Source organism: Nothobranchius furzeri, chromosome 10 (assembly GCF_043380555.1).
Source record: "Nothobranchius furzeri strain GRZ-AD chromosome 10, NfurGRZ-RIMD1, whole genome shotgun sequence".
Classification (NCBI taxonomy): domain Eukaryota; kingdom Metazoa; phylum Chordata; class Actinopteri; order Cyprinodontiformes; family Nothobranchiidae; genus Nothobranchius; species Nothobranchius furzeri.
Genome location: NC_091750.1, coordinates 38,232,764 through 38,304,852, shown reverse-complemented (window position 1 = coordinate 38,304,852; position 72,089 = coordinate 38,232,764). Strand labels below are relative to the sequence as shown.

The 72,089-nt window shown below is 26.7% G+C and overlaps 1 protein-coding gene across 1 annotated transcript; it reads right to left on the bottom strand.

The window, feature by feature from the left end:
- Positions 1 to 41,652: 41,652 nt before the first annotated feature.
- LOC139072090 (zinc finger CCHC domain-containing protein 12-like) lies at positions 41,653 to 45,444 on the bottom strand. The gene is made up of 2 exons (XM_070555289.1): positions 44,907 to 45,444; positions 41,653 to 44,813 (listed from the first exon to the last, which is right to left on the bottom strand). Exon 2 carries the CDS (start codon positions 43,288 to 43,290, stop codon positions 41,653 to 41,655), a length of 1,638 nt encoding a protein of 545 aa, XP_070411390.1. The 5' UTR covers positions 43,291 to 44,813; positions 44,907 to 45,444.
- Positions 45,445 to 72,089: the final 26,645 nt, after the last annotated feature.

Below are 72,089 nucleotides of genomic sequence, written 5' to 3'. Positions count from 1 at the left end.
ATATGTCATGAAAATTTGATAAAAACATAATACATTAGAATGTGTCATGAAAACAATATAAAAACATAATACATTAGAATGTGTCATGAAAACATGAAAAAAATATCATACATTAGAATATGTCATGAAAACATGATGAAAACATCATGCATTAGTATGTGTCATGAAAACAGGAAAAACATATCATACATAAGAATGTGTCATGAAAACATGATAAAAACATAATACATTAGACTGTCATGAAAACATGACAAAAACATACATTAGTATGTGTCATGAAAACATGATAAAAACATCATTCTTTAGTATGTGTCATGAAAACATGAAAAATATGTAATTTATTAGAATGTGTCATGAAAACATGATAACATCATACATTAGAATGTGTCATGAAAACATGATAAAAACATCATATAATAGTATTTGTCATGAAAACATGATAAAAACATCATACAATAGAATGTGTCATAAAAATATGATAAAAACATAATACATTAGAATGTGTCACGAAAACATGATAAAAACATTATACATCAGACTGTGTCATGAAAACATGATAAAAACATCATACATTAGTATGTGTCATGAAAACATGACAAAAAAAAATCATACATTAGTATGTGTCATAAAAACATGATAAAAACATCATACATTAGTATGTGTAATGAAAACATGAAAAATATATCATACATTAGAATGTGTCATGAAAACATGATAAAAACATCATACATTAGTATGTGTCATGAAAACATGATAAAAACATCATACATTAGTATGTGTCATTAAAATATGATAAAAATATCATACATTAGAATGTGTCACGAAAACATGATAAAAACATCATACATTAGTATGCGTCATGAAAACATAAAAGATATATCATACATTAGTATGTGTCATGAAAACATGATAAAAACATCATACATTAGAATGTGTAATGAAAACATGAAAAATATATCATACATTAGTATGTGTCATGAAAACATGATAAAAACATCATACATTAGAATATGTCATGAAAATATGATAAAAACATAATACATTAGAATGTGTCATGAAAACAAAATAAAAACATAATACATTAGAATGTGTCATGAAAACATGATAAAAACATCATTTATTGTGTCATGAAAACATAATAAAAACGTCATACATTAGAATATGTCATGAAAACATGATAAAAACATCATACATTAGTATGTGTCATGAAAACATGATAAAAACATCATACATTAGAATATGTCATGAAAATTTGATAAAAACATAATACATTAGAATGTGTCATGAAAACAATATAAAAACATAATACATTAGAATGTGTCATGAAAACATGAAAAAAACATCATACATTAGTATGTGTCATGAAAAAGTGATAAAAACATCATACATTAGTATGTGTCATGAAAACATGAAAAATATGTCATTTATTAGAATATGTCATGAAAACATGATAAAAACATCATACATTAGAATGTGTCATGAAAACATGATAAAAACATCATATATTAGTATTTGTCATGAAAACATGATAAAAACATCATACAATAGAATGTGTCATAAAAATATGATAAAAACATAATACATTAGAATGTGTCATGAAAACAATATAAAAACATAATACATTAGAATGTGTCATGAAAACATGAAAAACATCATACATTAGTATGTGTCATGAAAACATGACAAAAAAATCATACATTAGTATGTGTCATAAAAACATGATAAAAACATCATACATTAGTATGTGTAATGAAAACATTAAAAATATATCATACATTAGAATGTGTCATGAAAACATGATAAAAACATCATACATTAGTATGTGTCATGAAAACATGAATAATATATAATACATTAGAATGTGTCACGAAAACATGATAAAAACATCATACATTAGTATGTGTCATGAAAACATAAAAGATATATCATACATTAGTATGTGTCATGAAAACATGATAAAAACATCATACATTAGTATGTGTCATAAAAATATGATAAAAACATAATACATTAGAATGTGTCATGAAAACAATATAAAAACATAATACATTAGAATGTGTCATGAAAACATGAAAAACATCATACATTAGTATGTGTCATGAAAACATGATAGAAACATCATACATTAGTATGTGTCATGAAAACATGATAAAAACATCATACATTAGAATATGTCATGAAAATTTGATAAAAACATAATACATTAGAATGTGTCATGAAAACAATATAAAAACATAATACATTAGAATGTGTCATGAAAACATGAAAAAAACATCATACATTAGTATGTGTCATGAAAAAGTGATAAAAACATCATACATTAGTATGTGTCATGAAAACATGAAAAATATGTCATTTATTAGAATATGTCATGAAAACATGATAAAAACATCATACATTAGAATGTGTCATGAAAACATGATAAAAACATCATATATTAGTATTTGTCATGAAAACATGATAAAAACATCATACAATAGAATGTGTCATAAAAATATGATAAAAACATAATACATTAGAATGTGTCATGAAAACAATATAAAAACATAATACATTAGAATGTGTCATGAAAACATGAAAAACATCATACATTAGTATGTGTCATGAAAACATGACAAAAAAATCATACATTAGTATGTGTCATAAAAACATGATAAAAACATCATACATTAGTATGTGTAATGAAAACATTAAAAATATATCATACATTAGAATGTGTCATGAAAACATGATAAAAACATCATACATTAGTATGTGTCATGAAAACATGAATAATATATAATACATTAGAATGTGTCACGAAAACATGATAAAAACATCATACATTAGTATGTGTCATGAAAACGTAAAAGATATATCATACATTAGTATGTGTCATGAAAACATGATAAAAACATCATACATTAGTATGTGTCATGAAAATATGATAAAAATATCATACATTAGAATGTGTCACGAAAACATGATAAAAACATCATACATTAGTATGTGTCATGAAAACATAAAAGATATATCATACATTAGTATGTGTCATGAAAACATGATAAAAACATCATACATTAGAATGTGTCATGAAAACATGAAAAATATATCATACATTAGAATGTGTCATGAAAACATGATAAAAACATCATACATTAGACTGTGCCATGAAAACATGATAAAAACATCATACATTAGTATGTGTCATGAAAACATGAAAAATATATCATACATTAGAATGTGTCACGAAAACATGATAAAAACATTATACATCAGACTGTGTCATGAAAACATGATAAAAACATCATACATTAGTATGTGTCATGAAAACATGATAAAAACATCATACATTAGAATATGTCATGAAAATATGATAAAAACATAATACATTAGAATGTGTCATGAAAACAAAATAAAAACATAATACATTAGAATGTGTCATGAAAACATGATAAAAACATCATTTATTGTGTCATGAAAACATAATAAAAACGTCATACATTAGAATATGTCATGAAAACATGATAAAAACATCATACATTAGAATGTGTCATGAAAACATGATAAAAACATCATACATTAGTATGTGTCACGAAAATATGATAAAAACATCATACATTAGAATATGTCATGAAAATTTGATAAAAACATAATACATTAGAATGTGTCATGAAAACAATATAAAAACATAATACATTAGAATGTGTCATGAAAACATGAAAAAAACATCATACATTAGTATGTGTCATGAAAAAGTGATAAAAACATCATACATTAGTATGTGTCATGAAAACATGAAAAATATGTCATTTATTAGAATATGTCATGAAAACATGATAAAAACATCATACATTAGAATGTGTCATGAAAACATGATAAAAACATCATATATTAGTATTTGTCATGAAAACATGATAAAAACATCATACAATAGAATGTGTCATAAAAATATGATAAAAACATAATACATTAGAATGTGTCATGAAAACAATATAAAAACATAATACATTAGAATGTGTCATGAAAACATGAAAAACATCATACATTAGTATGTGTCATGAAAACATGACAAAAAAATCATACATTAGTATGTGTCATAAAAACATGATAAAAACATCATACATTAGTATGTGTAATGAAAACATTAAAAATATATCATACATTAGAATGTGTCATGAAAACATGATAAAAACATCATACATTAGTATGTGTCATGAAAACATGAATAATATATAATACATTAGAATGTGTCACGAAAACATGATAAAAACATCATACATTAGTATGTGTCATGAAAACATAAAAGATATATCATACATTAGTATGTGTCATGAAAACATGATAAAAACATCATACATTAGTATGTGTCATGAAAATATGATAAAAATATCATACATTAGAATGTGTCACGAAAACATGATAAAAACATCATACATTAGTATGTGTCATGAAAACATAAAAGATATATCATACATTAGTATGTGTCATGAAAACATGATAAAAACATCATACATTAGAATGTGTCATGAAAACATGAAAAATATATCATACATTAGAATGTGTCATGAAAACATGATAAAAACATCATACATTAGACTGTGCCATGAAAACATGATAAAAACATCATACATTAGTATGTGTCATGAAAACATGAAAAATATATCATACATTAGAATGTGTCACGAAAACATGATAAAAACATTATACATCAGACTGTGTCATGAAAACATGATAAAAACATCATACATTAGTATGTGTCATGAAAACATGACAAAAAAAATCATACATTAGTATGTGTCATAAAAACATGATAAAAACATCATACATTAGTATGTGTAATGAAAACATGAAAAATATATCATACATTAGAATGTGTCATGAAAACATGATAAAAACATCATACATTAGTATGTGTCATGAAAACATGATAAAAACATCATACATTAGTATGTGTCATTAAAATATGATAAAAATATCATACATTAGAATGTGTCACGAAAACATGATAAAAACATCATACATTAGTATGTGTCATGAAAACATAAAAGATATATCATACATTAGTATGTGTCATGAAAACATGATAAAAACATCATACATTAGTATGTGTCACGAAAATATGATAAAAACATCATACATTAGAATGTGTCATGAAAACATGATAAAAACATCATACATTAGAATGTGTCATGGAAACATGAAAAAAATATCATACATTAGAATATGTCATGAAAACATGATGAAAACATCATGCATTAGTATGTGTCATGAAAACAGGAAAAACATATCATACATAAGAATGTGTCATGAAAACATGATAAAAACATAATACATTAGACTGTCATGAAAACATGACAAAAACATACATTAGTATGTGTCATGAAAACATGATAAAAACATCATTCTTTAGTATGTGTCATGAAAACATGAAAAATATGTAATTTATTAGAATGTATCATGAAAACATGATAACATCATACATTAGAATGTGTCATGAAAACATGATAAAAACATCATATATTAGTATTTGTCATGAAAACATGATAAAAACATCATACAATAGAATGTGTCATAAAAATATGACAAAACATAATACATTAGAATGTGTCACGAAAACATGATAAAAACATTATACATCAGACTGTGTCATGAAAACATGATAAAAACATCATACATTAGTATGTGTCATGAAAACATGACAAAAAAAATCATACATTAGTATGTGTCATAAAAACATGATAAAAACATCATACATTAGTATGTGTAATGAAAACATGAAAAATATATCATACATTAGAATGTGTCATGAAAACATGATAAAAACATCATACATTAGTATGTGTCATGAAAACATGATAAAAACATCATACATTAGTATGTGTCATTAAAATATGATAAAAATATCATACATTAGAATGTGTCACGAAAACATGATAAAAACATCATACATTAGTATGTGTCATGAAAACATATAAGATATATCATACATTAGTATGTGTCATGAAAACATGATAAAAACATCATACATTAGAATGTGTAATGAAAACATGAAAAATATATCATACATTAGTATGTGTCATGAAAACATGATAAAAACATCATACATTAGAATATGTCATGAAAATATGATAAAAACATAATACATTAGAATGTGTCATGAAAACAAAATAAAAACATAATACATTAGAATGTGTCATGAAAACATGATAAAAACATCATTTATTGTGTCATGAAAACATAATAAAAACGTCATACATTAGAATATGTCATGAAAACATGATAAAAACATCATACATTAGTATGTGTCATGAAAACATGATAAAAACATCATACATTAGAATATGTCATGAAAATTTGATAAAAACATAATACATTAGAATGTGTCATGAAAACAATATAAAAACATAATACATTAGAATGTGTCATGAAAACATGAAAAAAACATCATACATTAGTATGTGTCATGAAAAAGTGATAAAAACATCATACATTAGTATGTGTCATGAAAACATGAAAAATATGTCATTTATTAGAATATGTCATGAAAACATGATAAAAACATCATACATTAGAATGTGTCATGAAAACATGATAAAAACATCATATATTAGTATTTGTCATGAAAACATGATAAAAACATCATACAATAGAATGTGTCATAAAAATATGATAAAAACATAATACATTAGAATGTGTCATGAAAACAATATAAAAACATAATACATTAGAATGTGTCATGAAAACATGAAAAACATCATACATTAGTATGTGTCATGAAAACATGACAAAAAAATCATACATTAGTATGTGTCATAAAAACATGATAAAAACATCATACATTAGTATGTGTAATGAAAACATTAAAAATATATCATACATTAGAATGTGTCATGAAAACATGATAAAAACATCATACATTAGTATGTGTCATGAAAACATGAATAATATATAATACATTAGAATGTGTCACGAAAACATGATAAAAACATCATACATTAGTATGTGTCATGAAAACATAAAAGATATATCATACATTAGTATGTGTCATGAAAACATGATAAAAACATCATACATTAGTATGTGTCATAAAAATATGATAAAAACATAATACATTAGAATGTGTCATGAAAACAATATAAAAACATAATACATTAGAATGTGTCATGAAAACATGAAAAACATCATACATTAGTATGTGTCATGAAAACATGATAGAAACATCATACATTAGTATGTGTCATGAAAACATGATAAAAACATCATACATTAGAATATGTCATGAAAATTTGATAAAAACATAATACATTAGAATGTGTCATGAAAACAATATAAAAACATAATACATTAGAATGTGTCATGAAAACATGAAAAAAACATCATACATTAGTATGTGTCATGAAAAAGTGATAAAAACATCATACATTAGTATGTGTCATGAAAACATGAAAAATATGTCATTTATTAGAATATGTCATGAAAACATGATAAAAACATCATACATTAGAATGTGTCATGAAAACATGATAAAAACATCATATATTAGTATTTGTCATGAAAACATGATAAAAACATCATACAATAGAATGTGTCATAAAAATATGATAAAAACATAATACATTAGAATGTGTCATGAAAACAATATAAAAACATAATACATTAGAATGTGTCATGAAAACATGAAAAACATCATACATTAGTATGTGTCATGAAAACATGACAAAAAAATCATACATTAGTATGTGTCATAAAAACATGATAAAAACATCATACATTAGTATGTGTAATGAAAACATTAAAAATATATCATACATTAGAATGTGTCATGAAAACATGATAAAAACATCATACATTAGTATGTGTCATGAAAACATGAATAATATATAATACATTAGAATGTGTCACGAAAACATGATAAAAACATCATACATTAGTATGTGTCATGAAAACATAAAAGATATATCATACATTAGTATGTGTCATGAAAACATGATAAAAACATCATACATTAGTATGTGTCATGAAAATATGATAAAAATATCATACATTAGAATGTGTCACGAAAACATGATAAAAACATCATACATTAGTATGTGTCATGAAAACATAAAAGATATATCATACATTAGTATGTGTCATGAAAACATGATAAAAACATCATACATTAGAATGTGTCATGAAAACATGAAAAATATATCATACATTAGAATGTGTCATGAAAACATGATAAAAACATCATACATTAGACTGTGCCATGAAAACATGATAAAAACATCATACATTAGTATGTGTCATGAAAACATGAAAAATATATCATACATTAGAATGTGTCACGAAAACATGATAAAAACATTATACATCAGACTGTGTCATGAAAACATGATAAAAACATCATACATTAGTATGTGTCATGAAAACATGATAAAAACATCATACATTAGAATATGTCATGAAAATATGATAAAAACATAATACATTAGAATGTGTCATGAAAACAAAATAAAAACATAATACATTAGAATGTGTCATGAAAACATGATAAAAACATCATTTATTGTGTCATGAAAACATAATAAAAACGTCATACATTAGAATATGTCATGAAAACATGATAAAAACATCATACATTAGAATGTTTCATGAAAACATGATAAAAACATCATACATTAGTATGTGTCTCGAAAATATGATAAAAACATCATACATTAGAATATGTCATGAAAATTTGATAAAAACATAATACATTAGAATGTGTCATGAAAACAATATAAAAACATAATACATTAGAATGTGTCATGAAAACATGAAAAAAACATCATACATTAGTATGTGTCATGAAAAAGTGATAAAAACATCATACATTAGTATGTGTCATGAAAACATGAAAAATATGTCATTTATTAGAATATGTCATGAAAACATGATAAAAACATCATACATTAGAATGTGTCATGAAAACATGATAAAAACATCATATATTAGTATTTGTCATGAAAACATGATAAAAACATCATACAATAGAATGTGTCATAAAAATATGATAAAAACATAATACATTAGAATGTGTCATGAAAACAATATAAAAACATAATACATTAGAATGTTTCATGAAAACATGAAAAACATCATACATTAGTATGTGTCATGAAAACATGACAAAAAAATCATACATTAGTATGTGTCATAAAAACATGATAAAAACATCATACATTAGTATGTGTAATGAAAACATTAAAAATATATCATACATTAGAATGTGTCATGAAAACATGATAAAAACATCATACATTAGTATGTGTCATGAAAACATGAATAATATATAATACATTAGAATGTGTCACGAAAACATGATAAAAACATCATACATTAGTATGTGTCATGAAAACATAAAAGATATATCATACATTAGTATGTGTCATGAAAACATGATAAAAACATCATACATTAGTATGTGTCATGAAAATATGATAAAAATATCATACATTAGAATGTGTCACGAAAACATGATAAAAACATCATACATTAGTATGTGTCATGAAAACATAAAAGATATATCATACATTAGTATGTGTCATGAAAACATGATAAAAACATCATACATTAGAATGTGTCATGAAAACATGAAAAATATATCATACATTAGAATGTGTCATGAAAACATGATAAAAACATCATACATTAGACTGTGCCATGAAAACATGATAAAAACATCATACATTAGTATGTGTCATGAAAACATGAAAAATATATCATACATTAGAATGTGTCACGAAAACATGATAAAAACATTATACATCAGACTGTGTCATGAAAACATGATAAAAACATCATACATTAGTATGTGTCATGAAAACATGACAAAAAAATCATACATTAGTATGTGTCATAAAAACATGATAAAAACATCATACATTAGTATGTGTAATGAAAACATGAAAAATATATCATACATTAGAATGTGTCATGAAAACATGATAAAAACATCATACATTAGTATGTGTCATGAAAACATGATAAAAACATCATACATTAGTATGTGTCATTAAAATATGATAAAAATATCATACATTAGAATGTGTCACGAAAACATGATAAAAACATCATACATTAGTATGTGTCATGAAAACATAAAAGATATATCATACATTAGTATGTGTCATGAAAACATGATAAAAACATCATACATTAGAATGTGTCATGAAAACATGAAAAATATATCATACATTAGAATGTGTCATGAAAACATGATAAAAACATCATACATTAGACTGTGTCATGAAAACATGATAAAAACATCATACATTAGTATGTGTCATGAAAACATGAAAAATATATCATACATTAGAATGTGTCACGAAAACATGATAAAAACATTATACATCAGACTGTGTCATGAAAACATGATAAAAACATCATACATTAGTATGTGTCATGAAAACATGATAAAAACATCATACATTAGAATATGTCATGAAAATATGATAAAAACATAATACATTAGAATGTGTCATGAAAACAAAATAAAAACATAATACATTAGAATGTGTCATGAAAACATGATAAAAACATCATTTATTGTGTCATGAAAACATAATAAAAACGTCATACATTAGAATATGTCATGAAAACATGATAAAAACATCATACATTAGAATGTGTCATGAAAACATGATAAAAACATCATACATTAGTATGTGTCACGAAAATATGATAAAAACATCATACATTAGAATGTGTCATGAAAACATGATAAAAAATCATACATTAGTATGTGTCATAAAAACATGATAAAAACATCATACATTAGTATGTGTAATGAAAACATTAAAAATATATCATACATTAGAATGTGTCATGAAAACATGATAAAAACATCATACATTAGTATGTGTCATGAAAACATGAATAATATATAATACATTAGAATGTGTCACGAAAACATGATAAAAACATCATACATTAGTATGTGTCATGAAAACATAAAAGATATATCATACATTAGTATGTGTCATGAAAACATGATAAAAACATCATACATTAGTATGTGTCATGAAAATATGATAAAAATATCATACATTAGAATGTGTCACGAAAACATGATAAAAACATCATACATTAGTATGTGTCATGAAAACATAAAAGATATATCATACATTAGTATGTGTCATGAAAACATGATAAAAACATCATACATTAGAATGTGTCATGAAAACATGAAAAATATATCATACATTAGAATGTTTCATGAAAACATGATAAAAACATCATACATTATACTGTGCCATGAAAACATGATAAAAACATCATACATTAGTATGTGTCATGAAAACATGAAAAATATATCATACATTAGAATGTGTCACGAAAACATGATAAAAACATTATACATCAGACTGTGTCATGAAAACATGATAAAAACATCATACATTAGTATGTGTCATGAAAACATGATAAAAACATCATACATTAGAATATGTCATGAAAATATGATAAAAACATAATACATTAGAATGTGTCATGAAAACAAAATAAAAACATAATACATTAGAATGTGTCATGAAAACATGATAAAAACATCATTTATTGTGTCATGAAAACATAATAAAAACGTCATACATTAGAATATGTCATGAAAACATGATAAAAACATCATACATTAGAATGTGTCATGAAAACATGATAAAAACATCATACATTAGTATGTGTCACGAAAATATGATAAAAACATCATACATTAGAATGTGTCATGAAAACATGATAAAAACATCATACATTAGAATGTGTCATGGAAACATGAAAAAAATATCATACATTAGAATATGTCATGAAAACATGATGAAAACATCATGCATTAGTATGTGTCATGAAAACAGGAAAAACATATCATACATAAGAATGTGTCATGAAAACATGATAAAAACATAATACATTAGACTGTCATGAAAACATGACAAAAACATACATTAGTATGTGTCATGAAAACATGATAAAAACATCATTCTTTAGTATGTGTCATGAAAACATGAAAAATATGTAATTTATTAGAATGTGTCATGAAAACATGATAACATCATACATTAGAATGTGTCATGAAAACATGATAAAAACATCATATATTAGTATTTGTCATGAAAACATGATAAAAACATCATACAATAGAATGTGTCATAAAAATATGATAAAAACATAATACATTAGAATGTGTCATGAAAACAATATAAAAACATAATACATTAGAATGTGTCATGAAAACATGAAAAACATCATACATTAGTATGTGTCATGAAAACATGACAAAAAAATCATACATTAGTATGTGTCATAAAAACATGATAAAAACATCATACATTAGTATGTGTAATGAAAACATGAAAAATATATCATACATTAGAATGTGTCATGAAAACATGATAAAAACATCATACATTAGTATGTGTCATGAAAACATGATAAAAACATCATACATTAGTATGTGTCATTAAAATATGATAAAAATATCATACATTAGAATGTGTCACGAAAACATGATAAAAACATCATACATTAGTATGTGTCATGAAAACATAAAAGATATATCATACATTAGTATGTGTCATGAAAACATGATAAAAACATCATACATTAGAATGTGTCATGAAAACATGAAAAATATATCATACATTAGAATGTGTCATGAAAACATGATAAAAACATCATACATTAGACTGTGTCATGAAAACATGATAAAAACATCATACATTAGTATGTGTCATGAAAACATGAAAAATATATCATACATTAGAATGTGTCACGAAAACATGATAAAAACATTATACATCAGACTGTGTCATGAAAACATGATAAAAACATCATACATTAGTATGTGTCATGAAAACATGATAAAAACATCATACATTAGAATATGTCATGAAAATATGATAAAAACATAATACATTAGAATGTGTCATGAAAACAAAATAAAAACATAATACATTAGAATGTGTCATGAAAACATGATAAAAACATCATTTATTGTGTCATGAAAACATAATAAAAACGTCATACATTAGAATATGTCATGAAAACATGATAAAAACATCATACATTAGAATGTGTCATGAAAACATGATAAAAACATCATACATTAGTATGTGTCACGAAAATATGATAAAAACATCATACATTAGAATGTGTCATGAAAACATGATAAAACATCATACATTAGTATGTGTCATGAAAACATGACAAAAAAAATCATACATTAGTATGTGTCATAAAAACATGATAAAAACATCATACATTAGTATGTGTAATGAAAACATGAAAAATATATCATACATTAGAATGTGTCATGAAAACATGATAAAAACATCATACATTAGTATGTGTCATGAAAACATGATAAAAACATCATACATTAGTATGTGTCATTAAAATATGATAAAAATATCATACATTAGAATGTGTCACGAAAACATGATAAAAACATAATACATTAGTATGTGTCATGAAAACATAAAAGATATATCATACATTAGTATGTGTCATGAAAACATGATAAAAACATCATACATTAGAATGTGTCATGAAAACATGAAAAATATATCATACATTAGAATGTGTCATGAAAACATGATAAAAACATCATACATTAGACTGTGTCATGAAAACATGATAAAAACATCATACATTAGTATGTGTCATGAAAACATGAAAAATATATCATACATTAGAATGTGTCACGAAAACATGATAAAAACATTATACATCAGACTGTGTCATGAAAACATGATAAAAACATCATACATTAGTATGTGTCATGAAAACATGATAAAAACATCATACATTAGAATATGTCATGAAAATATGATAAAAACATAATACATTAGAATGTGTCATGAAAACAAAATAAAAACATAATACATTAGAATGTGTCATGAAAACATGATAAAAACATCATTTATTGTGTCATGAAAACATAATAAAAACGTCATACATTAGAATATGTCATGAAAACATGATAAAAACATCATACATTAGAATGTGACATGAAAACATGATAAAAACATCATACATTAGTATGTGTCACGAAAATATGATAAAAACATCATACATTAGAATGTGTCATGAAAACATGATAAAAAATCATACATTAGTATGTGTCATGAAAACATGAAAAATATATCATACAATAGAATGTGTCACGAAAACATGATAAAAACATCATACATTAGTATGTGTCATGAAAACATAAAAGATATATCATACATTAGTATGTGTCATGAAAACATGATAAAAACATCATACATTAGTATGTGTCATGAAAACATGAAAAATATATCATACATTAGAATGTGTCATGAAAACATGATAAAAACATCATACATTAGACTGTGTCATGAAAACATGATAAAAACATCATACATTAGTATGTGTCACGAAAATATGATAAAAACATCATACATTAGAATGTGTCATGAAAACATGATAAAACATCATACATTAGTATGTGTCATGAAAACATGACAAAAAAAATCATACATTAGTATGTGTCATAAAAACATGATAAAAACATCATACATTAGTATGTGTAATGAAAACATGAAAAATATATCATACATTAGAATGTGTCATGAAAACATGATAAAAACATAATACATTAGTATGTGTCATGAAAACATAAAAGATATATCATACATTAGTATGTGTCATGAAAACATGATAAAAACATCATACATTAGAATGTGTCATGAAAACATGAAAAATATATCATACATTAGAATGTGTCATGAAAACATGATAAAAACATCATACATTAGACTGTGTCATGAAAACATGATAAAAACATCATACATTAGTATGTGTCATGAAAACATGAAAAATATATCATACATTAGAATGTGTCACGAAAACATGATAAAAACATTATACATCAGACTGTGTCATGAAAACATGATAAAAACATCATACATTAGTATGTGTCATGAAAACATGATAAAAACATCATACATTAGAATATGTCATGAAAATATGATAAAAACATAATACATTAGAATGTGTCATGAAAACAAAATAAAAACATAATACATTAGAATGTGTCATGAAAACATGATAAAAACATCATTTATTGTGTCATGAAAACATAATAAAAACGTCATACATTAGAATATGTCATGAAAACATGATAAAAACATCATACATTAGAATGTGACATGAAAACATGATAAAAACATCATACATTAGTATGTGTCACGAAAATATGATAAAAACATCATACATTAGAATGTGTCATGAAAACATGATAAAAAATCATACATTAGTATGTGTCATGAAAACATGAAAAATATATCATACAATAGAATGTGTCACGAAAACATGATAAAAACATCATACATTAGTATGTGTCATGAAAACATAAAAGATATATCATACATTAGTATGTGTCATGAAAACATGATAAAAACATCATACATTAGTATGTGTCATGAAAACATGAAAAATATATCATACATTAGAATGTGTCATGAAAACATGATAAAAACATCATACATTAGACTGTGTCATGAAAACATGATAAAAACATCATACATTAGTATGTGTCACGAAAATATGATAAAAACATCATACATTAGTATGTGTCATGAAAACATGACAAAAAAAATCATACATTAGTATGTGTCATGAAAACATGAAAAATATATCATACATTAGAATGTGTCATGAAAACATGATAAAACATCATACATTAGTATGTGTCATGAAAACATGACAAAAAAAATCATACATTAGTATGTGTCATAAAAACATGATAAAAACATCATACATTAGTATGTGTAATGAAAACATGAAAAATATATCATACATTAGAATGTGTCATGAAAACATGATAAAAACATCATACATTAGTATGTGTCATGAAAACATGATAAAAACATCATACTTTAGTATGTGTCATTAAAATATGATAAAAATATCATACATTAGAATGTGTCACGAAAACATGATAAAAACATAATACATTAGTATGTGTCAAGAAAACATAAAAGATATATCATAGATTAGTATGTGTCATGAAAACATGATAAAAACATCATACATTAGAATGTGTCATGAAAACATGAAAAATATATCATACATTAGAATGTGTCATGAAAACATGATAAAAACATCATACATTAGACTGTGTCATGAAAACATGATAAAAACATCATACATTAGTATGTGTCATGAAAACATGAAAAATATATCATACATTAGAATGTGTCACGAAAACATGATAAAAACATTATACATCAGACTGTGTCATGAAAACATGATAAAAACATCATACATTAGTATGTGTCATGAAAACATGATAAAAACATCATACATTAGAATATGTCATGAAAATATGATAAAAACATAATACATTAGAATGTGTCATGAAAACAAAATAAAAACATAATACATTAGAATGTGTCATGAAAACATGATAAAAACATCATTTATTGTGTCATGAAAACATAATAAAAACGTCATACATTAGAATATGTCATGAAAACATGATAAAAACATCATACATTAGAATGTGTCATGAAAACATGATAAAAACATCATACATTAGTATGTGTCACGAAAATATGATAAAAACATCATACATTAGAATGTGTCATGAAAACATGATAAAAAATCATACATTAGTATGTGTCATGAAAACATGAAAAATATATCATACAATAGAATGTGTCACGAAAACATGATAAAAACATCATACATTAGTATGTGTCATGAAAACATAAAAGATATATCATACATTAGTATGTGTCATGAAAACATGATAAAAACATCATACATTAGTATGTGTCATGAAAACATGAAAAATATATCATACATTAGAATGTGTCATGAAAACATGATAAAAACATCATACATTAGACTGTGTCATGAAAACATGATTAAAAACATCATACATTAGTATGTGTCATGAAAACATGAAAAATATATCATACATTAGAATGTGTCACAAAAACATGATAAAAACATCATATATTAGTATGTGTCATGAAAACATAAAAAATATATCATACATTAGAATGTGTGATGAAAACATGATAAAAACATCATACATTAGTATGTGTCATGAAAACATGATAAAAACATCATACATTAGAATATGTCATGAAAATATGATAAAAACATCATACATTAGAATGTGTCATGAAAACAATATAAAAACATAATACATTAGAATGTGTCATGAAAACATGAAAAATATATCATACTTGAGAATGTGTCATGAAAACATGAAAAATATATCATACATTAGAATGTGTCATGAAAACATGATAAAAACATCATACATTAGTATGTGTCATGAAAACACGAAAAATATATAATACATCAGGATGTGTCATGAAAATATGATAAAAATATCATACATTAGAATGTGTCACGAAAACATGATTAAAACATCATACATTAGTATGTGTCATGAAAACATAAAAGATATATCATACATTAGTATGTGTCATGAAAACATGATAAAAACATCATACATTAGTATGTGTCATGAAAACATGAAAAATATATCATACATTAGAATGTGTCATGAAAACATGATAAAAACATCATACATTAGACTGTGTCATGAAAACATGATAAAAACATCATACATTAGTATGTGTCATGAAAACATGAAAAATATATCATACATTAGAAAGCGTCACGAAAACATGATAAAAACATCATACATCAGACTGTGTCATGAAAACATGATAGAAACATCATACATTAGTATGTGTCATGAAAACATGATAAAAACATCATACATTAGAATATGTCATGAAAATTTGATAAAAACATAATACATTAGAATGTGTCATGAAAACAATATAAAAACATAATACATTAGAATGTGTCATGAAAACATGAAAAAAACATCATACATTAGTATGTGTCATGAAAAAGTGATAAAAACATCATACATTAGTATGTGTCATGAAAACATGAAAAATATGTCATTTATTAGAATATGTCATGAAAACATGATAAAAACATCATACATTAGAATGTGTCATGAAAACATGATAAAAACATCATATATTAGTATTTGTCATGAAAACATGATAAAAACATCATACAATAGAATGTGTCATAAAAATATGATAAAAACATAATACATTAGAATGTGTCATGAAAACAATATAAAAACATAATACATTAGAATGTGTCATGAAAACATGAAAAACATCATACATTAGTATGTGTCATGAAAACATTACAAAAAAATCATACATTAGTATGTGTCATAAAAACATGATAAAAACATCATACATTAGTATGTGTAATGAAAACATTAAAAATATATCATACATTAGAATGTGTCATGAAAACATGATAAAAACATCATACATTAGTATGTGTCATGAAAACATGAATAATATATAATACATTAGAATGTGTCACGAAAACATGATAAAAACATCATACATTAGTATGTGTCATGAAAACATAAAAGATATATCATACATTAGTATGTGTCATGAAAACATGATAAAAACATCATACATTAGTATGTGTCATGAAAATATGATAAAAATATCATACATTAGAATGTGTCACGAAAACATGATAAAAACATCATACATTAGTATGTGTCATGAAAACATAAAAGATATATCATACATTAGTATGTGTCATGAAAACATGATAAAAACATCATACATTAGAATGTGTCATGAAAACATGAAAAATATATCATACATTAGAATGTGTCATGAAAACATGATAAAAACATCATACATTAGACTGTGCCATGAAAACATGATAAAAACATCATACATTAGTATGTGTCATGAAAACATGAAAAATATATCATACATTAGAATGTGTCACGAAAACATGATAAAAACATTATACATCAGACTGTGTCATGAAAACATGATAAAAACATCATACATTAGTATGTGTCATGAAAACATGATAAAAACATCATACATTAGAATATGTCATGAAAATATGATAAAAACATAATACATTAGAATGTGTCATGAAAACAAAATAAAAACATAATACATTAGAATGTGTCATGAAAACATGATAAAAACATCATTTATTGTGTCATGAAAACATAATAAAAACATCATACATTAGAATATGTCATGAAAACATGATAAAAACATCATACATTAGAATGTGTCATGAAAACATGATAAAAACATCATACATTAGTATGTGTCACGAAAATATGATAAAAACATCATACATTAGAATGTGTCATGAAAACATGATAAAAACATCATACATTAGAATGTGTCATGGAAACATGAAAAAAATATCATACATTAGAATATGTCATGAAAACATGATGAAAACATCATGCATTAGTATGTGTCATGAAAACAGGAAAAACATATCATACATAAGAATGTGTCATGAAAACATGATAAAAACATAATACATTAGACTGTCATGAAAACATGACAAAAACATACATTAGTATGTGTCATGAAAACATGATAAAAACATCATTCTTTAGTATGTGTCATGAAAACATGAAAAATATGTAATTTATTAGAATGTGTCATGAAAACATGATAACATCATACATTAGAATGTGTCATGAAAACATGATAAAAACATCATATATTAGTATTTGTCATGAAAACATGATAAAAACATCATACAATAGAATGTGTCATAAAAATATGATAAAAACATAATACATTAGAATGTGTCATGAAAACAATATAAAAACATAATACATTAGAATGTGTCATGAAAACATGAAAAACATCATACATTAGTATGTGTCATGAAAACATGACAAAAAAATCATACATTAGTATGTGTCATAAAAACATGATAAAAACATCATACATTAGTATGTGTAATGAAAACATGAAAAATATATCATACATTAGAATGTGTCATGAAAACATGATAAAAACATCATACATTAGTATGTGTCATGAAAACATGAAAAATATATAATACATTAGAATGTGTCACGAAAACATGATAAAAACATCATACATTAGTATGTGTCATGAAAAGATAAAAGATATATCATACATTAGTATGTGTCATGAAAACATGATAAAACATCATACATTAGTATGTGTCATGAAAATATGATAAAAATATCATACATTAGAATGTGTCACGAAAACATGATAAAAACATCATACATTAGTATGTGTCATGAAAACATAAAAGATATATCATACATTAGTATGTGTCATGAAAACATGATAAAAACATCATACATTAGAATGTGTCATGAAAACATGAAAAATATATCATACATTAGAATGTGTCATGAAAACATGATAAAAACATCATACATTAGACTGTGTCATGAAAACATGATAAAAACATCATACATTAGTATGTGTCATGAAAACATGAAAAATATATCATACATTAGAATGTGTCACGAAAACATGATAAAAACATTATACATCAGACTGTGTCATGAAAACATGATAAAAACATCATACATTAGTATGTGTCATGAAAACATGATAAAAACATCATACATTAGAATATGTCATGAAAATATGATAAAAACATAATACATTAGAATGTGTCACTAAAACAAAATAAAAACATAATACATTAGAATGTGTCATGAAAACATGATAAAAACATCATTTATTGTGTCATGAAAACATAATAAAAACGTCATACATTAGAATATGTCATGAAAACATGATAAAAACATCATACATTATAATGTGTCATGAAAACATGATAAAAACATCATACATTAGTATGTGTCACGAAAATATGATAAAAACATCATACATTAGAATGTGTCATGAAAACATGATAAAAACATCATACATTAGAATGTGTCATGAAAACATGAAAAAAATATCATACATTAGAATATGTCATGAAAACATGATGAAAACATCATGCATTAGTATGTGTCATGAAAACAGGAAAAACATATCATACATAAGAATGTGTCATGAAAACATGATAAAAACATAATACATTAGACTGTCATGAAAACATGACAAAAACATACATTAGTATGTGTCATGAAAACATGATAAAAACATCATTCATTAGTATGTGTCATGAAAACATGAAAAATATGTAATTTATTAGAATGTGTCATGAAAACATGATAACATCATACATTAGAATGTGTCATGAAAACATGATAAAAACATCATATATTAGTATTTGTCATGAAAACATGATAAAAACATCATACAATAGAATGTGTCATAAAAATATGATAAAAACATAATACATTAGAACGTGTCATGAAAACAATATAAAAACATAATACATTAGAATGTGTCATGAAAACATGAAAAACATCATACATTAGTATGTGTCATGAAAACATGACAAAAAAAATCATACATTAGTATGTGTCATAAAAAAATGATAAAAACATCATACATTAGTATGTGTAATGAAAACATGAAAAATATATCATACATTAGAATGTGTCATGAAAACATGATAAAAACATCATACATTAGTATGTGTCATGAAAACATGAAAAATATATAATACATTAGAATGTGTCACGAAAACATGATAAAAACATCATACATTAGTATGTGTCATGAAAACATAAAAGATATATCATACATTAGTATGTGTCATGAAAACATGATAAAAACATCATACATTAGTATGTGTCATGAAAATATGATAAAAATATCATACATTAGAATGTGTCACGAAAACATGATAAAAACATCATACATTAGTATGTGTCATGAAAACATAAAAGATATATCATACATAAGTATGTGTCATGAAAACATGATAAAAACATCATACATTAGAATGTGTCATGAAAACATGATAAAAACATCATATATTAGTATTTGTCATGAAAACATGATAAAAACATCATACATTAGACTGTGTCATGAAAACATGATAAAAACATCATACATTAGTATGTGTCATGAAAACATGAAAAATATATCATACATTAGAATGTGTCACGAAAACATGATAAAAACATTATACATCAGACTGTGTCATGAAAACATGATAAAAACATCATACATTAGTATGTGTCATGAAAACATGATGAAAACATCATACATTAGAATATGTCATGAAAATATGATAAAAACATAATACATTAGAATGTGTCATGAAAACATGATAAAAACATCATACATTAGAATATGTCATGAAAATATGATAAAAACATAATACATTAGAATGTGTCATGAAAACAATATAAAAACATAATACATTAGAATGTGTCATGAAAACATGAAAAAAAATCATACATTAGTATGTGTCATGAAAAAGTGATAAAAACATCATACATTAGTATGTGTCATGAAAATATGATGAAAAAATAATACATTAGAATGTGTCATGAAAACATGAAAAATATATCATACTTGAGAATGTGTCACGAAAACATGATAAAAACATCATACATTAGACTGTGTAATGAAAACATGATAAAAACATCATACATTAGTATCTGTCATGAAAACATGAAAAATATATCATACATTAGAATGTGTCATGAAAACATGATAAAAACATCATACATTAGACTGTCATGAAAACATGATAAAAAAACATACATTAGTATGCATAATGAAAACATGATAAGAACATCATACATTAGTATGTGTCATGAAAACATGAAAAATATGTCATTTATTAGAATATGTCATGAAAACATGATAACATCATACATTAGAATGTGTCATGAAAACATGATAAAAACATCATATATTAGTATTTTACATGAAAACATGATAAAAACATCATACATTAGAATATGTCATGAAAATATGATGAAAACATAATACATTAGAATGTGTCATGAAAACAAAATAAAAACATAATACATTAGAATGTGTCATGAAAACATGATAAAAACATCATACATTAGAATGTGTCATGAAAACATGATAAAACATCATTTATTGTGTCATGAAAACATAATAAAAACGTCATACATTAGAATATGTCAAGAAAACATGATAAAAACATCATACATTAGAATGTGTCATGAAAACATGATAAAAACATCATACATTAGTATGTGTCATGAAAACATGAAAAATATATCATACATTAGAATGTGTCATGAAAACATGATAAAAACATCATACATTAGACTGTCATGAAAACATGATAAAAAAACATACATTAGTATGCATAATGAAAACATCATGACAACATCATACATTAGTATGTGTCATGAAAACATGAAAAATATGTCATTTATTAGAATATGTCATGAAAACATGATAACATCATACATTAGAACGTGTCATGAAAACATGATAAAAACATCATATATTAGTATTTGTCATGAAAACATGATAAAAACATCATACATTAGAATATGTCATGAAAATATGATGAAAACATAATACATTAGAATGTGTCATGAAAACAAAATAAAAACATAATACATTAGAATGTGTCATGAAAACATGATAAAAACATCATACATTAGTATGTGTAATGAAAACATGATAAAAACATCATACATTAGAATGTGCCATGAAAACATGATAAAAACATCATTTATTGTGTCATGAAAACATAATAAAAACGTCATACATTAGAATATGTCAAGAAAACATGATAAAAACATCATACATTAGAATGTGTCATGAAAACATGATAAAAACATCATACATTAGTATGTGTCACGAAAATATGATTAAAACATCATACATTAGAATGTGTCATGAAAACATGATAAAAACATCATACATTAGAATGTGTCATGAAAACATGAAAAAAATATCATACATTAGAATATGTCATGAAAACATGATGAAAACATATCATACATAAGAATGTGTCATGAAAACATGATAAAAACATCATACATTAGACTGTCATGAAAACATGACAAAAACATCATACATTAGTATGTGTCATGAAAACATGATAAAAACATCATTCATTAGTATGTGTCATGAAAACATGAAAAATATGTAATTTATTAGAATGTGTCATGAAAACATGATAACATCATACATTAGAATGTGTCATGAAAACATGATAAAAACATCATATATTAGTATTTGTCATGAAAACATGATAAAAACATCATACATTAGAATGTGTCATGAAAATATGATAAAAACATAATACATTAGAATGTGTCATGAAAACAATATAAAAACATAATACATTAGAATGTGTCATGAAAACATGAAAAAACATCATACATTAGTATGTGTCATGAAAACATGATAAAAAATCATACATTAGTATGTGTCATAAAAACATGATAAAAACATCATACATTAGTATGTGTAATGAAAACATGAAAAATATGTAATACATTAGGATGTGTCATGAAAATATGATAAAAATATCATACATTAGTATGTGTCATGAAAACATGAAAAATATATAATACATTAGGATGTGTCATGAAAATATGATAAAAATATCATACATTAGTATGTGTCATGAAAACATGATAAAAACATCATACATTAGTATGTGTAATGAAAACATGAAAAATATATCATACATTAGAATGTGTCATGAAAACATGATAAAAACATCATACATTAGTATGTGTCATGAAAACATGAAAAATATATAATACATTAGAATGTGTCACGAAAACATGATAAAAACATCATACATTAGTATGTGTCATGAAAACATAAAAGATATATCATACATTAGTATGTGTCATGAAAACATGATAAAAACATCATACATTAGAATATGTCATGAAAATATGATGAAAACATAATACATTAGAATGTGTCATGAAAACAAAATAAAAACATAATACATTAGAATGTGTCATGAAAACATGATAAAAACATCATACATTAGAATGTGTCATGAAAACATGATAAAACATCATTTATTGTGTCATGAAAACATAATAAAAACGTCATACATTAGAATATGTCAAGAAAACATGATAAAAACATCATACATTAGAATGTGTCATGAAAACATGATAAAAACATCATACATTAGTATGTGTCATGAAAACATGAAAAATATATCATACATTAGAATGTGTCATGAAAACATGATAAAAACATCATACATTAGACTGTCATGAAAACATGATAAAAAACATACATTAGTATGCATAATGAAAACATCATGACAACATCATACATTAGTATGTGTCATGAAAACATGAAAAATATGTCATTTATTAGAATATGTCATGAAAACATGATAACATCATACATTAGAACGTGTCATGAAAACATGATAAAAACATCATATATTAGTATTTGTCATGAAAACATGATAAAAACATCATACATTAGAATATGTCATGAAAATATGATGAAAACATAATACATTAGAATGTGTCATGAAAACAAAATAAAAACATAATACATTAGAATGTGTCATGAAAACATGATAAAAACATCATACATTAGTATGTGTAATGAAAACATGATAAAAACATCATACATTAGAATGTGCCATGAAAACATGATAAAAACATCATTTATTGTGTCATGAAAACATAATAAAAACGTCATACATTAGAATATGTCAAGAAAACATGATAAAAACATCATACATTAGAATGTGTCATGAAAACATGATAAAAACATCATACATTAGTATGTGTCACGAAAATATGATTAAAACATCATACATTAGAATGTGTCATGAAAACATGATAAAAACATCATACATTAGAATGTGTCATGAAAACATGAAAAAAATATCATACATTAGAATATGTCATGAAAACATGATGAAAACATATCATACATAAGAATGTGTCATGAAAACATGATAAAAACATCATACATTAGACTGTCATGAAAACATGACAAAAACATCATACATTAGTATGTGTCATGAAAACATGATAAAAACATCATTCATTAGTATGTGTCATGAAAACATGAAAAATATGTAATTTATTAGAATGTGTCATGAAAACATGATAACATCATACATTAGAATGTGTCATGAAAACATGATAAAAACATCATATATTAGTATTTGTCATGAAAACATGATAAAAACATCATACATTAGAATGTGTCATGAAAATATGATAAAAACATAATACATTAGAATGTGTCATGAAAACAATATAAAAACATAATACATTAGAATGTGTCATGAAAACATGAAAAAACATCATACATTAGTATGTGTCATGAAAACATGATAAAAAATCATACATTAGTATGTGTCATAAAAACATGATAAAAACATCATACATTAGTATGTGTAATGAAAACATGAAAAACATGTAATACATTAGGATGTGTCATGAAAATATGATAAAAATATCATACATTAGTATGTGTCATGAAAACATGAAAAATATATAATACATTAGGATGTGTCATGAAAATATGATAAAAATATCATACATTAGTATGTGTCATGAAAACATGATAAAAACATCATACATTAGTATGTGTAATGAAAACATGAAAAATATATCATACATTAGAATGTGTCATGAAAACATGATAAAAACATCATACATTAGTATGTGTCATGAAAACATGAAAAATATATAATACATTAGAATGTGTCACGAAAACATGATAAAAACATCATACATTAGTATGTGTCATGAAAACATAAAAGATATATCATACATTAGTATGTGTCATGAAAACATGATAAAAACATCATACATTAGTATGTGTCATGAAAATATGATAAAAATATCATACATTAGAATGTGTCACGAAAACATGATAAAAACATCATACATTAGTATGTGTCATGAAAACATAAAAGATATATCATACATAAGTATGTGTCATGAAAACATGATAAAAACATCATACATTAGAATGTGTCATGAAAACATGAAAAATATATCATACATTAGAATGTGTCATGAAAACATGATAAAAACATCATACATTAGACTGTGTCATGAAAACATGATAAAAACATCATACATTAGTATGTGTCATGAAAACATGAAAAATATATCATACATTAGAATGTGTCACGAAAACATGATAAAAACATTATACATCAGACTGTGTCATGAAAACATGATAAAAACATCATACATTAGTATGTGTCATGAAAACATGATGAAAACATCATACATTAGAATATGTCATGAAAATATGATAAAAACATAATACATTAGAATGTGTCATGAAAACATGATAAAAACATCATACATTAGAATATGTCATGAAAATATGATAAAAACATAATACATTAGAATGTGTCATGAAAACAATATAAAAACATAATACATTAGAATGTGTCATGAAAACATGAAAAAAAATCATACATTAGTATGTGTCATGAAAAAGTGATAAAAACATCATACATTAGTATGTGTCATGAAAATATGATGAAAAAATAATACATTAGAATGTGTCATGAAAACATGAAAAATATATCATACTTGAGAATGTGTCACGAAAACATGATAAAAACATCATACATTAGACTGTGTAATGAAAACATGATAAAAACATCATACATTAGTATCTGTCATGAAAACATGAAAAATATATCATACATTAGAATGTGTCATGAAAACATGATAAAAACATCATACATTAGACTGTCATGAAAACATGATAAAAAAACATACATTAGTATGCATAATGAAAACATGATAAGAACATCATACATTAGTATGTGTCATGAAAACATGAAAAATATGTCATTTATTAGAATATGTCATGAAAACATGATAACATCATACATTAGAATGTGTCATGAAAACATGATAAAAACATCATATATTAGTATTTTACATGAAAACATGATAAAAACATCATACATTAGAATATGTCATGAAAATATGATGAAAACATAATACATTAGAATGTGTCATGAAAACAAAATAAAAACATAATACATTAGAATGTGTCATGAAAACATGATAAAAACATCATACATTAGAATGTGTCATGAAAACATGATAAAACATCATTTATTGTGTCATGAAAACATAATAAAAACGTCATACATTAGAATATGTCAAGAAAACATGATAAAAACATCATACATTAGAATGTGTCATGAAAACATGATAAAAACATCATACATTAGTATGTGTCATGAAAACATGAAAAATATATCATACATTAGAATGTGTCATGAAAACATGATAAAAACATCATACATTAGACTGTCATGAAAACATGATAAAAAAACATACATTAGTATGCATAATGAAAACATCATGACAACATCATACATTAGTATGTGTCATGAAAACATGAAAAATATGTCATTTATTAGAATATGTCATGAAAACATGATAACATCATACATTAGAACGTGTCATGAAAACATGATAAAAACATCATATATTAGTATTTGTCATGAAAACATGATAAAAACATCATACATTAGAATATGTCATGAAAATATGATGAAAACATAATACATTAGAATGTGTCATGAAAACAAAATAAAAACATAATACATTAGAATGTGTCATGAAAACATGATAAAAACATCATACATTAGTATGTGTAATGAAAACATGATAAAAACATCATACATTAGAATGTGCCATGAAAACATGATAAAAACATCATTTATTGTGTCATGAAAACATAATAAAAACGTCATACATTAGAATATGTCAAGAAAACATGATAAAAACATCATACATTAGAATGTGTCATGAAAACATGATAAAAACATCATACATTAGTATGTGTCACGAAAATATGATTAAAACATCATACATTAGAATGTGTCATGAAAACATGATAAAAACATCATACATTAGAATGTGTCATGAAAACATGAAAAAAATATCATACATTAGAATATGTCATGAAAACATGATGAAAACATATCATACATAAGAATGTGTCATGAAAACATGATAAAAACATCATACATTAGACTGTCATGAAAACATGACAAAAACATCATACATTAGTATGTGTCATGAAAACATGATAAAAACATCATTCATTAGTATGTGTCATGAAAACATGAAAAATATGTAATTTATTAGAATGTGTCATGAAAACATGATAACATCATACATTAGAATGTGTCATGAAAACATGATAAAAACATCATATATTAGTATTTGTCATGAAAACATGATAAAAACATCATACATTAGAATGTGTCATGAAAATATGATAAAAACATAATACATTAGAATGTGTCATGAAAACAATATAAAAACATAATACATTAGAATGTGTCATGAAAACATGAAAAAACATCATACATTAGTATGTGTCATGAAAACATGATAACAAATCATACATTAGTATGTGTCATAAAAACATGATAAAAACATCATACATTAGTATGTGTAATGAAAACATGAAAAATATGTAATACATTAGGATGTGTCATGAAAATATGATAAAAATATCATACATTAGTATGTGTCATGAAAACATGAAAAATATATAATACATTAGGATGTGTCATGAAAATATGATAAAAATATCATACATTAGTATGTGTCATGAAAACATGATAAAAACATCATACATTAGTATGTGTCATGAAAACATGAAAAAAAAATCATACATTAGAATATGTCATTAAAACATGATAAAAACATCATACATTAGTATGTTCCATGAAAAAATGAAAATATATCATACATTAGAATGTGTCATGAAAACATGATAAAAACATCATACATTAGACTGTCATGAAAACATGATAAAAAAAACTTACATTAGTATGCATAATGAAAACATGATAACAACATCATACATTAGTATGTGTCATGAAAACATGAAAAATATGTCATTTATTAGAATGTGTCATGAAAACATGATAACATCATACATTAGAATGTGTCATGAAAAAATGATAAAAATATCATATATTAGTATTTGTCATGAAAACATGATAAAAACATCATACATTAGAATATGTCATGAAAATATGATGAAAACATAATACATTAGAATGTGTCATGAAAACAAAATAAAAACATAATACATTAGAATGTGTCATGAAAACATGATAAAAACATCATACATTAGAATGTGTCATGAAAACATGATAAAACATCATTTATTGTGTCATGAAAACATAATAAAAACGTCATACATTAGAATATGTCAAGAAAACATGATAAAAACATCATACATTAGAATGTGTCATGAAAACATGATAAAAACATCATACATTAGTATGTGTCATGAAAACATGAAAAATATATCATACATTAGAATGTGTCATGAAAACATGATAAAAACATCATACATTAGACTGTCATGAAAACATGATAAAAAAACATACATTAGTATGCATAATGAAAACATCATGACAACATCATACATTAGTATGTGTCATGAAAACATGAAAAATATGTCATTTATTAGAATATGTCATGAAAACATGATAACATCATACATTAGAATGTGTCATGAAAACATGATAAAAACATCATATATTAGTATTTGTCATGAAAACATGATAAAAACATCATACATTAGAATATGTCATGAAAATATGATGAAAACATAATACATTAGAATGTGTCATGAAAACAAAATAAAAACATAATACATTAGAATGTGTCATGAAAACATGATAAAAACATCATACATTAGTATGTGTAATGAAAACATGATAAAAACATCATACATTAGAATGTGTCATGAAAACATGATAAAAACATCATTTATTGTGTCATGAAAACATAATAAAAACGTCATACATTAGAATATGTCAAGAAAACATGATAAAAACATCATACATTAGAATGTGTCATGAAAACATGATAAAAACATCATACATTAGTATGTGTCACGAAAATATGATTAAAACATCATACATTAGAATGTGTCATGAAAACATGATAAAAACATCATACATTAGAATGTGTCATGAAAACATGAAAAAAATATCATACATTAGAATATGTCATGAAAACATGATGAAAACATCATGCATTAGTATGTGTCATGAAAACAGGAAAAAACATATCATACATAAGAATGTGTCATGAAAACATGATAAAAACATCATACATTAGACTGTCATGAAAACATGAAAAAAAAACATCATACATTAGTATGTGTCATGAAAACATGATAAAAACATCATTCATTAGTATGTGTCATGAAAACATGAAAAATATGTAATTTATTAGAATGTGTCATGAAAACATGATAACATCATACATTAGAATGTGTCATGAAAACATGATAAAAACATCATATATTAGTATTTGTCATGAAAACATGATAAAAACGTCATACATTAGAATGTGTCATGAAAATATGATAAAAACATAATACATTAGAATGTGTCATGAAAACAATATAAAAACATAATACATTAGAATGTGTCATGAAAACATGAAAAAACATCATACATTAGTATGTGTCATGAAAACATGATAAAAAATCATACATTAGTATGTGTCATAAAAACATGATAAAAACATCATACATTAGTATGTGTAATGAAAACATGAAAAATATATAATACATTAGGATGTGTCATGAAAATATGATAAAAATATCATACATTAGTATGTGTCATGAAAACATGAAAAATATATAATACATTAGGATGTGTCATGAAAATATGATAAAAATATCATACATTAGTATGTGTCATGAAAACATGATAAAAACATCATACATTAGTATGTGTCATGAAAAATGAAAAAATATCATACATTAGAATATGTCATTAAAACATGATAAAAACATCATACATTAGTATGTTCCATGAAAAAATGAAAATATATCATACGTTAGAATGTGTCATGAAAACATGATAAAAACATCATACATTAGACTGTCATGAAAACATGATAAAAAAACTTACATTAGTATGCATAATGAAAACATGATAACAACATCATACATTAGTATGTGTCATGAAAACATGAAAAATATGTCATTTATTAGAATGTGTCATGAAAACATGATAACATCATACATTAGAATGTGTCATGAAAAAATGATAAAAATATCATATATTAGTATTTGTCATGAAAACATGATAAAAACATCATACATTAGAATATGTCATGAAAATATGATGAAAACATAATACATTAGAATGTGTCATGAAAACAAAATAAAAACATAATACAGTAGAATGTGTCATGAAAACATGATAAAAACATCATACATTAGTATGTGTCATGAAAACATGATAAAAACATCATACATTGGAATGTGTAATGAAAACATGAAAAATATATAATACATCAGGATGTGTCATGAAAATATGATAAAAATATCATACAGTAGAATGTGTCACGAAAACATGATAAAAACATCATACATTATTATGTGTCATGAAAACATAAAAGATATATCATACATTAGTATGTGTCATGAAAACATGATAAAAACATCATACATTAGTATGTGTCATGAAAACATGAAAAATATATCATACATTAGAATGTGTCATGAAAACATGATAAAAACCTCATACATTAGACTGTGTCATGAAAACATGATAAAAACATCATACATTAGTATGTGTCACGAAAACATGAAAAATATATCATACATTAGAATGTGTCACGAAAACATGATAAAAATATCATACATCAGACTGTGTCATGAAAACATGATAAAAACATCATACATTAGTATGTGTCATGAAAACATGATAAAAACATCATACATTAGAATGTGTCATGAAAATATGATAAAAACATAATACATTAGAATGTGTCATGAAAACAATATAAAAACATAATACATTAGAATGTGTCATGAAAACATGAAAAAACATCATACATTAGTATGTGTCATGAAAACATGATAAAAAAATCATACATTAGTATGTGTCATAAAAACATGATAAAAACATCATACATTAGTATGTGTAATGAAAACATGAAAAATATATAATACATTAGGATGTGTCATGAAAATATGGTAAAAATATCATACATTAGTATGTGTCATGAAAACATGAAAAATATATAATACATTAGGATGTGTCATGAAAATATGATAAAAATATCATACATTAGTATGTGTCATGAAAACATGATAAAAACATCATACATTAGTATGTGTCATGAAAACATGAAAAAAATATCATACATTAGAATGTCATTAAAACATGATAAAAACATCATACATTAGTATGTTCCATGAAAAAATGAAAATATATCATACATTAGAATGTGTCATGAAAACATGATAAAAACATCATACATTAGTATGTGTCATGAAAACATAAGATATATCATCAATTAGTATGTGTCATGAAAACGTGATAAAAACATCATACATTAGTATGTGTCATGAAAACATAAGATATATCATCAATTAGTATGTGTCATGAAAACATGATAAAAACATCATACATTAGTATGTGTCATGAAAACATGAAAAATATATCATACATTAGAATGTGTCACGAAAACATGATAAAAACATCATACATCAGACTGTGTCATGAAAACATGATAAAAACATCATACATTAGTATGTGTCATGAAAACATGATAAAAACATCATACATTAGAATGTGTCATGAAAATATGATAAAAACATAATACATTAGAATGTGTCATGAAAACAATATAAAAACATAATACATTAGAATGTGTCATGAAAACATGAAAAAACATCATACATTAGTATGTGTCATGAAAACATGATAAAAAAATCATACATTAGTATGTGTCATAAAAACATGATAAAAACATCATACATTAGTTTGTGTAATGAAAACATGAAAAATATATAATACATTAGGATGTGTCATGAAAATATGGTAAAAATATCATACATTAGTATGTGTCATGAAAACATGAAAAATATATAATACATTAGGATGTGTCAGGAAAATATGATAAAAATATCATACATTAGTATGTGTCATGAAAACATGATAAAAACATCATACATTAGTATGTGTCATGAAAACATAAGATATATCATCAATTAGTATGTGTCATGAAAACATGATAAAAACATCATACATTAGTATGTGTCATGAAAACATGAAAAATATATCATACATTAGAATGTGTCATGAAAACATGATAAAAAAACTTACATTAGTATGCATAATGAAAACATGATAACAACATCATACATTAGTAAGTGTCATGAAAACATGAAAAATATGTCATTTATTAGAATGTGTCATGAAAACATGATAACATCATAGATTAGAATGTGTCATGAAAAAATGATAAAAACATCATATATTAGTATTTGTCATGAAAACCTGATAAAAACATCATACATTAGAATATGTCATGAAAATATGATGAAAACATAATACATTAGAATGTGTCATTAAAACAAAATAAAAACATAATACATTAGAATGTGTCATGAAAACATGATAAAAACATCATACATTAGTATGTGTCATGAAAACATGATAAAAACATCATACATTGGAATGTGTAATGAAAACATGATAAAAACATCATACATTAGTATGTGTCATGAAAATATGATAAAAATATCATACATTAGAATGTGTCACGAAAACATGATAAAAACATCATACATTAGTATGTGTCATGAAAACATAAAAGATATATCATACATTAGTATGTGTCATGAAAACATGATAAAAACATCATACATTAGTATGTGTCATGAAAACATGAAAAATATATCATACATTAGAATGTGTCATGAAAACATGATAAAAACATCATACATTAGACTGTGTCATGAAAACATGATAAAAACATCATACATTAGCATGTGTCATGAAAACATGAAAAATATATCATACATTAGAATGTGTCACGAAAACATGATAAAAACATCATACATCAGACTGTGTCATGAAAAGATGATAAAAACATCATACATTAGTATGTGTCATGAAAACATGATAAAAACATCATACATTAGAATATGTCATGAAAATATGATAAAAACATAATACATTAGAATGTGTCATGAAAACATTATAAAAACATAATACATTAGAATGTGTCATGAAAATGTAACCGGATTACAGGATACAATAAGATAATTAAAAGAAAAAATAAACAAATGGGCCAATAATTAGGTTCGGGGAGAATTGGAGGTTGTTTAAGAATGACTGGAGTCACGGGTATAGCATGGAACGGTTTATGTACTAAATTTTAATAATAATGGGAAATATAACACATAAAGATAACACACAAAAACAGATGAAAACAATCGACAATAGTAAAATGGTCGGTATGAGATTTGATCATATGAGTCACAAGTCAGCCGGCGTCAAGTCAAATCCCCACGCTTGGGGTGAAAGTCAGAGTCCGGTGGTGCGATTTTTTCCTACCACACCGTTGAGATTGTTCACTGAAGAGAGCAGTCTGCTCTTCAGTTACTTGAGATGTCCTGGTTCGTTCAGTGGTTAAGGCTCGCCATCTCCCTCGTCAGGAAGAAATCCAGTTCTCGTTCCGAGTGATCATAGGAGTCGGGATCAAACCCAAGGAAAAAAAAAACCCAGCCTGTAAACAACAGGACTGTTAGCGAGTTGGCATCGACCCTTCTCGTCACATCACAGCATAAAGTCTTACAGACTTAAACAAATGCTTCACTCTATTGGCATAGCCAATCATGTTTGGGTTCACAGTTCAACTAACATAACATCAATTTGATTGTCTATTAAAATAATTCTCAGTAGCTCTGGAAATATAATTACATATGACAACAATTGTTCAGCTCAATAGGCTCAGTTAGATTCTATTACTCTACACTATTCAACAAGAAATACATTCATGACAACAAGGATACATTTAGTTGTGTTTCTATACAGCATTGTGACACCTTGTATATCTGTAACACAATAAATAAATAAATAAATAAATAAATAAATAAATAAATAAATAAATAAATAAATAAATAAATAAAATGTTCTATAACAAAATTCAACAAAATATAAATTCTGGTCCTTTGGTCCACCTTTGTAAAATAATTCCTCCCTAATCAGTTAGCTTTTATTTATTTTTATTTATCTATTTTTTTTATTATTAAATGTTTGGTTAAGGGATGCATTGCTAATTCTATGGCGTTAGCTATAACGCCCCTGAGGACCTTGTACATCTAGGCCGTACCACCATTAACTGGCGGTTTGAGCCGTTAACTCCTGGGAATCCCATATGCCCTACCGCCGTTAACTGGCGGTTTGAGCCGTTAACTCCTATATGCCCTACCACCGTTAACTGGTAGTTTGAGATGTTAACTCCTGGGATCTAACGTCTAGCAGCCCACTGCTGTCACCTCGGTTGCTGTAATTAGCTTTTTGAATTTAATAATTTACTGAATTTAATCTCATTCACTCACCAACGCGCTCCAACGGTTCCCTCCTACAGAGGATTGGTTCACTCTGTCGTCTCCACACAAATCTATAAGAATGGAATTAATTTGATAAGCTATTTAAGTTTCCTTTTTTTTTTTTAAGTTGCATCGTTAGCTTTTTCTCTTCTTTTTTCTTTACTCACCGCGTTGGTTCCAAGTTCCTAGCTCTTATTAGAAGGAGTCAAGTCCGCCTCTCCCTCTATCTATGCGGCACCCAAATCAGGGTTCTTCACGGCCTCGACCGTTGTTTTTTTTTCTCTCTCTCTCTCTCTCTAACCGCTCAGTCTTTGCTTTCTGTATCTGCGTGCTGCACAGCCGTTTGTCTCTCCTCTCGCTCAGCTGCGTCGCACGGTTTTATTTCGCGGAGGCGGGACTTATTTCTCTCAGCCAATGAAATTTCAGATTCCCACCTGGACCAATAGTATACAGCTTTCCTCTTCTGTTTCTGTTAGTGATGTTCAAGATTCTTGTTTTAACCGATGTTTAATATTAAACTCGTTATTTTAGTTATTCACCCTTCCAATAATTCATTATGAAATTATCTATTAGTTAATTAGATATCTATTAATTAGTATTGTTAATTTCCTTAATTTATATTTTATATTTTATCTAAATTGAGGATGGATCATATTAGTAAGCCAATTAGTTAATACCTCATTAAGGTTCTAGCTTCTGGGTTACATCCTCCCCCATTAAATATCATGCACGTCCCTGTGCATTGTTTCTACGGGGTACACAACTTCTTGAGTAAGAGAGTCAATAAAAGCTTTATTAAGTCCTTGGAAAAGGGACCTAACTACGGTCACTAGTGGATTGCCCAATTGAGAGTAAGTTAGTCTTTGAGGAGGCTGACTACTTCGTTCAGATCTCCTGACATACATCTCTGGTTGCACAGTATCATGCTCATCCGTTTCGGTTTGATTCTCAACTGAGACAGGACGAAGTGAGCTCTCTGTTTCCGACAGAGCTGATGAGCTATTCTCTAAGACTTTGGTCTTTTCAGATGTATGTGTCTGATCGTGTATGATGGGTTCAAAACTTACATCACGTTGCTGCGACTTTAGGACACCATCCAATTGAGGTAGGTTTGTGTTAGTTTCATCCCCCGTTTCTACGTCAGGTAAGTATACTTCGTTTTTTTTCGTTTTTTCAGGTAAGTATGTTGCTGCTTCTTTCACTCTTTCAGGTAAGAATGTTTCGGTGTTGATGCCTTTGTCAAGTAAGGACAATTCAGCATTTTCATTACCAGCTAAGGTTGGTTCCTTGCGATCCCCTGTGTGTAAGGATAGTGTGTTTTGTTGTTGAATATTATTTACCGGTCCTGAATCTGCTATGAGTTCCCTATTTGGCAAGGTGACCGCTATTTGATAGGATGGTCGGTTTAGCACTTGTGGAAGATCAGAGTGATAAAACTCATCTACCTCTTCGTCAAGTGGCTCATCTGGGTCAGGTTCTAAGGCTGAACTCTGTCTTGTATGAGGTCTGCTAGGTTTCGTAACGCGTTCTGTTTCATTTTCTAATGAAGAGAGAAAACCACAAGGCAGTAAAAGATCTCTGTGGAGTGTTCTGTTGGGTCCTTCTCCGTTCTCTGGTTTTACAGTGTATACTGGCAAGTTTTCCATCTGTTTGAGAACTATATACACTGTTTGCTCCCATTTGTCTGCTAATTTATGCTTTTCTCTTAAGCGAAGATTTCGGACTAAAACACGATCTCCCACACCTAGTGTGGACTCACGAATGTTTCTGTCGAACCGTTCTTTGTTCTTCCTCGCTGTTTTTTGAGAGTTTTTTATGACAATGTCATAACTCTGTTCCAGATGACTCTTCAGTTCTTTAACATACTGAGAATGAGTTATAGAGGGCTTGTTCAAATGCGGTAACCCAAAGGCAATATCTATAGGCAACCGAGGCTGCCTACCGAACATTAGCTCGTAGGGAGAGTATCCCGTCACGTCATTTTTTGTACAATTGTACGAGTGAGTAAGTGGTTTTACAAAATCGCGCCAGTGATGTTTCTCAGTGGCTTGTAAAGTTCCCAACATGCTGAGTAATGTACGATTGTACCGTTCAACGGGGTTGCCACGAGGGTGATAAGGGCTCGTTCTGACTTTACGGATACCAAGTAAAGAACAAAGTTCCTTGATTGTACGTGATTCGAAATCCCGTCCCTGATCACTATGAAGACGCTCAGGAAACCCGTAGTGGACTAAAAAATGTTCCCACAGGTTCTTCGCGACGGTGGTGGCTTTCTGATCTTTGGTTGGGATGGACACTGCATACTTTGTAAAATGGTCTGTAATCACTAAGACATCTTTAGTGTTCTTACTGTCTGGTTCTATGGAGAGAAAATCCATGCAAACTAACTCCATAGGTCTGGTGGTGGTAATACTCACCATTGGAGCAGCTTTGTCAGGGAGGGCCTTCCGACGGATACATCTTTCGCAAGTTTTAACTTTGATTTCGATATCACTAGCCATTCTTGGCCAGTAAAAACGGGACCGAATGAGATCTGTCGTACGTTCAACCCCAAGATGCCCCATATCATCATGTAGGCTTTGCATGACTGTTGAACGTAATGAATCAGGCAAGACTAACTGCAATGATGTCTCTGGTCCTAATTGGCGTCTCCGGTACAGTAAATCATTTTGAAACTCAAACCGTTTCCACTCTCTCAAAAGGTTAAGAACCACCGGGGGTTCTGCAATAGTATCAGTTGGCGGTTTATTGTCAGTCATAAGCAGCTGAATGACTCGGCCAATGGTTGGATCTTTCCTCTGCAAGGAGACAAGGTCAGCATGGTTATACTTGGGCACAGCAAAGAAACTGTCACTATTGTCTTCCAACTGGAATAGGTCTGGAATGGCCGCTGCAGACATGGCAAGTGACTGAACTAAACCACAAGGAGAATCAGTCTCATCCAAGACCATGTGCTTTTGGCATGTTGCCTTCACTGCTTCGGCTTGAAGTTGAAGCTCGACTTCTTTGACAGAGGATAAAAGATGAGATCGGAACTCATCTAGTCGTTGGCATTCCTCAGTGAATTTTGAGTTGTCTTCAGGTTTATCATGCAGCCTCCTAGACAGGCCATCCGCGTCAACGTTCTGTGTACCTGCACGGTATCTGATGTCAAAATTATAGGTGGACAACGCAGCTAGCCAACGATAGCTCGTTGCATCGAGTTTTGCCGTTGTTAAGAGGTAAGTTAACGGATTATTATCAGTAATGACAGTGAATGTGTTCCCATACAAATAGTCATGAAACTTATCTGTTATGGCCCACTTTAAGGCTAGAAACTCCAACTTGTGCGCAGGGTACCTAGTTTCACTAGAGCTTAAACCGCGACTTGCATAAGCGATTACCTGTGTGACACCGTTTTGCACTTGGTATAGCGCTGCACCGAGTCCGGTCGTACTAGCATCTGTGTGTACTAGATATGGGAGTTTTGCGTCAGCGTAGCCAAGAACTGGCGAAGTGGTAAGTTTCTCAATAATAGTTTGAAAGGACTTCTCACAGTCTTGGCTCCAACGATTCCCAAAGGGTTCTTTGGGGTTCAAGTACTTTGATCTACATGGTGGTGTTTTAAAGTTTTTCCGTTTGGGTGGATAACCAGCCGTGAGAGATGTTAGTGGCTTGACAATATTTGAGTAATCTTTAACGAAGCGTCGGTAATAACCGGTAAATCCTAAGAAAGATTGGAGTTCCTTCAAAGTCTGAGGCTTCGGCCATGTTTTGAGTGCTTCCACCTTATCTGGATCGGTTTTTATGCCATCTCGAGATACTATATGTCCAAGATAACGCACAGATGTCTGGAAAAAACGACACTTATCTGGTGATAGCTTGAGTCCGTATTCTCTAAGCCGTTCAAGAACGTGAGAAAGTCTGGTTTCGTGTTCTTCCAAGGAGTTGGAAAAGACGATCAAGTCGTCTAGGAAAACTAACACTTCCTTCAGATTAATGTCCTTCATACACTTTTCCATAACCCGTTGGAAAGTGCTTGGAGCATTTGTTATTCCTTGTGGCATACGGTTAAATTCATAAAACCCAAACGGGCAAACAAAAGCAGTTTTAGGTTTATCCTTTTCACACATCTCTATTTGATAGTAACCTGACTTGAGGTCCATCACAGAAAACCACTGTGATCCAGCGAGAGCAGAAAAGGACTCCTCCAAGTTAGGCAGGGCATATGCGTCGCGAATGGTTTGCAGATTAAGCTTTCTATAGTCTATACATAGACGTACCTCACCATTCTTTTTCCGAACTACCACTATTGGTGAGGCAAATGGAGACTCCGACTCTCTTATTATACCGGTTTCCAAGAGGGCTTCCAAATGTTTTCTCACGGCTTCATAATCATGTGGATGGATCGGCCGAGATTTCTGTTTGAATGGGGTCTCGTCTTTTAAGTTGATGTGATGTCTTATCTGTTGTGTATGACCAAAATCAAGATCGTGGTGCGAAAACACATCGGAGTAAGTGTTAAGTTTGTTGGTGATCCTCCCTTTCCATTCTTCGGACAAGGGCGAAGTACCGAAGTCAAAACTGAGAGGAGGGTTTGAAGGTGAAGTCTGTTGCTGCGAACTACACGCCGCAAGTACTTTCTGATCACTTTTGTCAGGTTCTGGATATGGCATAACACGATCGGCTTTAACTAACTCAGCGATCACACAGTTAGTGGGTAATGTGATGTCATGGTTAGTTTCGTTTCTTAGTACAACAGGTACTTTGTATGGACCATGTGAAGGTAAGGAAATGAGGCAACAGTCTACAATTATACCCCCTGGTAGAGAACCATTGGTGGGTTGTTCAATGAGTGCATAAGGCTCATGCTTGTTTTGGCTGGGTTGCATAAACCCTTCTAGTAACAGTTTTTTATTTGCAGGGAGAACTTCTTGGGTTCTCCCTCGAAGCTTCACCACACCAACTCGTCCATCTTTGCTTTGTTTTTTTCTGACTGCTAAGGCTTTTAGCACGTGTTGGTACCCATAAGAGAGTGCCTTGGAATCAGGTAAGTTATTGGCAGACAATTGCTCATACAAAGGATCGAGTGTGTTTGTGCCAATGAGTAGTGGTGTATCAGAGTTTGAGCTTATATCCGGAACCACTAACGCAAGGGTAGGTAACTCAAGTCCAGACTGATCGAGCTCTTTTGGAAATGTGACACTTATCTCTATGTATCCTAAATAAGGAACTGCTTGACCGTTTGCGCCCTCGACTTCTAACAGATTACTGATGGGTTTAATTGAGAGGTCAGGTAAGTGTTCTTGGTAAAAAGAATTGGCAATGGTGGTTACCTGGGACCCTGAATCCAGTAAACAATTACATTCAACACTGTTAACTGAGACTGTAGCTGTGCATCGCCCACCCACTAATCTTTTGGGAAGTTTTGGCACTGAATGAGCATGAACTGGCTTGCAAAAAAGTCTCTCTGTCCTTTCCTTAGAGGGACTTGGTTCTACTTTAGCACCTATCTGTCCCACGATAGGAGCTTCTACCGGTTTAAAGGAGGAGACTGAGCAATTGGCTTTGACATCTCCCACTCGCGCTGCTTCTGTCTAAGAGCAAGTCTTTTAGTTGCAACTAGTGCTGGATTTGGCTCGTTGCTACAGCTAGAAGCTATGTGCCCATCTTCTCCGCACTTAAAACAGTATCCAGGCTTTGGTCTGGGCACCACTGCTGTTATCTGCTGAATCTGTTTGGGCTCATCTGGAATTTTAGTCCCCACACGGGGTTTTGACTCTTTTTGAGTTTTCTTTGCCTTTTTATCTGTGTTGTTAACCTTAAGCTGTGCAATTTGGCTCCTGAGCTCAGCGATTTGTTTGCGTAAGTCATCACAGTTATCATCTATTTCCAGTTCACAAGTGTTTTTACTCTGAGAGCATGTTGTTTGCACATTTGAATACACTCTAGTTCGTTGTGCCCCTAAGTGTTGTTTCATGCGTGCTGCTTTAGTAGCCTGTTTGTCTTCTTCAGTGCGCAGTTTGAGGAGAAGTGCTGTAAAATGAGGCGGGTTGTCTTTCTTTTGTTCGAGTTGCAGGTTTGAAATCAGCGAGCTGTCCCAACAGCCTCTGCAAAACTGCTTGAGCAGCTGCTGGTCGGCGTCACTGGAGGAAATTCCATTCCTCTGAATAACTAGGTTTAACAAGGTGTATAACCTCTGAAAGTAATCGGAAGGTTTTTCACCACTGTCCTGGTTTGTGTTTAAGAAGCGAGCAAAGAGCTCGTTGCCGTCTTTGACAGCTGCGTAAGCTGAATCGAGATGTTCAAGGTACGTTTCCGGGTCGGATTTTGGACTAAGAGCTTTAACGATGCTCGCTGCTGGGGCTGACAGACTCTCCACGATTCTTCGTACAATTTGGGACTTGGTGAGTGAAGGATCATTTATGCATAACACTACACTACTACGCCAAGTATCATAGTCAGTTTCAAAAGAAGGGTGTGGAACTCGCCCTGAGAACGGTTTTAGTCTGTATTGTGAAGTAGGCGGAGGGATAACCTCACTGCTTTTAACAATGTGTTCCACAATAACTCGCTGAACCTCAGGTGTGTTTAAAAGATTTGGTGGAATGCAAGGGTTTTGTTTTCCAGTCTCTGTAGGTGGACAATTGTCCTTTGAGTTGTTCATATAGTTAACTTCTGGTGTTAAAGGCAGGGAATATGTAACTTGGTCACTATGGAGCATTGGCTCTGGTTCAGTGACTGGTTCAGATGCATGGGTATCCCTTCCTAAAGATTCCCCAATTTTTGCCAGTTCCTCCATTAGAAGGTCTTTAAATGATTGATTGCTACGCGCAGCTATGTCCCTGAGCTCTGACAGATAGGCATCAGTGGCAGATGTGCTAGTTTCTAGACTGTACGCGCTGGCTAGGTCTTGAATATGAAAGAAAACATCTGGGTTCCTAGTACAAGGTTTGTCATAGGGTAAACATTGTTTCTTTAATTCCTTAACAGTGGCTTCATGTTGAAACTCCACAATAATCTGATCACAGTTTGGTAACTTAATGCGCCTGTTAACTGGTCCGAATCCTTCCATAAACCCAAAGACTTCGTTATCAAGGTCTGTATCAGTTAACCCACTGATTAAAACAGCATTTGAAACTTTGACCTTTTCTGTTTTCACAACTTCCATTTTAAAACACTCAAAAGTACCAATAATGCCAAAATGGCAAACCACTGTGACCTCCAGGCACTCTTATGATGTCAGTCAATGGTTAGCTAAGGTAACAACTCTACAATTCTCCTGGCTGGCTCGCCAAGTTTTATGTAACCGGATTACAGGATACAATAAGATAATTAAAAGAAAAAATAAACAAATGGGCCAATAATTAGGTTCGGGGAGAATTGGAGGTTGTTTAAGAATGACTGGAGTCACGGGTATAGCATGGAACGGTTTATATACTAAATTTTAATAATAATGGGAAATATAACACATAAAGATAACACACAAAAACAGATGAAAACAATCGACAATAGTAAAATGGTCGGTATGAGATTTGATCATATGAGTCACAAGTCAGCCGGCGTCAAGTCAAATCCCCACGCTTGGGGTGAAAGTCAGAGTCCGGTGGTGCGATTTTTTCCTACCACACCGTTGAGATTGTTCACTGAAGAGAGCAGTCTGCTCTTCAGTTACTTGAGATGTCCTGGTTCGTTCAGTGGTTAAGGCTCGCCATCTCCCTCGTCAGGAAGAAATCCAGTTCTCGTTCCAAGTGAGTGATCATAGGAGTCGGGATCAAACCCAAGGAAAAAAAAACCCAGCCTGTAAACAACAGGACTGTTAGCGAGTTGGCATCGACCCTTCTCGTCACATCACAGCATAAAGTCTTACAGACTTAAACAAATGCTTCACTCTATTGGCATAGCCAATCATGTTTGGGTTCACAGTTCAACTAACATAACATCAATTTGATTGTCTATTAAAATAATTCTCAGTAGCTCTGGAAATATAATTACATATGACAACAATTGTTCAGCTCAATAGGCTCAGTTAGATTCTATTACTCTACACTATTCAACAAGAAATACATTCATGACAACAAGGATACATTTAGTTGTGTTTCTATACAGCATTGTGACACCTTGTATATCTGTAACACAATAAATAAATAAATAAATAAATAAATAAATAAATAAATAAATAAATAAATAAATAAATAAAATGTTCTATAACAAAATTCAACAAAATATAAATTCTGGTCCTTTGGTCCACCTTTGTAAAATAATTCCTCCCTAATCAGTTAGCTTTTATTTATTTTTATTTATCTATTTTTTTTATTATTAAATGTTTGGTTAAGGGACGCATTGCTAATTCTATGGCGTTAGCTATAACGCCCCTGAGGACCTTGTACATCTAGGCCGTACCACCATTAACTGGCGGTTTGAGCCGTTAACTCCTGGGAATCCCATATGCCCTACCGCCGTTAACTGGCGGTTTGAGCCGTTAACTCCTATATGCCCTACCACCGTTAACTGGTAGTTTGAGATGTTAACTCCTGGGATCTAACGTCTAGCAGCCCACTGCTGTCACCTCGGTTGCTGTAATTAGCTTTTTGAATTTAATAATTTACTGAATTTAATCTCATTCACTCACCAACGCGCTCCAACGGTTCCCTCCTACAGAGGATTGGTTCACTCTGTCGTCTCCACACAAATCTATAAGAATGGAATTAATTTGATACGCTATTTAAGTTTCCTTTTTTTTTAAGTTGCATCGTTAGCTTTTTCTCTTCTTTTTTCTTTACTCACCGCGTTGGTTCCAAGTTCCTAGCTCTTATTAGAAGGAGTCAAGTCCGCCTCTCCCTCTATCTATGCGGCACCCAAATCAGGGTTCTTCACGGCCTCGACCGTTGTTTTTTTTTCTCTCTCTCTCTCTCTCTAACCGCTCAGTCTTTGCTTTCTGTATCTGCGTGCTGCACAGCCGTTTGTCTCTCCTCTCGCTCAGCTGCGTCGCACGGTTTTATTTCGCGGAGGCGGGACTTATATCTCTCAGCCAATGAAATTTCAGATTCCCACCTGGACCAATAGTATACAGCTTTCCTCTTCTGTTTCTGTTAGTGATGTTCAAGATTCTTGTTTTAACCGATGTTTAATATTAAACTCGTTATTTTAGTTATTCACCCTTCCAATAATTCATTATGAAATTATCTATTAGTTAATTAGATATCTATTAATTAGTATTGTTAATTTCCTTAATTTATATTTTATATTTTATCTAAATTGAGGATGGATCATATTAGTAAGCCAATTAGTTAATACCTCATTAAGGTTCTAGCTTCTGGGTTACATCAACATGAAAAAACATCATACATTAGTATGTGTCATGAAAAAGTGATAAAAACATCATACATTAGTATGTGTCATGAAAACATGATAAAAACATCATACATTAGAATATGCCATGAAAATATGATAAAAACATAATACATTAGAATGTGTCATGAAAACAATATAAAAACATAATACATTAGAATGTGTCATGAAAACATGAAAAAAAATCATACATTAGTATGTGTCATGAAAAAGTGATAAAAACATCATACATTAGTATGTGTCATGAAAATATGATGAAAAAATAATACATTAGAATGTGTCATGAAAACATGAAAAATATATCATACTTGAGAATGTGTCACGAAAACATGATAAAAACATCACACATTAGACTGTGTAATGAAAACATGATAAAAACATCATACATTAGTATGTGTCATGAAAACATGAAAAATATATCATACATTAGAATGTGTCATGAAAACATGATAAAAACATCATACATTAGACTGTCATGAAAACATGATAAAAAACATACATTAGTATGCATAATGAAAACATGATAACAACATCATACATTAGTATGTGTCATGAAAACATGAAAAATATGTCATTTATTAGAATATGTCATGAAAACATGATAACATCATACATTAGAATGTGTCATGAAAACATGATAAAAACATCATATATTAGTATTTGTCATGAAAACATGATAAAAACATCATACATTAGAATATGTCATGAAAATATGATGAAAACATAATACATTAGAATGTGTCATGAAAACAAAATAAAACATAATACAGTAGAATGTGTCATGAAAACATGATAAAAACATCATACATTAGTATGTGTAATGAAAACATGATAAAAACATCATACATTAGAATGTGTCATGAAAACATGATAAAAACATCATTTATTGTGCCATGAAAACATAATAAAAACGTCATACATTAGAATATGTCAAGAAAACATGATAAAAACATCATACATTAGAATGTGTCATGAAAACATGATAAAAACATCATACATTAGTATGTGTCACGAAAATATGATAAAAACATCATACATTAGAATGTGTCATGAAAACATGATAAAAACATCATACATTAGAATGTGTCATGAAAACATGATGAAAACATCATGCATTAGTATGTGTCATGAAAACAGGAAAAACATATCATACATAAGAATGTGTCATGAAAACATGATAAAAACATCATACATTAGACTGTCATGAAAACATGATAAAAACATCATACATTACTATGTGTCATGAAAACATGATAACCACATCATACATTAGTATGTGTCATGAAAACATGAAAAATATGTAATTTATTAGAATGTGTCATGAAAACATGATAACATCATACATTAGAATGTGTCATGAAAACATGATAAAAACATCATATATTAGTATTTGTCATGAAATCATGATAAAAACATCATACATTAGAATGTGTCATGAAAATATGATAAAAACATAATACATTAGAATGTGTCATGAAAACAATATAAAAACATAATACATTAGAATGTGTCATGAAAACATGAAAAAAACATCATACATTAGTATGTGTCATGAAAACATGATAAAAAAATCATACATTAGTATGTGTCATAAAAACATGATAAAAACATCATACATTAGTATGTGTAATGAAAACATGAAAAATATATAATACATTAGGATGTGTCATGAAAGTATGATAAAAATATCATACATTAGTATGTGTCATGAAAACATGATACAAACATCATACATTAGTATGTGTCATGAAAACATGAAAAAAATATCATACATTAGAATATGTCATTAAAACATGATAAAAACATCTTACATTAGTATGTTCCATGAAAACATGAAAATATATCATACATTAGAATGTGTCATGAAAACATGATAAAAACATCATACATTAGACTGTCATGAAAACATGATAAAAAAACTTACATTAGTATGCATAATGAAAACATGATAACAACATCATACATTAGAATATGTCATGAAAATATGATGAAAACATAATACATTAGAATGTGTCATGAAAACAAAATAAAAACATAATACATTAGAATGTGTAATGAAAACATAATAAAAACATCATACATTACTATGTGTCATGAAAACATGATAAAAATTTAATACGTTATTATGTTTAATGAAAACGTGATAAAAACATCATACATTAGAATATATCATGAAAACATGATAAAAACATACATTAGCATGTGTCATGAAAACATGAAAAATATATCATACATTAGAATCTGTCATGAAAACATGATAAAAACATAATACATTAGTATGTGTAATGAAAACATGATAAAAAAATCATACATTAGTATGTGTCATGAAAACATGAAAAATATATCATACATTAGAATGTGTCATGAAAACATGATAAAAACATCATACATTAGTATGTGTCATGAAAACATGATAAAAACATCATTCATTAGTATGTGTCATGAAAACATGATAAAAACATCATATATTAGTATTTGTCATGAAAACATGATAAAAAACATCATACATTAGAATGTGTCATGAAAATATGATAAAAACATAATACATTAGAATGCGTCATGAAAACATGATAAACACATCATAGATTAGTTCATGTCATGAAAACATGAAAAAAATATCATACATTAGAATATGTCATGAAAAAATGATAAAAACATCATACATTAGTATGTGTCATGAAAATATGATAAAAACATAATACATTAGAATGTGTCATGAAAACAATATAAAAACATAATACATTAGAATGTGTCATGAAAACATGAAAAAACATCATACATTAGTATGTGTCATGAAAACATGATAAAAAAATCATACATTAGTATGTGTCATAAAAACATGATAAAAACATCATACATTAGTATGTGTAATGAAAACATGAAAATATATAATTCATTAGGATGTGTCATGAAAATATGATAAAAATATCATACATTAGTATGTGTCATGAAAACATGAAAAATATATAATACATTAGGATGTGTCATGAAAATATGATAAAAATATCATACATTAGTATGTGTCATGACAACATGATAAAAACATCATACATTAGTATGTGTCATGAAAACATGAAAAAATATCATACATTAGAATATGTCATTAAAACATGATAAAAACATCATACATTAGTATGTTCCATGAAAAAATGAAAATATATCATACATTAGAATGTGTCATGAAAACATGATAAAAACATCATACATTAGTATGTGTCATGAAAACATAAGATATATCATCAATTAGTATGTGTCATGAAAACATGATAAAAACATCATACATTAGAATGTGTCATGAAAACATGATAAAAACATCATACATTAGAATGTGTCATGAAAACATGAAAAAAAATCATACATTAGAATATGTCATGAAAACATGATGAAAACATCATGCATTAGTATGTGTCATGAAAACAGGAAAAACATATCATACATAAGAATGTGTCATGAAAACATGATAAAAACATCATACATTAGACTGTCATGAAAACATGATAAAAACATCATACATTAGTCTGTGTCATGAAAACATGATAACCACATCATACATTAGTATGTGTCATGAAAACATGAAAAATATGTAATTTATTAGAATGTGTCATGAAAACATGATAACATCATACATTAGAATGTGTCATGAAAACATGATAAAAACATCATATATTAGTATTTGTCATGAAAACATGATAAAAACATCATACATTAGAATGTGTCATGAAAATATGATAAAAACATAATACATTAGAATGTGTCATGAAAACAATATAAAAACATAATACATTAGAATGTGTCATGAAAACATGATAAAAAAATCATACATTAGTATGTGTCATAAAAACATGATAAAAACATCATGCATTAGTATGTGTAATGAAAACATGAAAAATATATAATACATTAGGATGTGTCATGAAAATATGATAAAAATATCATACATTAGTATGTGTCATGAAAACATGATACAAACATCATACATTAGTATGTGTCATGAAAACATGAAAAAAAATCATACATTAGAATATGTCATTAAAACATGATAAAAACATCTTTCATTAGTATGTTCCATGAAAACATGAAAATATATCATACATTAGAATGTGTCATGAAAACATGATAAAAACATCATACATTAGACTGTCATGAAAACATGATAAAAAAACTTACATTAGTATGCATAATGAAAACATGATAACAACATCATACATTAGAATATGTCATGAAAATATGATGAAAACATAATACATTAGAATGTGTCATGAAAACAAAATAAAAACATAATACATTAGAATGTGTAATGAAAACATAATAAAAACATCATACATTACTATGTGTCATGAAAACATGATAAAAATTTCATACGTTATTATGTTTAATGAAAACGTGATAAAAACATCATACATTAGAATATATCATGAAAACATGATAAAAACATACATTAGCATGTGTCATGAAAACATGAAAAATATATCATACATTAGAATCTGTCATGAAAACATGATAAAAACATAATACATTAGTATGTGTAATGAAAACATGATAAAAAAATCATACATTAGTATGTGTCATGAAAACATGAAAAATATATCATACATTAGAATGTGTCATGAAAACATGATAAAAACATCATACATTAGACTGTGAGGAAAACATGACAAAAACATCATACATTAGTATGTGTCATGAAAACATGATTAAAAACATCATACATTAGTATGTGTCATGAAAACATGATAAAAACATCATTCATTAGTATGTGTCATGAAAACATGATAAAAACATCATATATTAGTATTTGTCATGAAAACATGATAAAAAACATCATACATTAGAATGTGTCATGAAAATATGATAAAAACATAATACATTAGAATGCGTCATGAAAACATGATAAACACATCATAGATTAGTTCATGTCATGAAAACATGAAAAAAATATCATACATTAGAATATGTCATGAAAAAATGATAAAAACATCATACATTAGTATGTGTCATGAAAATATGATAAAAACATAATACATTAGAATGTGTCATGAAAACAATATAAAAACATAATACATTAGAATGTGTCATGAAAACATGAAAAAACATCATACATTAGTATGTGTCATGAAAACATGATAAAAAAATCATACATTAGTATGTGTCATAAAAACATGATAAAACATCATAAATTAGTATGTGTAATGAAAACATGAAAAATATATAATTCATTAGGATGTGTCATGAAATATGATAAAAATATCATACATTAGTATGTGTCATGAAAACATGAAAAATATATAATACATTAGGATGTGTCATGAAAATATGATAAAAATATCATACATTAGTATGTGTCATGACAACATGATAAAAACATCATACATTAGTATGTGTCATGAAAACATGAAAAAAATATCATACATTAGAATATGTCATTAAAACATGATAAAAACATCATACATTGGTATGTTCCATGAAAAAATGAAAATATATCATACATTAGAATGTGTCATGAAAACATGATAAAAACATCATACATTAGTATGTGTCATGAAAACATAAGATATATCATCAATTAGTATGTGTCATGAAAACATGATAAAAACATCATACATTAGTATGTGTCATGAAAACATGAAAAATATATCATACATTAGAATGTGTCATGAAAACATGATAAAAAAACTTACATTAGTATGCATAATGAAAACATGATAACAACATCATACATTAGTAAGTGTCATGAAAACATGAAAAATATGTCATTTATTAGAATGTGTCATGAAAACATGATAACATCATAGATTAGAATGTGTCATGAAAAAATGATAAAAACATCATATATTAGTATTTGTCATGAAAACCTGATAAAAACATCATACATTAGAATATGTCATGAAAATATGATGAAAACATAATACATTAGAATGTGTCATGAAAACAAAATAAAAACATAATACATTAGAATGTGTCATGAAAACATGATAAAAACATCATACATTAGTATGTGTCATGAAAACATGATAAAAACATCATACATTGGAATGTGTAATGAAAACATGATAAAAACATCATACATTAGTATGTGTCATGAAAATATGATAAAAATATCATACATTAGAATGTGTCACGAAAACATGATAAAAACATCATACATTAGTATGTGTCATGAAAACATAAAAGATATATCATACATTAGTATGTGTCATGAAAATATGATAAAAATATCATACATTAGAATGTGTCACGAAAACATGATAAAAACATCATACATTAGTATGTGTCATGAAAACATGAAAAATATATCATACATTAGAATGTGTCATGAAAACATGATAAAAACATCATACATTAGACTGTGTCATGAAAACATGATAAAACCATCATACATTAGTATGTGTCATGAAAACATGAAAAATATATCATACATTAGAATGTGTCACGAAAACATGATAAAAACATCATACATCAGACTGTGTCATGAAAACATGATAAAAACATCATACATTAGTATGTGTCATGAAAACATGATAAAAACATCATACATTAGAATATGTCATGAAAATATGATAAAAACATAATACATTAGAATGTGTCATGAAAACATTATAAAAACATAATACATTAGAATGTGTCATGAAAACATGATAAAAACATCATACATTAGACTGTGTCATGAAAACATGATAAAAACATCATACATTAGTATGTGTCATGAAAACATGAAAAATATATCATACATTAGAATGTGTCACGAAAACATGATAAAAACATCATACATCAGACTGTGTCATGAAAACATGATAAAAACATCATACATTAGTATGTGTCATGAAAACATGATAAAAACATCATACATTAGAATATGTCATGAAAATATGATAAAAACATAATACATTAGAATGTGTCATGAAAACATTATAAAAACATAATACATTAGAATGTGTCATGAAAACATGAAAAAACATCATACATTAGTATGTGTCATGAAAAAGTGATAAAAACATCATACATTAGTATGTGTCATGAAAACATGATAAAAACATCATACATTAGAATATGCCATGAAAATATGATAAAACATAATACATTAGAATGTGTCATGAAAACAATATAAAAACATAATACATTAGAATGTGTCATGAAAACATGAAAAAAAATCATACATTAGTATGTGTCATGAAAAAGTGATAAAAACATCATACATTAGTATGTGTCATGAAAATATGATGAAAAAATAATACATTAGAATGTGTCATGAAAACATGAAAAATATATCATACTTGAGAATGTGTCACGAAAACATGATAAAAACATCACACATTAGACTGTGTAATGAAAACATGATAAAAACATCATACCTTAGTATGTGTCATGAAAACATGAAAAATATATCATACATTAGAATGTGTCATGAAAACATGATAAAAACATCATACATTAGACTGTCATGAAAACATGATAAAAAACATACATTAGTATGCATAATGAAAACATGATAACAACATCATACATTAGTATGTGTCAGGAAACCATGAAAAATATGTCATTTATTAGAATATGTCATGAAAACATGATAACATCATACATTAGAATGTGTCATGAAAACATGATAAAACATCATATATTAGTATTTGTCATGAAAACATGATAAAAACATCATACATTAGAATATGTCATGAAAATATGATGAAAACATAATACATTAGAATGTGTCATGAAAACAAAATAAAACATAATACATTAGAATGTGTCATGAAAACATGATAAAAACATCATACATTAGTATGTGTAATGAAAACATGATAAAAACATCATACATTAGAATGTGTCATGAAAACATGATAAAAACATCATTTATTGTGTCATGAAAACATAATAAAAACGTCATACATTAGAATATGTCAAGAAAACATGATAAAAACATCATACATTAGAATGTGTCATGAAAACATGATAAAAACATCATACATTAGTATGTGTCACGAAAATATGATAAAAACATCATACATTAGAATGTGTCATGAAAACATGATAAAAACATCATACATTAGAATGTGTCATGAAAACATGAAAAAAAATCATACATTAGAATATGTCATGAAAACATGATGAAAACATCATGCATTAGTATGTGTCATGAAAACAGGAAAAACATATCATACATAAGAATGTGTCATGAAAACATGATAAAAACATCATACATTAGACTGTCATGAAAACATGATAAAAACATCATACATTAGTATGTGTCATGAAAACATGATAACCACATCATACATTAGTATGTGTCATGAAAACATGAAAAATATGTAATTTATTAGAATGTGTCATGAAAACATGATAACATCATACATTAGAATGTGTCATGAAAACATGATAAAAACATCATATATTAGTATTTGTCATGAAAACATGATAAAAACATCATACATTAGTATGTGTCATGAAAACATGAAAAATATATCATACATTAGAATGTGTCATGAAAACATGATAAAAAAAACTTACATTAGTATGCATAATGAAAACATGATAACAACATCATACATTAGTATGTGTCATGAAAACATGAAAAATATGTCATTTATTAGAATGTGTCATGAAAACATGATAACATCATAGATTAGAATGTGTCATGAAAAAATGATAAAAACATCATATATTAGTATTTGTCATGAAAACCTGATAAAAACATCATACATTAGAATATGTCATGAAAATATGATGAAAACATAATACATTAGAATGTGTCATGAAAACAAAATAAAAACATAATACATTAGAATGTGTCATGAAAACATGATAAAAACATCATACATTAGTATGTGTCATGAAAACATGATAAAAACATCATACATTGGAATGTGTAATGAAAACATGATAAAAACATCATACATTAGTATGTGTCATGAAAATATGATAAAAATATCATACATTAGAATGTGTCACGAAAACATGATAAAAACATCATACATTAGTATGTGTCATGAAAACATAAAAGATATATCATACATTAGTATGTGTCATGAAAATATGATAAAAATATCATACATTAGAATGTGTCACGAAAACATGATAAAAACATCATACATTAGTATGTGTCATGAAAACATGAAAAATATATCATACATTAGAATGTGTCATGAAAACATGATAAAAACATCATACATTAGACTGTGTCATGAAAACATGATAAAACCATCATACATTAGTATGTGTCATGAAAACATGAAAAATATATCATACATTAGAATGTGTCACGAAAACATGATAAAAACATCATACATCAGACTGTGTCATGAAAACATGATAAAAACATCATACATTAGTATGTGTCATGAAAACATGATAAAAACATCATACATTAGAATATGTCATGAAAATATGATAAAAACATAATACATTAGAATGTGTCATGAAAACATTATAAAAACATAATACATTAGAATGTGTCATGAAAACATGATAAAAACATCATACATTAGACTGTGTCATGAAAACATGATAAAAACATCATACATTAGTATGTGTCATGAAAACATGAAAAATATATCATACATTAGAATGTGTCACGAAAACATGATAAAAACATCATACATCAGACTGTGTCATGAAAACATGATAAAAACATCATACATTAGTATGTGTCATGAAAACATGATAAAAACATCATACATTAGAATATGTCATGAAAATATGATAAAAACATAATACATTAGAATGTGTCATGAAAACATTATAAAAACATAATACATTAGAATGTGTCATGAAAACATGAAAAAACATCATACATTAGTATGTGTCACGAAAAAGTGATAAAAACATCATACATTAGTATGTGTCATGAAAACATGATAAAAACATCATACATTAGAATATGCCATGAAAATATGATAAAAACATAATACATTAGAATGTGTCATGAAAACAATATAAAAACATAATACATTAGAATGTGTCATGAAAACATGAAAAAAAATCATACATTAGTATGTGTCATGAAAAAGTGATAAAAACATCATACATTAGTATGTGTCATGAAAATATGATGAAAAAATAATACATTAGAATGTGTCATGAAAACATGAAAAATATATCATACTTGAGAATGTGTCACGAAAACATGATAAAAACATCACACATTAGACTGTGTAATGAAAACATGATAAAAACATCATACATTAGTATGTGTCATGAAAACATGAAAAATATATCATACATTAGAATGTGTCATGAAAACATGATAAAAACATCATACATTAGACTGTCATGAAAACATGATAAAAAAACATACATTAGTATGCATAATGAAAACATGATAACAACATCATACATTAGTATGTGTCAGGAAACCATGAAAAATATGTCATTTATTAGAATATGTCATGAAAACATGATAACATCATACATTAGAATGTGTCATGAAAACATGATAAAACATCATATATTAGTATTTGTCATGAAAACATGATAAAAACATCATACATTAGAATATGTCATGAAAATATGATGAAAACATAATACATTAGAATGTGTCATGAAAACAAAATAAAACATAATACATTAGAATGTGTCATGAAAACATGATAAAAACATCATACATTAGTATGTGTAATGAAAACATGATAAAAACATCATACATTAGAATGTGTCATGAAAACATGATAAAAACATCATTTATTGTGTCATGAAAACATAATAAAAACGTCATACATTAGAATATGTCAAGAAAACATGATAAAAACATCATACATTAGAATGTGTCATGAAAACATGATAAAAACATCATACATTAGTATGTGTCACGAAAATATGATAAAAACATCATACATTAGAATGTGTCATGAAAACATGATAAAAACATCATACATTAGAATGTGTCATGAAAACATGAAAAAAAATCATACATTAGAATATGTCATGAAAACATGATGAAAACATCATGCATTAGTATGTGTCATGAAAACAGGAAAAACATATCATACATAAGAATGTGTCATGAAAACATGATAAAAACATCATACATTAGACTGTCATGAAAACATGATAAAAACATCATACATTAGTATGTGTCATGAAAACATGATAACCACATCATACATTAGTATGTGTCATGAAAACATGAAAAATATGTAATTTATTAGAATGTGTCATGAAAACATGATAACATCATACATTAGAATGTGTCATGAAAACATGATAAAAACATCATATATTAGTATTTGTCATGAAAACATGATAAAAACATCATACATTAGAATGTGTCATGAAAATATGATAAAAACATAATACATTAGAATGTGTCATGAAAACAATATAAAAACATAATACATTAGAATGTGTCATGAAAACATGAAAAAAACATCATACATTAGTATGTGTCATGAAAACATGATAAAAAATCATACATTAGTATGTGTCATAAAAACATGATAAAAACATCATACATTAGTATGTGTAATGAAAACATGAAAAATATATAATACATTAGGATGTGTCATGAAAATATGATAAAAATATCATACATTAGTATGTGTCATGAAAACATGATACAAACATCATACATTAGTATGTGTCATGAAAACATGAAAAAAATATCATACATTAGAATATGTCATTAAAACATGATAAAAACATCTTACATTAGTATGTTCCATGAAAACATGAAAATATATCATACATTAGAATGTGTCATGAAAACATGATAAAAACATCATACATTAGACTGTCATGAAAACATGATAAAAAAACTTACATTAGTATGCATAATGAAAACATGATAACAACATCATACATTAGAATATGTCATGAAAATATGATGAAAACATAATACATTAGAATGTGTCATGAAAACAAAAAAAAACATAATACATTAGAATGTGTAATGAAAACATAATAAAAACATCATACATTACTATGTGTCATGAAAACATGATAAAAATTTCATACGTTATTATGTTTAATGAAAACGTGATAAAAACATCATACATTAGAATATATCATGAAAACATGATAAAAACATACATTAGCATGTGTCATGAAAACATGAAAAATATATCATACATTAGAATCTGTCATGAAAACATGATAAAAACATAATACATTAGTATGTGTAATGAAAACATGATAAAAAAATCATACATTAGTATGTGTCATGAAAACATGAAAAATATATCATACATTAGAATGTGTCATGAAAACATGATAAAAACATCATACATTAGACTGTGAGGAAAACATGACAAAAACATCATACATTAGTATGTGTCATGAAAACATGATAAAAACATCATACATTAGTATGTGTCATGAAAACATGATAAAAACATCATTCATTAGTATGTGTCATGAAAACATGATAAAAACATCATATATTAGTATTTGTCATGAAAACATGATACAAAACATCATACATTAGAATGTGTCATGAAAATATGATAAAAACATAATACATTAGAATGTGTCATGAAAACATGATAAACACATCATACATTAGTTCATGTCATGAAAACATGAAAAAAATATCATACATTAGAATATGTCATGAAAAAATGAAAAAAACATCATACATTAGTATGTGTCATGAAAACATGAAAAATATATCATACATTAGAATGTGTCATGAAAACATGATAAAAACATCATATATTAGTATTTGTCATGAAAACATGATAAAAAACATCATACATTAGAATGTGTCATGAAAATATGATAAAAACATAATACATTAGAATGTGTCATGAAAACATGATAAACACATCATACATTAGTTCATGTCATGAAAACATGAAAAAAATATCATACATTAGAATATGTCATGAAAAAATGATAAAAACATCATACATTAGTATGTGTCATGAAAACATGAAAAATATATCATTTATTAGAATGTGTCATGAAAACATGATAACATCATACATTAGAATGTGTCATGAAAACATGATTAAAAACATCATATATTAGTATTTGTCATGAAAACATGATAAAACATCATACATTAGAATGTGTCATGAAAATATGATAAAAACATAATACATTAGAATGTGTCATGAAAACAATATAAAAACATAATACATTAGAATGTGTCATGAAAACATGAAAAAACATCATACATTAGAATGTGTCATGAAAATATGATAAAAACATAATACATTAGAATGTTTCATGAAAACATGATAAAAACATCATACATTAGGATGTCATGAAAATATGATAAAAACTTCATACATTAGTATGCGTCATGAAAATATGATAAAAACAACATACATTAGAATGTGTCATGAAAACATGATAAAAACATTATACATAAGTATGTGTCATGAAAATACGATAAAAACATTTTACATTAGTATGTGTCATGAAAATATCATAAAAACATCATACATTAGAATGTGTCATGAAAACATGATAAAAACATAATACATTAATATGTGTCATGAAAATATGATAAAAAAATCATACAGTCAAATGTGTCATGAAAACATGATAAAAACATAATACATTAGTATGTCATGAAAATATGATAAAAACATCATACATTAGAATGTGTCATGAAAACGTGATAAAAACATCATACATTAGAATATGTCATGAAAACATGATAAAAACACCTTACATATGAATATGTCATGAAAACATGAAAAATATATCATACATTAGAATGTGTCATGAAAACATTAAAAAAACATCATACATTAGTATCTGTCATGAAAACATGATAAAAAAATCATACATTAGTATGTGTCATGAAAACATGAAAAATATATCATACATTAGAATGTGTCACGAAAACATGATTAAAACATCATACATTAAACTGTGTCATGAAAACATGATAAAAACATACATTAGCATGTGTCATGAAAACATGGAAAATATATCATACATTAGAATGTGTCATGAAAACATGATAAAAACATAATACATTAGAATGTGTCATGAAAACATGAAAAATATATCATACATTAGAATGTGTCATGAAAACATGATGAAAACATAATACATTAGACTGTGTCATGAAAACAGGATAAAAACATACATTAGTATGTGTCATGAAAACAAAATAAAAACATAATACATTAGAATGTGTCATGAAAACATGATAAAAACATCATACATTAGTATGTGTAATGAAAACATGATAAAAACATCATACATTAGAATGTGTCATGAAAACATGATAAAAACATCATTTATTGTGTCATGAAAACATAATAAAAACGTCATACATTAGAATATGTCAAGAAAACATGATAAAAACATCATACATTAGAATGTGTCATGAAAACATGATAAAAACATCATACATTAGTATGTGACACGAAAATATGATAAAAACATCATACATTAGAATGTGTCATGAAAACATGATAAAAACATCATACATTAGAATGTGTCATGAAAACATGAAAAAAAATCATACATTAGAATATGTCATGAAAACATGATGAAAACATCATGCATTAGTATGTGTCATGAAAACAGGAAAAACATATCATACATAAGAATGTGTCATGAAAACATGATAAAAACATCATACATTAGACTGTCATGAAAACATGATAAAAACATCATACATTAGTATGTGTCATGAAAACATGATAACCACATCATACATTAGTATGTGTCATGAAAACATGAAAAATATGTAATTTATTAGAATGTGTCATGAAAACATGATAGCATCATACATTAGAATGTGTCATGAAAACATGATAAAAACATCATATATTAGTATTTGTCATGAAAACATGATAAAAACATCATACATTAGAATGTGTCATGAAAATATGATAAAAACATAATACATTAGAATGTGTCATGAAAACAATATAAAAACATAATACATTAGAATGTGTCATGAAAACATGAAAAAAACATCATACATTAGTATGTGTCATGAAAACATGATAAAAACATCATATATTAGTATTTGTCATGAAAACATGATAAAAACATCATACATTAGAATGTGTCATGAAAATATGATAAAAACATAATACATTAGAATGTGTCATGAAAACAATATAAAAACATAATACATTAGAATGTGTCATGAAAACATGAAAAAAATATCATACATTAGAATATGTCATGAAAAAATGATAAAAACATCATACATTAGTATGTGTCATGAAAACATGAAAAATATATCATACATTAGAATGTGTCATGAAAACATGATAAAAACATCATATATTAGTATTTGTCATGAAAACATGATAAAAAACATCATACATTAGAATGTGTCATGAAAATATGATAAAAACATAATACATTAGAATGTGTCATGAAAACATGATAAACACATCATACATTAGTTCATGTCATGAAAACATGAAAAAATATCATACATTAGAATATGTCATGAAAAAATGATAAAAACATCATACATTAGTATGTGTCATGAAAACATGAAAAATATGTCATTTATTAGAATGTGTCATGAAAACATGATTAAAAACATCATATATTAGTATTTGTCATGAAAACATGATAAAACATCATACATTAGAATGTGTCATGAAAATATGATAAAAACATAATACATTAGAATGTGTCATGAAAACAATATAAAAACATAATACATTAGAATGTGTCATGAAAACATGAAAAAACATCATACATTAGAATGTGTCATGAAAATATGATAAAAACATAATACATTAGAATGTGTCATGAAAACATGATAAAAACATCATACATTAGGATGTCATGAAAATATGATAAAAACTTCATACATTAGTATGCGTCATGAAAATATGATAAAAACAACATACATTAGAATGTGTCATGAAAACATGATAAAAACATTATACATAAGTATGTGTCATGAAAATACGATAAAAACATTTTACATTAGTATGTGTCATGGAAATATCATAAAAACATCATACATTAGAATGTGTCATGAAAACATGATAAAAACATAATACATTAGTATGTGTCATGAAAATATGATAAAAAAATCATACAGTCAAATGTGTCATGAAAACATGATAAAAACATAATACATTAGTATGTCATGAAAATATGATAAAAACATCATACATTAGAATGTGTCATGAAAACGTGATAAAAACATCATACATTAGAATATGTCATGAAAACATGATAAAAACACCTTACATATGAATATGTCATGAAAACATGAAAAATATATCATACATTAGAATGTGTCATGAAAACATTAAAAAAACATCATACATTAGTATGTGTAATGAAAACATGATAAAAAAATCATACATTAGTATGTGTCATGAAAACATGAAAAATATATCATACATTAGAATGTGTCACGAAAACATGATTAAAACATCATACATTAAACTGTGTCATGAAAACATGATAAAAACATACATTAGCATGTGTCATGAAAACATGGAAAATATATCATACATTAGAATGTGTCATGAAAACATGATAAAAACATAATACATTAGAATGTGTCATGAAAACATGAAAAATATATCATACATTAGAATGTGTCATGAAAACATGATGAAAACATAATACATTAGACTGTGTCATGAAAACAGGATAAAAACATACATTAGTATGTGTCATGAAAACATGATAAAAATATCATACGTTAGTTTGTGTACTGACAACGTGAAAAAAGAACGTCATGAAAACAAGATAAAAACATCATACATTAGAATGTGTCATGAAAACATGATTAAAAACAAGACATCAGTGTGTGTCATGAAAACATGATAAAAACATCATACATTAGTATGTGTACTAATGTATGATGTTTTTATCATGAAAACATGATAAAAAACATCATACATTAGTATGTGACATGAAAACATGAAAAACATATCATACATTAGAATGTGTCATGAAAACATTATAAAAACATCATACATTAGAATGCGTAATGGAAACATGATAAAAAAATCATACATTAGTATTTGTCATGAAAACATGAAAAATATATCATACATTAGAATGTGTCACGAAAACATGATAAAAACATCATACATTAGACTGTGTCATGAAAACATGATAAAACCATCATACATTAGTATGTGTCATGAAAACATGAAAAATATATCATACATTAGAATGTGTCATGAAAATATGATTAAAACATCAAACATTAGACTGTGTCATGAAAACATGATAAAAACATCATACATTAGTACGTGTCATGAAAACATGATAAAAACATCATACATTAGTATGTGTCATGAAAACATGAAAAAAAATCATACATTAGTATGTGTCATGAAAATATGATAAAAAATAATACATTAGAATGTGTCATGAAAACATGAAAAATATATCATACATTAGAATGTGTCACGAAAACATGATAAAAACATCATACATTAGACTGTGTCATGAAAATATGATTAAAAACATCATACTTTAGTATGTGTCATGAAAACATGAAAAATATATCATACATTAGAATATGTAAAGAAAACATGATAAAAACATCATACATTAGTATGTGTAATGAAAACATGAAAAATATATCGTAAATTAGAATGTGTCATGAAAACATGATAAAAACATCATACATTAGTATGTGTAATGAAAACATGAAAAATACATCGTAAATTAGAATGTGTCATGAAAACAATATAAAAACATAATACATTAGGATGTGTCATGAAAACATGAAAAAACATCATACATTAGTATGTGTCATGAAAACATGATAAAAAAATCATACATTAGTATGTGTCATAAAAACATGATAAAAACATCATACATTAGTATGTGTAATGAAAACATGAAAAATATATAATACATTAGGATGTGTCATGAAAATATGATAAAAATATCATACATTAGTATGTGTCATGAAAACATGAAAAAAATATCATACATTAGAATAAGTCATTAAAACATGATAAAAACATCTTACATTAGTATGTTCCATGAAAACATGAAAATATATCATACATTAGAATGTGTCATGAAAACATGATAAAAACATCATACATTAGACTGTCATGAAAACATGATAAAAAAACTTACATTAGTATGCATAATGAAAACATGATAACAACATTATACATTAGAATATGTCATGAAAATATGATGAAAACATAATACATTAGAATGTGTCATGAAAACAAAATAAAAACATAATACTTTAGAATGTGTAATGAAAACATAATAAAAACATCATACATTACTATGTGTCATGAAAACATGATAAAAATTTCATACGTTATTATGTTTAATGAAAACGTGATAAAAACATCATACATTAGAATATGTCATGAAAACATGATAAAAACATACATTAGCATGTGTCATGAAAACATGAAAAATATATCATACATTAGAATGTGTCATGAAAACATGATAAAAACATCATACATTAGACTGTGAGGAAAACATGACAAAAACATCATACATTAGTATGTGTCATGAAAACATGATAAAAACATCATACATTAGTATGTGTCATGAAAACATGATAAAAAAATCATACATTAGTATGTGTCATGAAAACATGAAAAATATATCATACATTAGAATGTGTCATGAAAACATGATAAAAACATCATACATTAGACTGTGAGGAAAACATGACAAAAACATCATACATTAGTATGTGTCATGAAAACATGATAAAAACATCATACATTAGTATGTGTCATGAAAACATGATAAAAACATCATTCATTAGTATGTGTCATGAAAACATGATAAAAACATCATATATTAGTATTTGTCATGAAAACATGATAAAAAACATCATACATTAGAATGTGTCATGAAAATATGATAAAAACATAATACATTAGAATGTGTCATGAAAACATGATAAACACATCATACATTAGTTCATGTCATGAAAACATGAAAAAAATATCATACATTAGAATATGTCATGAAAAAATGATAAAAACATCATACATTAGTATGTGTCATGAAAACATGAAAAATATATCATACATCAGAATGTGTCATGAAAACATGATAAAAACATCATACATTAGTATGTGTCATGAAAACATGAAAAATATGTCATTTATTAGAATGTGTCATGAAAACATGATAACATCATACATTAGAATGTGTCATGAAAACATGATTAAAAACATCATATATTAGTATTTGTCATGAAAACATGATAAAACATCATACATTAGAATGTGTCATGAAAATATGATAAAAACATAATACATTAGAATGTGTCATGAAAACAATATAAAAACATAATACATTAGAATGTGTCATGAAAACATGAAAAAACATCATACATTAGAATGTGTCATGAAAATATGATAAAAACATAATACATTAGAATGTGTCATGAAAACATGATAAAAAAATCATACATTAGGATGTCATGAAAATATGATAAAAACTTCATACATTAGTATGCGTCATGAAAATATGATAAAAACAACATACATTAGAATGTGTCATGAAAACATGATAAAAACATCATACATTAGAATATGTCATGAAAACATGATAAAAACACCTTACATATGAATATGTCATGAAAACATGAAAAATATATCATACATTAGAATGTGTCATGAAAACATTAAAAAAACATCATACATTAGTATGTGTAATGAAAACATGATAAAAAAATCATACATTAGTATGTGTCATGAAAACATGAAAAATATATCATACATTAGAATGTGTCACGAAAACATGATTAAAACATCATACATTAAACTGTGTCATGAAAACATGATAAAAACATACATTAGCATGTGTCATGAAAACATGGAAAATATATCATACATTAGAATGTGTCATGAAAACATGATAAAAACATAATACATTAGAATGTGTCATGAAAACATGAAAAATATATCATACATTAGAATGTGTCATGAAAACATGATGAAAACATAATACATTAGACTGTGTCATGAAAACAGGATAAAAACATACATTAGTATGTGTCATGAAAACATGATAAAAATATCATACGTTAGTTTGTGTACTGACAACGTGAAAAAAGAACGTCATGAAAACAAGATAAAAACATCATACATTAGAATGTGTCATGAAAACATGATTAAAAACAAGACATCAGTGTGTGTCATGAAAACATGATAAAAACATCATACATTAGTATGTGTACTAATGTATGATGTTTTTATCATGAAAACATGATAAAAAACATCATACATTAGTATGTGACATGAAAACATGAAAAACATATCATACATTAGAATGTGTCATGAAAACATTATAAAAACATCATACATTAGAATGCGTAATGGAAACATGATAAAAAAATCATACATTAGTATTTGTCATGAAAACATGAAAAATATATCATTCATTAGAATGTGTCACGAAAACATGATAAAAACATCATACATTAGACTGTGTCATGAAAACATGATAAAACCATCATACATTAGTATGTGTCATGAAAACATGAAAAATATATCATACATTAGAATGTGTCATGAAAATATGATTAAAACATCAAACATTAGACTGTGTCATGAAAACATGATAAAAACATCATACATTAGTACGTGTCATGAAAACATGATAAAAACATCATACATTAGTATGTGTCATGAAAACATGAAAAAAAATCATACATTAGTATGTGTCATGAAAATATGATAAAAAATAATACATTAGAATGTGTCATGAAAACATGAAAAATATATCATACATTAGAATGTGTCACGAAAACATGATAAAAACATCATACATTAGACTGTGTCATGAAAATATGATTAAAAACATCATACATTAGTATGTGTCATGAAAACATGAAAAATATATCATACATTAGAATATGTAAAGAAAACATGATAAAAACATCATACATTAGTATGTGTAATGAAAACATGAAAAATATATCGTAAATTAGAATGTGTCATGAAAACATGATAAAAACATCATACATTAGTATGTGTAATGAAAACATGAAAAATACATCGTAAATTAGAATGTGTCATGAAAACAATATAAAAACATAATACATTAGGATGTGTCATGAAAACATGAAAAAACATCATACATTAGTATGTGTCATGAAAACATGATAAAAAAATCATACATTAGTATGTGTCATAAAAACATGATAAAAACATCATACATTAGTATGTGTAATGAAAACATGAAAAATATATAATACATTAGGATGTGTCATGAAAATATGATAAAAATATCATACATTAGTATGTGTCATGAAAACATGAAAAAAATATCATACATTAGAATAAGTCATTAAAACATGATAAAAACATCTTACATTAGTATGTTCCATGAAAACATGAAAATATATCATACATTAGAATGTGTCATGAAAACATGATAAAAACATCATACATTAGACTGTCATGAAAACATGATAAAAAAACTTACATTAGTATGCATAATGAAAACATGATAACAACATTATACATTAGAATATGTCATGAAAATATGATGAAAACATAATACATTAGAATGTGTCATGAAAACAAAATAAAAACATAATACTTTAGAATGTGTAATGAAAACATAATAAAAACATCATACATTACTATGTGTCATGAAAACATGATAAAAATTTCATACGTTATTATGTTTAATGAAAACGTGATAAAAACATCATACATTAGAATATGTCATGAAAACATGATAAAAACATACATTAGCATGTGTCATGAAAACATGAAAAATATATCATACATTAGAATGTGTCATGAAAACATGATAAAAACATCATACATTAGACTGTGAGGAAAACATGACAAAAACATCATACATTAGTATGTGTCATGAAAACATGATAAAAACATCATACATTAGTATGTGTCATGAAAACATGATAAAAAAATCATACATTAGTATGTGTCATGAAAACATGAAAAATATATCATACATTAGAATGTGTCATGAAAACATGATAAAAACATCATACATTAGACTGTGAGGAAAACATGACAAAAACATCATACATTAGTATGTGTCATGAAAACATGATAAAAACATCATACATTAGTATGTGTCATGAAAACATGATAAAAACATCATTCATTAGTATGTGTCATGAAAACATGATAAAAACATCATATATTAGTATTTGTCATGAAAACATGATAAAAAACATCATACATTAGAATGTGTCATGAAAATATGATAAAAACATAATACATTAGAATGTGTCATGAAAACATGATAAACACATCATACATTAGTTCATGTCATGAAAACATGAAAAAAATATCATACATTAGAATATGTCATGAAAAAATGATAAAAACATCATACATTAGTATGTGTCATGAAAACATGAAAAATATATCATACATCAGAATGTGTCATGAAAACATGATAAAAACATCATACATTAGTATGTGTCATGAAAACATGAAAAATATGTCATTTATTAGAATGTGTCATGAAAACATGATAACATCATACATTAGAATGTGTCATGAAAACATGATTAAAAACATCATATATTAGTATTTGTCATGAAAACATGATAAAACATCATACATTAGAATGTGTCATGAAAATATGATAAAAACATAATACATTAGAATGTGTCATGAAAACAATATAAAAACATAATACATTAGAATGTGTCATGAAAACATGAAAAAACATCATACATTAGAATGTGTCATGAAAATATGATAAAAACATAATACATTAGAATGTGTCATGAAAACATGATAAAAAAATCATACATTAGGATGTCATGAAAATATGATAAAAACTTCATACATTAGTATGCGTCATGAAAATATGATAAAAACAACATACATTAGAATGTGTCATGAAAACATGATAAAAACATAATACATAAGTATGTGTCATGAAAATACGATAAAAACATTTTACATTAGTATGTGTCATGAAAATATCATAAAAACATCATACATTAGAATGTGTCATGAAAACATGATAAAAACATAATACATTAGTATGTGTCATGAAAATATGATAAAAAAATCATACAGTCAAATGTGTCAGGAAAACATGATAAAAACATAATACATTAGTATGTCATGAAAATATGATAAAAACATCATACATTAGAATGTGTCATGAAAACGTGATAAAAACATCATACATTAGAATATGTCATGAAAACATGATAAAAACACCTTACATATGAATATGTCATGAAAACATGAAAAATATATCATACATTAGAATGTGTCATGAAAACATTAAAAAAACATCATACATTAGTATGTGTCATGAAAACATGATAAAAAAATCGTACATTAGTATGTGTCATGAAAACATGAAAAATATATCATACATTAGAATGTGTCACGAAAACATGATTAAAACATCATACATTAAACTGTGTCATGAAAACATGATAAAAACATACATTAGCATGTGTCATGAAAACATGGAAAATATATCATACATTAGAATGTGTCATGAAAACATGATAAAAACATAATACATTAGAATGTGTCATGAAAACATGAAAAATATATCATACATTAGAATGTGTCATGAAAACATGATGAAAACATAATACATTAGACTGTGTCATGAAAACAGGATAAAAACATACATTAGTATGTGTCATGAAAACATGATAAAAATATCATACGTTAGTTTGTGTACTGACAACGTGAAAAAAGAACGTCATGAAAACAAGATAAAAACATCATACATTAGAATGTGTCATGAAAACATGATTAAAAACAACACATCAGTGTGTGTCATGAAAACATGATAAAAACATCATACATTAGTATGTGTACTAATGTATGATGTTTTTATCATGAAAACATGATAAAAAACATCATACATTAGTATGTGACATGAAAACATGAAAAACATATCATACATTAGAATGTGTCATGAAAACATTATAAAAACATCATACATTAGAATGCGTAATGGAAACATGATAAAAAAATCATACATTAGTATTTGTCATGAAAACATGAAAAATATATCATACATTAGAATGTGTCACGAAAACATGATAAAAACATCATACATTAGACTGTGTCATGAAAACATGATAAAACCATCATACATTAGTATGTGTCATGAAAACATGAAAAATATATCATACATTAGAATGTGTCATGAAAATATGATTAAAACATCAAACATTAGACTGTGTCATGAAAACATGATAAAAACATCATACATTAGTATGTGTCATGAAAACATGATTAAAACATCATACATTAGTATGTGTCATGAAAACATGAAAAAAATCATACATTAGTATGTGTCATGAAAATATGATAAAAAATAATACATTAGAATGTGTCATGAAAACATGAAAAATATATCATACATTAGAATGTGTCACGAAAACATGATAAAAACATCATACATTAGACTGTGTCATGAAAATATGATTAAAAACATCATACATTAGTATGTGTCATGAAAACATGAAAAATATATCATACATTAGAATATGTAAAGAAAACATGATAAAAACATCATACATTAGTATGTGTCATGAAAACATGAAAAATATATCGTAAATTAGAATGTGTCATGAAAACATGATAAAAACATCATACATTAGTATGTGTAATGAAAACATGAAAAATATATCATACATTAGAATATGTCATGAAAATATGATACAAATATCATACATTAGACTGTGTCATGAAAGCATGAAAAAAAATCATACATTAGTATGTGTCATGAAAACATGATAAAAACATCATACATTAGTACGTGTCATGAAAACATGAAAAAAATCATACATTAGAATGTGTCATGAAAACATTATAAAACATCATACATTAGTATGTGTCATGAAAACATGAAAAATATATCATACATTAGACTGTGTCATGAAAACATGATAAAAACATCATACATTAGTATGTGTCATGAAAACATGATAAAAACATCATACATTAGTATGTGTCATGAAAACATGAAAAAAACATCATACATTAGTATGTGTCATGAAAATATGATAAAAAATAATACATTAGAATGTGTCATGAAAACATGAAAAATATATAATACATTAGAATGTGTCATGAAAACATGAAGAAAACATAATACATTAGACTGTGTCATGAAAACAGGATAAAAACATACATTTGTATGTGTCATGAAAACATGATAAAAATATCATACGTTAGTTTGTGTACTGAAAACGTGAAAAAAGAACGTCATGAAAACAAGATAAAAACATCATACATTAGAATGTGTCATGAAAACATGATTAAAAACAACACATCAGTGTGTGTCATGAAAACATGATAAAAACATCATACATTAGTATGTGTACTAATGTATGATGTTTTTATCATGAAAACATGATAAAAAACATCATACATTAGTATGTGACATGAAAACATGAAAAACATATCATACATTAGAATGTGTCATGAAAACGTTATAAAAACATCATACATTAGAATGCGTAATGGAAGCATGATAAAAAAATCATACATTAGTATTTGTCATGAAAACATGATAAAAACATAATACATAAGTATGTGTCATGAAAATACGATAAAAACATTTTACATTAGTATGTGTCATGAAAATATCATAAAAACATCATACATTAGAATGTGTCATGAAAACATGATAAAAACATAATACATTAGTATGTGTCATGAAAATATGATAAAAAAATCATACAGTCAAATGTGTCAGGAAAACATGATAAAAACATAATACATTAGTATGTCATGAAAATATGATAAAAACATCATACATTAGAATGTGTCATGAAAACGTGATAAAAACATCATACATTAGAATATGTCATGAAAACATGATAAAAACACCTTACATATGAATATGTCATGAAAACATGAAAAATATATCATACATTAGAATGTGTCATGAAAACATTAAAAAAACATCATACATTAGTATGTGTCATGAAAACATGATAAAAAAATCGTACATTAGTATGTGTCATGAAAACATGAAAAATATATCATACATTAGAATGTGTCACGAAAACATGATTAAAACATCATACATTAAACTGTGTCATGAAAACATGATAAAAACATACATTAGCATGTGTCATGAAAACATGGAAAATATATCATACATTAGAATGTGTCATGAAAACATGATAAAAACATAATACATTAGAATGTGTCATGAAAACATGAAAAATATATCATACATTAGAATGTGTCATGAAAACATGATGAAAACATAATACATTAGACTGTGTCATGAAAACAGGATAAAAACATACATTAGTATGTGTCATGAAAACATGATAAAAATATCATACGTTAGTTTGTGTACTGACAACGTGAAAAAAGAACGTCATGAAAACAAGATAAAAACATCATACATTAGAATGTGTCATGAAAACATGATTAAAAACAACACATCAGTGTGTGTCATGAAAACATGATAAAAACATCATACATTAGTATGTGTACTAATGTATGATGTTTTTATCATGAAAACATGATAAAAAACATCATAAATTAGTATGTGACATGAAAACATGAAAAACATATCATACATTAGAATGTGTCATGAAAACATTATAAAAACATCATACATTAGAATGCGTAATGGAAACATGATAAAAAAATCATACATTAGTATTTGTCATGAAAACATGAAAAATATATAATACATTAGAATGTGTCACGAAAACATGATAAAAACATCATACATTAGACTGTGTCATGAAAACATGATAAAACCATCATACATTAGTATGTGTCA

Excerpts from the sequence above, each read along its gene's own strand:
- LOC139072090 (XM_070555289.1), bottom strand. The coding sequence starts at position 43,290 with ATGGAAGTTGTGAAAACAGAAAAGGTCAAAGTTTCAAATGCTGTTTTA.